We start from the raw sequence: 72,089 nt of genomic DNA on the forward strand, positions 1-72,089 counted from the left end.
TGAACTTGTGTGTCACCAAGTGTTGTAGTGGATACAACACCCTCCAAAGGTTTGGCCCGCATGCAAATTTTGGAGCCTTCGTTGGTTTTTCCCTTGATGGTCGCAAACACTCAACTCATCAAATGAGCTCTTGTTGAGTTTTCACACCCTCTGTGCTTGATCGATCACCAATAGTATTTTGGCATGTTGATCGCTATTTCATCCTTGCAAGCTTGTTCTCGCAATTTTTAAGGTTTGTCATTGTGTGTATGAGTTGTTCTCACTATGTTTACATCGGTCACACTCACCCACAAAGTTGTAAGCACTATAACGCAAGTGTCAACATGGTCTTTCGAAGACATATTTCAACTATCACACTTGTTTCTCTTAACGTTAGAGCCAGTCTCACTGAGCACATGTGGTATTTTTGGTTTGATGTGTCTTTTTGTCGAATCATGCTAAGTGTGTGATCACATTTTCATGTATGAATGAGTACACTTCCTTTCACACTTAGTCAATTTTCATAAAAATATATCGATCGGACAACCCTCCATCAACCAAACCTAATCTTAGTGACCCTACACTACTACTGAGAAGTGCGAAGAGGTTGAGGCTATCCTCTGACCATCCCACTCTGTAAAATTATGGAAATGAGTGAGCTAACTGACTCCCAAAACTATGCAGAAGAAGTCCTAGAAGTCGATCCAGTCTCTGCTTCCCGAAAGACCTCCCATCAAGCACATGTTGGTCAACCAGAGAAATGAATTGAGTTGTGACCTAGTGCTACACTGATCTCCAAAAATGCATAGAGTTATCCTACCAACCCTTCTTTCCCGCTCTGCAACTAGACCTAGAATTGCGTAGAGATATCCTGTCCTACCAACCTTTCTTCCTTGCTCCGCAACAAACTCAAGAATTGCACAGAGTTTTCCTTCCCTGCCCTTCTTCCCTGCTCCACAACCAGCTTAGAAATTGCATAGAATTGTCCCATCCTAGACTATCTCCGAGGATTGCACAATTTTGACTAGCATCTCCCACAGCCCATCCTTATGCTCATATGGAAAACTGTGCAATTTTTTCTAATAGTGCCTCCTGATGCCCGCATTGTCTTCCCCAGAGAAATTGTATGGATCCCAAATGGATGAACTGCCTAGTGCTCCCCTAAAAAATTGTGTAGATTGGTCCACCAACTCTCTAACACCCCGCCTGGCCTTCCTCCAAGAAACTGCACAATTTTGCCTCCCAACTGGGTTTTTCCCCACAACTATCACTGCTCCCTTAGATTGCGAAAATTTGTCTCCCAATGACATATGCGTAGTTTTTCCTGACAGTCCTTCAAAGCCTCGCATCTCGGCCTATGCTATGCTCTCTGCACTTTCAGTGCCTTATCCCTCTCTCGATCACTTGCACTGAAATAGAAAACAATGCATCATGATAGATTAAGAGATTTTTGGATTTGATGTCTTCTTGTCATGAGTGATTGTAGGAACAAGTACATCCATGAATCATGGTGTGAATACGAATGAGATGGAAAAGAGGTGCAAACTAGAAGACTTTCTTGCAGTCTAATGAACACATGACACACATTGAGCAAGCGAGTGAAAGGGACATGTTCACATGCAGCATCAAGCAAAGACCAAGACCATCGAAGAACTCAAACACTTTGCTAGGTGAAGGTGAAGACATGTTCCACTGAGAGAATATTATCCCTCAGTAGCACAATAGCTTGACATTGACACCACACTTAACGAGTGCATGACAGCAGTGTCATGTCGAGTCATGTCATGAGTTGCCTCAGCCACATCACTACTATGGACCATACTTGTTGTAATAAATGTAATGTAAAGTGGAAGTCCAAGAGACACACATATGAAGTCGAAGAGTCGTGTAAAGTCAAAAATTCATAGGAAGTCAAGAGGCATGTCGAAGGGTCACAAAGGTAAGTTATACCCTCTTCGTTATATATGCCCCCTCATTGTATGAGCAAAGGATTTTTAACTTTGGCTCCTCCCACATAGCCTTGAGAGTCTGTAATCTGTTCTTTGAGGAGCAAGGAGTGGCTCCAATCTCCCACTACTGGGACTAGCGTTGTATGATGTACAAATGTGTCTTGGATATTTTTCTTAATTCAGAAGCCTATCTCAGGCCAAAACGTTTTCACACATGTTTTGTATTTGTTTGCAAGACTATTTTTTAAACATTTGTAATGCATGTTTTCTTATCCTGTACTAAGATAGTTGAACTAGCTCGGTTGTTTTAGTACTCATATTGTTGAAGATGTGTTGTATTGTTTATCACTGTTTTCCCATGCATGTGGATTACGCCTCCGTACATTAGGTAGACCATCTTTGTGTTTTCTTCGTTTTAACGACCGTCACCCCCATTTGCACTATTCCGTTGGATGGTGTATGTGTTTTTCCTTGACCTTTGGTTTTCACAACTGCCGCATCCGTTGTGGGCTATTTTGTTGGATGCTAGACAAACCCTTCTTGTTGGTCTCATGTGTTTCTTCTTGGGTTAGGACTATTCCCTCTCATCAATAGGCTCACTTTAACTCCACCTTTTGACAGTAAAAGAACCCAGACAGAAAGTTATATTACGCACTAACCACATACACTCATATCGTTTTCTTAAAGTTACAAGTCTAACACTCTCATGTGTTGAACAACAAGAGCTAAGGAAAATCTCTAAGATAGTGGCAACTGGGCCATCGTACCAGACAAGACTCCTACGCCAAACGGTGTGAGGTCTAGTTGGGACTTCATACCAGGGATATCCCCTGATTGTTGGTGGGTCTAGCACTGCCAACAGGTTATTACCCTATATTGAATTTATATTGCAACCAGTATGTACATTTGGTCATGGCACACTTTGGTTATTACACAACATGAAGTTTATATTAACCTAGGTTATTATCCTTGGCACACTTTACCTAGGCCGATGGTTTAATGCATGTTTGACTTATTTATGTTGAGGTCCTTCGACCTGTCATGATGCCTTCATTCAACTTGCTATGACTGCACTATTTGTATGAGGAGACCCATTCACTGTTTACCACTGCTAATCCTTCATATGGGCCTTGAGGTGGCTTGGGATTTTGCGCAACGGTGGGGAATGTTTTCCTCCAAATCGATAGTGTTGAAACTCTAAACCCATTTTCTCATTACCTTCTTCCTTTCTCATTCATTGAAATTGTTTCCTAGCCTCATCCGCTATTGTGCTTTGTTCATCATTCCTTGGTACTGTATGGCTCGTTCGAATGCACCCTACAGGGCTATTGTTCCATGCCTTAGATGTATTTTTCCAACCACTAATGTCGTCGCAGAATCCCTCTGTTGAGAGGGAGGGGTTCCTTTTGGTTTAGGAGAGTTTTGGTATAGCGTTTTTTATATGATCTTCCATTCCTTACAATGCCTGAAACCAACAACTTCTCCCTCTGCCCCACCAGGTATGAGCATTGCTTTGATTCTGGGTTTCTTTTGTATAAGGGCTTGGACTCATGGTTTATAGTGTTTTAATAAGGTTTATTTTTTTTTGTTGCAGGGTGATTCCTCCATCCGCGACATAAATCTAGCTTCTGCGCCTATTACCAACCTACTTCAAGACATTTTTTCTCGGTTGCGCTTGATACTAAGGTTTTATGTCCCGACCCTTCAAGAGATTTTCACTCAGTGGTGCTCCAACTTGAAGCTTGATGTCCCGACTCTTTCAGGTAAGCGAATGTAAGGTTTTTAGTGTTTCATAGGTTTCTTCTAAAATGAGTTTGTCTATCATGTTTTGGGGACAAATTATTGACTCCATTTCCTTGTTTTTCTACTGGATGATTTCGTCTCGGTGAAATAGGTGACCCAGCTTCGCCCCTTTTTTTCATCAGGTAATTACCTCTGCAATTTAAATATTTTTCTTACAATTTAGGTATGGGAATGTTTCCAGCATGTTCTGACCTTGTTTGCTATGTGGTGGTCTGAACATAGGTATTTTCGCACTCCTCAAGATTTACTATCCTGGGGCCTGCACCGTCCTTGGCATATTATTTTCTAATGGGTTTATCCTACAATGCTACTTTCCAGGTCGGTTGAACTCCTATTTTGTTGGCTCTGGAACTGAGTTGTTGTACCTCTCGATAATGGGTTTGGTTACCACTATTCCTTGCATGTTAATGGCGAACTATGTGATATTGTCTGGTTATTTATTTTAAGGAGAACTTACACAGGGGCTTATGATGCACCCTTTGTATTTACATAGAGCATTGCTCTTAGTGTCTATTTTTTTATTTGTATTGATACCTTAAATAATTGAATAAAGATATGATCTGAATTTATATATATATATATATTTTCTTCTTGGTGAAGAAATGTTCATTCCAATACTTTCACGGAGGTGATTGTAATCAAACTTATTTTTAGATCTTAATGATAGAAATATAGGAACTCTCTCTCTCTCTCTCTCTCTCTCTCTCTCTCTCTCTCTTGTAATTTTCCAGTAATACTACAATGCACCTCGGCCTAGGCTGTAAATGCCCTCTAGGGAAATTCCACTTCCCTACAAGCTTTGCATGTGACCTCTTCCACCATAAGAAATGATTTAATCACTTATAATTTTACTTTAGTTGACATGAGCACCGTTGTTCTTCGTATTTCCATTTGTTTGAAAGTAATTAAAAGAGGAAAGAGGTAAATTTATCAGTTATGATCTTCTATAATATGCATGTCCATAAGCTCTGAGTTTCTCATTTTGTAAGTTAGTTATTTTCAGAATTTTGATTCATTGGAATTATTAGTAGTTGCTATCTACTTTTATAGTGTTGGTCATCGTATTAGGGTTGCCATTCACGCACCATTGGTTTCTTTGTTTCATGATTTCATAACATATCTTAATGCTCACCTCCAGTTTTGTATGGTAAAATCAATTGAAGAATAAATTATACTACTGCATGCCTATTTAAAGTCTACATTCATGTTTTTCATATAAATATTTTCATGACAATTTATAAGTATAGTATCTGTGCAGTGCTCTTGAACTTTTGTTCATTAACTTTGAAGTCATTAAGCCTCTAATTCTCTTAGTTGATTTATGATTTCCCTATTCCTACTGCCATGGTAAGTAGGGATATTATATTGATTAATGAGTAATTTACAACCTTTATAAATTTCCCATTCAATCCCTCCATTTTATTCAAAATATCCATCAATCCATACTTACAACACCCCTCCTTACATGATAATAATTAGAATAAAATTTGTTGTATGAAAGTAAATAAAATAGAGGAATTCATTCATCCAATGACATGCAATTAATATATTCCATACTTAATTCCTAGACAACATAAATTATAACATTAAATCTTTAGAGAAACATTCTAGAAATCTACACTAACCCAAAACAATTATACCAACATTATAAGCTAACCCAGAAATTTCTGATGGAATTCCTTCAGAGCTCGAACATTGTTGTCCACCCAACCGTAGAACTATATCTTCCTATTTCACCCCCAAGAAGAGTTTTCCTATCCAAGACATCAACCAATAGTTGATTCTTGCAATAGGCACTTTTATGCCTTCTTTCCATTTGATATATATTTTTTAAGCGGTATCCCACTATATGTGATTTTTCCCCTTTTTTCCAAAAGCTCGCTCTTATCTTTAGTGATGATTTATGCCAATATCAACTTATCATTCTAGATAAGTTCTTAGTGGACCTTTTTGTCCCATCCACTATGCTTGTCACGAATCTTTCTAGATTCCAATCATGAAAATATATACTCTTATCTATGAGTGTTCCATTTCTAAGAAATTCCAATTTATTTCCTAAAAAAAACATTTATTACATCATTGTCCTATGGCAGACATCATCATATTTTTATAAAATATAAAAATACTAATGTTTTTTTTTTCTTTTTCAACCATGGAGGGGTGTTACATATTGTAAGGCATTGATTGATGGTTTTTGCATATTCACAATAATTTGAATTGGGTCTTATGTAATTATTTTTGCTTCATATCTCTATAATATTTCGACTTAGAAATCTACAATTAGTGTTTTGGTTTGTACTGCTAGTCTAACCATCTACCGGAAAGGACCAAGTATGGAGACCATGGAAAAGAAATTGAAATGTATCCCTTGTTATTTTTTCTAAGAAATATGTAGTGATGTATGGGCTGAGAAACATGTAACCATGTTTGTCTTTAACTTTAGGGGAAATGTGTGTTTTGGTTGTAAGAACACTTCAGAAAGGTTAACATTTCAACATTATTTTGGCCTACCAGTGAAACATATACTAACACATATCAATATAAACCTTGTTTTGATATGCATCTTGAAGTTGCATATCTCAAATTCCAACATTTTATGCATTTTCCATGAGTGGACTTGGGAGATATATCCTTGAGATTTGCACCCTTGAGGTGCATATCAAGGTTTGTTTTAGACTGGTTTGTGCTAGTGTTCATGTTTAGTTTACATAATAAATATTTTAAATTCAATGTACTATTAAACACATCGAGTGTTCATGGATTCCCCCATCCCCACCACAACTGCAGATTACCTTATTTCTCTTCAGTGAGGCTGAATTTTCCTCTCTCATCTTCTTGTACAATTAATTTTGATAGAATCTTGTTTTCAGCCTTATAATGGTCATCGCTTTAGTATCTGGAGGTAGTAAATAAGTTGGGTCCACGTCAGAAGATGTTTCATCAAATTTGAGGGGCATAATTAACTTTATAGATCGTCAATAGAGCTGCTGATTTTGCAAATTTGTAGCAGTTTTAGTTTTCATTCACAACTAGATTCAGGATATTGCATCACAATATCATAGGTTTGTGTGGAACACATCTAGACCTTTCTTGGAAGCTGGAACTCCAAAACTTTTGTTTTATTACGATGGTCAGAAAAGCATTTTTATTATTTCTATGATAGGTAACATGACTTTTGAAGACTGTTGAAATCACCATATTTTGTTGTTACCCCTAGCCTTCCACAACCTATAAGGTTGACACCATAACGATTGGAAGAAAAAAGAGAAAAAGGGCTTTGTTACAGTTGTGATAGCAAATACACTAAAGGTCATAAGTGTGCTGAGAAGAAATTATTCTACATAGATTGTGAAGAGGAAGTAGAAAAGGAGCAAGAAATGTCAAAAGAAGAGGATATACTCCAAGAACAAAGTCTAGATAAAGAAGAAATGAATCCTACAATATCTTGTAATGCATTGGATGGAATTACCACTCCTCAAACCATCAAGATAGAAGGAAAAATCAAGAAGAAAAAGGTAATAGTGTTGATTGATTGAGGAAGCACCCACAATTTTATTCATTGTAAGGTAGCAAAAGAATTGAATTGCTTCCTATATCCAGCACCAGAGTGTCAAGTGATGGTTGCAAATGGAGGAATGATAAATTTCTCTGGAAAGTGCCATAATATCAAGCTATCCATGGGAGAATATGTATTTACTATCCCAATGTGTTCCATTCCAATGGGAGGTGCTGATGTTGTACTAGGAGTCCAATGGCTACAATCCTTGGGTACAATAGCTTTTAATTTTCAAGAACTTTTCATGAAATTTTCTATGGAAGGTATTGCAGGGAAACCAGGAAAGATAATCAGCTCTAACAATATGAAAAAGCTTCTAAAAAAGGAACAAAGAGGTGTAATTGCACAATTATGTTCGCTAGATGTTTCCACATCGGGATCATCTATTTCTCCAGATCTACAAAAATTCTTGGACAATCATTCCAAGGTATTTTAGACTCCCAAAGGTCTCCCACCCATTCGTGATCATGATCATGCTATTCATCTAATTCCAGGAAGTGTTCCTCCAAACATCAGGCCGTACAGAGATCCCTATGCCCAAAAGAGTGAAATTGAACATATGGTTGTAGAAATGCTAGAGGCTGGAATAATTCAACCTAGTCAATGTTCTTTCCCTGCTACAGTAGTATTGGTGCACAAGAAGGATGGATCATGGCACATGTTTCTGGATTATAGGGAGATCAACAAGCTCACTATTAAAGATAAGTTTCCCATTCCTATAATCGATGAATTACTAGATGAATTGCATGGATCAATTTACTTCACCAAGTTGGATCTTTGTTTAGGATATCATCAAATTAGAATGAAGACTGAAGACATTCCAAAAACAGCATTTAGAAGTCATGAGGGTCATTATGAATTTTTGGTCAGGCCTTTTGGCCTTACCAATGCACCTTCTACATTTCAAGGTTTGATGAATTCCATTTTCAAACCCTTCCTTAGAAAATTTGTGTTAGTATTTTTTGATGATATACTAATCTATAATAAGTCTTGGAAGGATCATGTTGAACATATTGACAGGGTACTACAACTATTGGAGGAGAAACAATTATATGCAAAAAGATCCAAATGTTTCTTTAGAGTACAAGAGGTGGAATATCTGGGTCATATTGTATCTCATGAAGGAGTTAAGGTAGACCCTAGAAAAATTAAAGCCATTAAGGAGTAGAAAATCCCCACATCCATAAAGCATCTACGAGGATTTCTCGGGTTGAGAGGGTATTATCGCAAGTTTGTTAAGAATTATGGGAAAATAGCAGCACCTCTAACAATATTATTGAGGAATGATGCATTTTCATGGACTCCATAAGCAAAAAAGGCCTTCGAACATCTTAAAGAGGCAATGTGCCAAGCATCGGTCTTAGCTACACTGAACTTCACAAAAACCTTTATTTTGGAATGTGATGCTTTAGGAAATGGAATTGGTGCCATTTTAATGCAAGATGAAAGACCCATTGCTTTTGAAAGTCGTCCAATCAAGGGAAGGTTTTTACACAAAGCTATTTATGAGAGGTAAATGTTGGCAATACTACATGCACTTAAGAAATGGTGACCTGGCCTAATGGGAAGACACTTCAAGGTAAAAACGGATCATGATAGCCTTAAATACTTTTTAGAAGAAAGATTATCCTCTGAAGAACAAAAAAAGTGGGTCATAGAGATGTTGGGTTATGACTTTGAAATCATCTAAAAAAAAGGGAAGCAAAATGTGGTGGCGGATGCACTCTCAAGAAAGGACGAGGATGTGGAAGCATTGTTGTGCGCCATTTCTATTATTGAACCAGATTAGATAAACTAAGCAAGGGAGGAATGGAAGAATGATGAAGAATTGTGGACACTTATTTGAAAGTTACAACAAGATTCTAGTACATCTGATACATTTAGCTGGAAAAATGATTCATTATGGTACAAAGATCGCTTATACCTTTGTAAGAATTCACAACTCAAACAAAAGATTCTTATGGAATTACACACTTCTCCCTTAGGAGGGCAGTCAAGATTTTTAAAAACTTACCACAGGGTTAAGAAGGAATTTTTTTGGGATGGTTTTAAATCAGATATTCAAAAGTTTGAGGCGGAATGGTTGGTTTGCCAACAAAATAAAGTTGAAACAATTAAGACCCCAAGCCAACGTTGGGAGGAGGTTTCAATGGATTTTATCACAGGTTTACCCAAGTCTGAGGGAAAGAGTGTCATCATGGTGGTAGTTGACATACTTACCAAGTATGCACACTTTTGTGCATTATCGCATCCATTTAACGCCAGTACAGTTTCTACTGCATTTATGTAAACAATTCAAAAGCTACATGGAAACCCAAAGATTATTGTAAGTGACAGAGATCCCATTTTCACTGGAAATTTTTGGACAGAATTATTTTCTTGTCTTTGTACTAGGTTAGCTTATATCTCATCTTATCATTCTCAATCTGATGGGAAAACTGAGATAGTAAATAAATGTTTGGAAGGATATCTTCATTGCTTTGTATCTGATAAACAGACACAATGGGTCAAATAGTTGCCTCTGGCTGAATGGTGGTATAACACTTCCTTCCATACAGAAACAAAAATGACCCCATTTATGGCACTTTATGGATATCAGCCACCATCCATCACATCATATTTAAGAGAAAATTCTAAGGTTCAAGCAGTGGAACATCACATCGAACATCAACAACAAGTCCTCCAACTCTTAAAGGATAACCTTGTGTTGGCACAGAATAGAATGAAACAACAGGCAGATCAACATCACAGTGAAAGAAGTTTTGATCTAGGTGATTGGGTATTCCTACGGCTACAACCATATAAAAAAATTTACCTCAAGCAATCTAAGAAGGATAATAAATTATCACCAAAGTATTATGGTCCGTACAAGGTGTTGCAAAAGATTGGTACTATGCCATACAAATTGGAGCTTCCTGCAGCGTCTCGAGTGCACCCAGTTTTCCATGTTTCATGTTTAAAGAAGGTTATAGGCAACAAGCTCCCAGTTCAAACAATATTGCCAAAACTTGATGAGGAAGGAAAAATTATATTGGAACCGGAAGCAGTCACAGAAATAAGAACTCGACAGCTATGAAATCGATCAATTTCAGAGTATCTCATCAAGTAGAAGAACTTATCTGTTGAAGATTCCACATGGGAGGATGAGAATTATATACAGAAGCATCCAGAAATACTCAAGCGTTGAGGACAACACTTTTTTGAAGGAGAGGGGCATGTTAGGTCCCTATAATACTAGTGATTACCCCATTACTATTGTAGTTGTATCCCTTATTAATATTGTTGTGCCCCTATTGTCCCCATATTTTTATTACTGTTCCCCATAGCATCCTTAGACTTGGCTGGGTTATATTGTGACTCCTTAGACTCCTATATTTGGAAAACGAGGTTTTGTCATTTGATCATCCAAGAATTGCTCATTTGTGTAATGTAAAGGAGGTTTCCCCCTTGAAGAGGCTGAATTCTAAGGCATTGATCTCTCTTTTCTATATATAGGAGTATAAGGAGTCACAATATAACCCAACCGACATAATAATAATATAAAGCCACAAAAATAACAATAGAGGGATTCTATGGGGCACAGTAATAAAAATATGGAGACAATAAGGGGACAACAATATTAATAAGGGATACAACTAAAATAGTAATGGGGTAATCACTAGTATTATAGGGACCTAACATATTTAACGTTGAGGTGTGAAAGAGTGGTGAAAAATGAGATATGATATATAAGTGACATCATGCAATGACCACAACTTAATCTAGCCAAGCATAAGCTGTGAAATATTTTTCTAGTTGTATAAGTAGTGAAAATGTTTTTGGCGGTACTATTATAGGCCAAGGGGCTGAGGAGTTGGGACTAAAAAATTTTTGATATCATCTTGTTTATGGCTTAATGTACTTTAGCTTTTTCAGAATTTGAACATGCCAGAACTACTGAATTTCCTTCTCAAATTTAAAATCAAATGAATTCTTGGTTGATGTCAGTTGTTCGTTCAAGGATTCCCTTGATTAGTAGTTTATGTGCTTATGTGGAAGTTTCATGTTTACAATCCATTAACCATGATACAATTCATACTTTTCATCCTCAATTTGTAGTTAATATATGAAGGTTATTACCTTTCTCTTGCACTCTTATTTTGTGTGTAGTCTGTAATGAATGTGCACAGCTTGTTGTGAACAATTTTGATCATGGGGACTTTATACGTTAGAGTGGGGGAAGGAAAAGAATGATTATAACAATTGATCCAACACTCACAACATCACAAATTGTAGCGAGGACATTAATGAACCCCTCTTACAAGATGACGCCTCTCATGAACAGTCACATCCATCAAATACATAACAGTCACAGCCATATGTACACTTATATTCATAAAATATATAAAAATCATGGCCATACCATTGTTTTTGAAATCAATAAAAAAAAATGTCAATTTGATAACGAAAACAAAAACATCCTAGCTTTGAAGGAGGATGGATATTTGGAAGCAATTAAATTGATCACATGGAATCTAATGCAACCAACAACACCTCCATTTTCAATGTCTCCATCTCCTTCTGCTCAAAAAATTGTTTTTGACTAAATAATCTTCCAAATATTGCATTCCTTTTGTGTACTTTGCACTTTTAAAGGTAATTGCTAATTTTTAATAAAATGTGTGAGGTCCCTATACTATTAGTGCAACCCCCTTATTGTATTGTTTTGCCCATGTATTCCCCATATTGTTATTATTGTGCCCCATAGAAGCTCACTATTGTTACCGTTGTGCCCTTAGATTATTATTGTTATATCGGCTCTGATTCTATTATGACCCCTTTGACTCCTATATATAGAAAGGAGGTCCTTTCATTTGTATCATCCAAGAATTGTTCATTTTTGTAATGTAAAGGAGGTTTCCCCTCGAAGAGGATGATTTATAAGGTGTTGGTATTTCTTTTCTATCTTTTTGTGAGTTGGTTTCATAACATTTGGTATCAGAGCTTTGGATACTAGGGTTTCACTTCTCCAAACAAGTCTTCGTGTAATTTTCACTATAACTTTTTTTTGCGACCTTTCAGACGATAAAACAAAAACCCATTTGAGAATAAATTTTTATGAACCTCGGGTCCAAATTTTAGATGTCTCACTATATTTTCGGAGATATGATCTGAGGACGTTAGGATTTTTCCAAGATCTAGAATTCCATGTCAAATAGGTCATGGTGGAATTTTCGCTATAATTTGTTTTCTACAAAGTTTTAGATTATGAAATTAAATCCATTTGATTTGAACTCTTGGTGAAGCCTGGGCCTGAATTTCAGATTTTTCTTCGCTATATTTTCAGAGATACGGTCCAAGAAATTTAGGGTTTCTCCAGGCCCCTGAATTACATCCCAAAATGGTGACCTTGGGAGAATCGTCATAAATCTCTCTCTTAGAGCATCTGGTTCAAATTTCATAAAAAGCGACAAAAAAAGACAAACTGTAGTATGTTGTGTATCAGTTTCAAAACCTAAGGTCGAAACAGTGACACGTGGCACATTGTACAAATTTTCTCTATTGAACTAGTCTATATTTAGGTCATCGGAGGAGATTCGACATACCTCTTTTTTCGGGAATCCAATTGCGATCAGACTTGCGAGGTTAGAAAGAGGACTTGGAGGGATATCATAGGCTGATATTCCAGAACTTAAAGATCATAAATGATAGAGTTACAGTCGTTTCAATATCAAGATCCTAAAATCAAGAAAAAGTGATATGAGGAAGTTTGATAGCAATGATCCGATAAATTGGATACTACAGATGGAGCAATATTTTGATCTACATGAGGTGAAACTATTACAAAAGGTACATATTGCATCTTTATAGTTAGAACCAAATCAATTTGTATGGTATATAGGGCTTTTCTCTCGTAAACCACTTGTCACCTGGTCAATTTTCACGAAGGAAATGATAACACATTATGAGGATACAAAGAGCAACACCTTCTTTAGCCAACTGGCAAATCTCAAACAAAGGGTTCAATGGCAGAGCACATTGAGGAATTCAAAAAATTGAATATAAGGGTAAATTACATTCCAGAGAATCAAAGGATTGATGTCTTCATAGGGACTTTAAAGGATAACATTCAACATGAGGTTTGTCTTTGGGAACCTGATTCATTGGAAAAGGCATTCAGGTTGGAAAAAAAAATTGAAAGTGAATTTATGGAAACAAGGAATCATACAACTCATGACTATAAATATGGAAGTGTTTTTCTCCTAGCCTTCCACACCCTACAACATTTAGACCACAACAATTGGAAGAAAAGATGGAAAAAGGGCTTCGTTACAGTTGTGATAAAAAATGCACTTAATGTCATAAGCGTGCTGAGAAGAAATTATTTTACACAAATTGTGAAGAGGAGGAAGAAAAGGATCAAGAAACATCAAAAGAAGAGGATATACACCAGGAACAAACCATAGAGAAATAAGAAATGAATCCAACCATATCTTGTAAATCATTGGCAAGAATTACCACTCCTCAAACTCTCAAGATAGAAGGACATATCAAGAAGAAAAAGGTTCAAGAAGTTAACGATCACATCGAGCATCAAGAAATTAATCCAACCATATCTTGTAATGCATTGGAAATAATTACCACTCCTCAAACTCTCCAGATAGAAAGACATATCAAGAAGGAAAATGTTCAAGCATTGAAAGATCACATCGAGCATCAAAAAGAAGTTCTCCAACTTTTAAAGGATAACCCCACTTTGGTGCAGAATCGAATGAAACAACAGGCATATCAACATCCCAGTGAAAGAAGTTTTGATGTAGGCGATTGGGTATTTTTGTGAATACAACCACACAAACAAATGTTCCTCAAGCAAAGCTAAGAAGGATAATAAATTATCACCAAAGTACTGTGGTCCTTACAAGGTGCTACAAAAGATTGGTACTATGGCATACAAATTGGAGCTTCCTGCATCTTCCCGAGTGCCCCCAATTTTCCATGTTTCATGCCTAAAGAAGGTTATAGGTGACAAGCTCCCAGTTCAAACAATATTATCGGAACTTGATGAGGAAGGAAAAGTCATATTGGAACCTAAAGCAATCATGAAAAGATGAACCCGACATCTACGAAATCGATCAATTTCAGAGTATCTCATCAAGTGGAAGAACTTACCCGCTGAAGATTCCACATGGGAGGATGAGAATTTTATACAGAAGCATCGAGAACTACTCAAGCATTGAGTACACCACTTTTTGAAGGAGAGGGGCATGTTAGGTCCCTATACTACTAGTGTAACCCCTTATTGTTATTAGTGCAACCCCCTTGCTATATTGTTGTGCCCATGCAGACCCCATATTGGTATTATTGTGCCCCATAGAAGCCTACTATTGTTATTGTTGTGCCCTTACATTATTATTATTATGTCGACTCTAATTCTATTATGACCCCTTAGACTCCTATATATAGAAAGGAGGTCTTGTCATTTGTATCATCCAAGAATTTTTCATTTGTGTAATGTAAAGGAGGTTTCCGCCTCGAAGAGGCTGATTTCTAAGTTGTTGATATTTCTTTTCTATCTTTTTGTGAGTTGGTTTCATAACAAAATGTTAATATTTTAAAATAACTTTAATATATATATATATATATATATATATATATATATATATATATATAACTTTTTATTTTAATTTGTCGCTAGTGATTTTGAGTAATGATAAATAAGCACACATGTATACTTGACTAAGTGGTTCTCTTCTTTTTTTCTTTGCACATAAAGGCTTGACAACGTAGGGGGACACATATGTTCAAACATGTTCTTATTAGTCCCTACCGCACGCAAGGCAGTGACTATAGTAATGGGAACGATGCCACTAATATTACTTTCAGCTGGTCACTATTTAAAGTTATCGAAAGTTTTTATGATCGTGATAATTTTTTCATAGTGAAATCTATTTCACCATCTTATTTGGCCTCTTCCCGAGGTAGGGAGGCCAGAACCATAGTTTATATTAGTTTATTTCCTTCGTATTTTCTTTCATTTCCTTAGCATTTTGAATTGCTAAACTAATGTTAGCATTAGTTTTAAGGCATTAAATATGACAGGACAATGAGCCAGGCAAGGATCTGTCTATTCTTTCTGCATGTGTTATGTATGTGTTCTGCAAAAACACTTGACACCTCTCACTACCTCTGTTCTGTAGAAAAGCTTGACACCTGTCACTACCTCTGAGTCACCTTCACCTTGAGCTTTCATTAGAAAGAGGCCTACCTTTCACCTTGAGTCTTCACCACAAAGCGACCTACCTGGTAGCCCCTCCTTGTGTCCATGGCAAGGCAGTTACTTAACCACCGGTTACTGACAACACGAAGGACCTGACTGAGCAGTGCACATCCCCACCTTACTGAGCTACACCGTACCATATTTGAAATCCAACTTCAACAATAGCACATAAGTTCCTCAGGGAAGTGCAGAAGGTTAGGGCAGACATTCCTTCTGGTTCCATATCTAGTATGGCTTTAGCAAACTAGCATCTATACTTTGAACTTTTCCATTTCAATGCATAATCTATCTATGCAATTTCATACAAAATAATTTTCCAAAAGAAAAGACCATAAAACTTACTCCTTCTCATAGATCCAGTGGCTGGTGTTGTTGCAACATACAGATTTCTCTGAGGAGGCATGTTATGATTGTGAGTAATGATACCAGTCACAGCTGGAGGAGGTTCTAAATGCATATAATGTTGTGTCCTGAATCCATAAAATATTGAATTGTTGTAGTAATAGAGGGCATTGATTCTTTTGCAACCCAAGTGGTTGCCTCTTGATTCACAGATGGGAACTTGGGTTAGCAGGAACTCTAGGAACTCCCATAACCCATGTGCCCATTCTACCGCCTCCTTCACTCTGTGTTCATGGGTATCCATATGGCCATGAACCCTGTTTTTTTTTCATCTTTTCCAACCTGAATGACAGGTGGTCCAAATCTTAGTATCACAACATCACTAACATTAACAGCATAACAAAACCCCTTCTATTATCTGTAGAGGGCAATAAAGATGAGACAAAGCAACACCATATTTAATTAGCAAATTTCCCTTCCTTTTGAACTCCTCCTAACTCAGTCAGGGTTGACCACCATTATCTTCCCTTGCAGGAAGAGAATATCATATATGCATAGGTGATATGGTGGTTTCCCAGGACACCATGGATATTGTGCAAAGGGAGGGCAAGTTAATGGGTCGATAGGTAGCTTGGAGGGGACACCTATTTGTTTCATGTTGTAGTGCTGGTGGTTGAAAGCTTTGCTGATGAGTCTCTTTGTGTGAATTTTGGGGACCAAGAGTAGGACCAAGAGATGGACGACAAGCAGTGGGGGCACATCTTCATTAAATACTTCCTCCTCTTTCACCAATTTTTGAATCTGTGCTTGCTATAGAGTAACTAAAGGTGCCATGGTAATATATTTCCTTTTTGTGTTGTCCATATACATGTTGGGTTATCTTTGGTTATGGAAAGATATACAAGTGCTAAAATCATGGGCGATAGGGATTTACATTTAATTAACATGTCAATCAATTACACCAGTTGTAAAAGACATAAGAGGATGTTGACGCATTGGTAGCATGACATTATGTACCTTGGCTAAACTACTCTCAATCAGTATGTATATTTAGATATTGTGATTGTTTTCAAGTATTAGACCATATTTTGATTTTGAAAAATTATGTACCTTGGCTAAACCATTGTGAATCAGTATGTATATTTAGATACTATGATTGTTTTGAAGTATTAGACCATATTTCAATTTTGAAAAATATGTGGAGTTTGTGCACAGACTATTCATGAATAGCATGGGTATGTATTTTTGATATATGAAGGGATCTATATCCAAAATGATTCTTGCCTGTCTTGTCTCCATCTTCACATCTTGTTGCATTTTTGGACTTCCTTGGCTTGCAAAATTCACACCTTCTCTTGCATTGGAAGTGTTCAATGAAGAATCTCCTAACACTGATAGAAAATGGAACTTCAAGGGATCCATTGTTTAGACAATGGCCTTGCAAGCTTGATTTTCGACACAAATGATGGTACTATTAAAAGCATTTTCAGCTCTGCCATGGGAAAGGAGTTTCGTCAATCATCTCTCATGCTTTACTTTGTTACTATTTTTACATTAGGATTGGTCACATATGGACTTGTGCTACCATCGGGTCTGTTCATACTAGTAATTTTGATAGGCTTTGCGTATGGCTATTCTGTTGTGGAGCTAATTTCATCCTTCATAGGAATTGATGGGTACCTTTGTTTTTTGCTTGGTACAATCTCTTTTCTTGGGGGAACAATGAGGATGACAGTTTCATTGATTGTTTCATTGTGTGTCATCCTTGTGGAGCTAACAAATAACTTTTCATTGCTACCTTTTTGTTATTTTGGTTATGTTAATAATAAAGACAACAACACCTTAGCCTTCCGGAGTGAAAGTCAGAGAGTGCCTTAAGCGCAAGCCTTCTTAGTCCGTGTCAACTAGAGATGCGAGTATAACATATATATGCCAGTATCACGTATCTATGCCTATCATATGTAGATATCTTTGATTCCGAGATTCTCGATTAGTCCCGTCAGAGACTCTATCTTAGTCCATGCACTTAGGTCTTCTGTGGACAACTTTTATTACCATTATTCAATCACTACTTGTTACCGGTCATTGATGGATATGGAGAATATAAGCAGTTTCATATAGAGTGTCATTGCAATCTCTAAGCTCATTTATGCTACGAGTTAGATGGGTATACTTATTCTAACAATATATGACATATACGTAAGATACACATGTCTTTTCTATAAGCTCATAGTATTACTATGTTTGATCTATAGAGAGAAGTATGACTACCATTCTATTGATTACTAGTTGATAGAATTTCAATTAGCTTATGATATGAATGGTATTGCTAGTATTGATCACTAGTTAGTTATGGGCAACCTTAAGCTGGAATACTATACATGTTGAGATTATGGAAATAGATCTATTATGTTCTTATTGTGATTATGATAAGATGGAGTTAGTCATAGAGGCTAACCTATATAACTAGCATAGTTTTTATGTTCATAGTCAAATATGAAATCAAAGCAGATATAATGAAGAATGATTATAGAGATAACATGATAGGAGTAATGCGAGCTACATAGTTATAATACAACATATGATGGGAATAGTACTACTCATCTATACTTGTGACATATGAGAACATATATTAAGATACCCTATTCATATGTAGCATATAGTCATTGTTCCTTGTTCTTTTATTGTCATATAGTCACCGGTCCATCTGTATATCCTACTAGGTCAATAGAATTAATACCATAACTTAATGAGATCTAATACACTAAGCCAATGCAAAAGACCTTTCGAAGCTACCATAATCTTTAACACTATGGGTGGCGAAAATTAGGTAAGTTTGTTCTCAGCCTCTACGATAAAGAAGAACTTACTTGGTGCAATGTTTTAGTACAAGGAGGCATTCATCAGAGCCATGGGATCTTGTATTCAATGGAAGGACCTTACCAAAGAGAAGCTATAGTGCCCATCAATATGTCCCTTTAGTCAATCTTGAGTCGATACACTCTATGCGGATATTACATGTTGGCAATTCTAGCTATGATAGGTTTTTATTCCACAGGAGGTGAGCCAACAGTCGACCCAGCTATTTGATCACTCGATACATGAAGGAGTTGTCCTACAATGGTAACCCTGCATAGATCTGAATCCTGATAGGCTTCATTGATAGGGTTATGATAAGCCTATGCTCAAAGGGACTGATCCCTCCTTGCATGCTATATGGGAGATGTCTTGGGGAGGAAGGGGTCGAAGTCAACTGGATAATATACTGCTTCAACTATAGATTTTGCTGACTCTGTCTCTGCTATTGTATCTACTACTCTCTCTATTGCTGGATATTCTCTGATTAGTGTTATCCTTGCTTTTGCAACAACCTTGGCTTTCTGCTCTATTACTGGTACTAGTGCTTTGCAGTGTTTTGTTTTGTGAATGAATGAACATGATTATAAAGAATGACATGTTTAAGCAGGACTCAAGATCCATAACAAAGGTAGAAATATTTCAATACATATTGTTGAAATGGGCATTGTCCTTTGTATTGGCCTCATTGCAATATTTGTCAACCTTGCAGTAGAGAACATTGCAGGGTTTAACTTGACCAAGAAGTTGTATTAGTTTGCAATGAATTTCTGCCAGATTAGAATTTGATTAATTCAATTCAGTAAAATATTTGTTGAGGTGTTGGTGTAGAGTGCAATGCATAATTTCATTTCTCAATTTTATTGATTTGACAATTGATTGAAATGAGTTAAACTGCAAGTATATATTGGCCTTTACAATGTTCACGGGTGCTAATCTAGCAAGACATTTTTTTTACTTTCATAAACTGGTTGTTTGATGTGCATTAATAGACTCTTTAATTTACTAACCTTCTAACTAGGAGGATTTTGAATCAAGATCTTAGATAAAAGTCTCCTGAGACTTTAAATTTCTCTGGATTTCTTGTTCAAGGTGTTAATGAAGTATTCGTTAATTCACGCTTCCACTTTTCTACTACTACTGGTGCTAGTGCTGGTGGATAAGCTAGTGCTGCAGAAACAAGTGGTGGTAGTTAACCAGATGGTGGATAAGCTGGATCAACAACCGCATAAACGACTGTTTTATCTATATTGACTTATTCACCCAACAACATAATCAACAACTTCAACACCAGAATCTATGTCTGGATCTACCACTGATGACTTGACCTATGTCCATGTCTCTATTCCCCTTGCTGGTGGTGGGTATCGATATGGATATGGTTCTTTTTCCTTAGCTACTCGGTCAACTACTGGTCTCGGATCAACATAATCTACTTTTGCTTCATCAACCGAAGCAACAACCGCATAATCTATCGTTGTATCTCCAACTTCTGCTTCATATACATAAACAACTGTTGTTAGTGAGGAAGTTGTAACTGAGCGAAGGTCTAAGTGTCAATTTCATCTCAACCCGCGTATTTCTTTCTGATAACTTAGAATGCACAGATAATGAAACTTAAGGAGCAATATTACACCACATGAAGGATGTGAGCAGCTACATAGGATCGATCTGAACCAAACCATCATCTTCAACGTTACTCAAACACCTTGGGTATCTGTATAAATCCACCTGGGAATATCCTATAGCTTATCTCTTGTGTATGGCACTACTCACCATTGCACCGAGGGAAGAACCGCATGGACTCTAGATCATTGCCCTTTGAGTTGAACATGAATATAACAAGGGCCTTCTATAGAACCCATGCTATTATAATGGTCACTTGGAGAGCATCTCGACTGGACATTTTGGGACTGCCTGCATGTATTAACTATTATCCAAATTCAATAGCTCTATTGGCTTCAAATTATCAGGTCCTAATCCCTATCGTTTCCTTCACCTAGAACCTTATCCCTTACCCGCATAAATGTTCACCCTTGGAACAATTTCAACACTATCTTTTGTACATGCTAACTTAGAGCTTTGCACCTAAGGATCAACTGCACGAAAAATTATTACCTTGAACGATTTTTTACTAATATTGGTTAGCCCTTTCCTCTCTTTGTTCGTTCGTTCGGGAAAGTGGATTTTTTTAGGATCCTTGCTACTATAACTACTGCTCAGAAGGCTTTGGACATTTTGTATCGTGGCCACCAGTGCGTTGTAACTACTATAATACAGACTTCCCAAAGGCTTGACTTATGGCTGCAAATGATCCTCAGGCCTCATCATCCCATTTCATATCGTCCTTCTTTAGTATCTTGGCCATGTGTTTATTTAGCTCAAAAAAGTTGGGAATAAACCTCCGGAATAAGTTGATCTTAACAAAGAAAGATTGGAGGGCATTCTTATGCGTGGAAAATAAATAGTCTTGATTTTCTCAAGCTATATATATAATAAAGTCATTATCGCATTAATTGAGTCCAAATAATGTAACTACAACAAAAAACAAACAAGCCTAGTTAGAAGAGCTGGAACCTCAAATTATGGAGCCTAGGTTCGTTATTTCCTATTAATCCCTGAATATAAGCCCAAGAGATAGCCTAGAAGCATTTGAAGATATAGTGCCTTCAACCAAGGAAAGAAGTTTAGAATAGCTGGAAGCCCAAGAAGGAGGGGAATTTTTTTCATAACCTTAAGCCCACGAAGGAACATTGTTTTTAGTGACGAAAACTTCTAGCATTTTCAGTTCTATGTCATGGAATAATAATACACAGAAACACTAAATACTTGTAGTTACGCAAAAGTCAAGGGATGTTGGTAAAATTAAGAAAAAATAAAAACAACTTCCATGAACAACAAACAACCTAGAAAAAGAAGAAAGTGTCTAAAGCTTAGCAGATTTGGCTACTAGCTACTAATTACAATTTTTCTTTTTAGAGGGCTTTTGAAACTTGTGAGATTTGTTAAGCATTTTGAGATTTTGAAACCATAAATATAAATTATGAATATTGTTCTAGTTATGAGAAAAATGAAGTGTACAATACCAATGATGTTATCGTCCTTTGCATATTATAATGATTTCCAACGAGTCTCAAAGAAAATTATTGTGAATGGGTTAAAACTACGGAATAGAATGTTTCTAGCTGGCTTGATTGTAAACACGCTTTGCATTCAAGTAAAATGAATAACACTTGGCCAATATCATTGGTGTTATCTATTTCTATGGTATTCACTGCACTGTCTTGGCAGTTTATCAGGGAGAAAATTAGGAATGTTGAGCTTATTGCTATTATGAGTTCTTTGTGTTGAACTTTATGGTAGATCCCAATTGAGTTTCATTGTATGTGAGAATTGTCTCTGTTTTAGATGTATAGTTAGACTAAGGTAATATTTTAATATGGAGTATTTCTTGATAGTCTTTTTGGAAAAAATGTATTGGATTTATTACTTTTCTATCTCCCAAATAGACAAAATTATTATTGTTTAAAAATTTATTCTATTAAAACATGTTTCTAGTCTTATCATCAAGTTGTTTTGAACTTGGCCAATTTTTTCAATCTTTTACCTATATGTATCGTGTTGGAAAAAGAAGTAAAATATCACTGTCTTTCGCAGCCTCAATGTCATGTCCCAAATAGGTGTATGCGACCATCTAAAATAATATTTTTGCATGTATTTCAATGACGGTCAGCATACTAAAACCCACTCTTAGGAAATCGAGAGATTTAGAGAGCTAGAATGAAGCATAACTATATTAAATGAGACATTACTTAGAATATTGTTGGCATTATGATGGGTGGTAGGTGATTGGTTACCATTGAACTTCTTTCTTGTAGTTGAGGTGGTCGATACTCAACTCAATCTTGAGTATTCGGCCTGTACTTTCCAAGGTCATTTGCTACTGTATTTACGGTGATACATGACTGATAAAAAAAACTTTGTTTCAATGCTAATTGGGACCTCTAAATTTCCTTCTTGCAGAAGAGTGAAATAATATTGATACGCTGATAAGGGAAAAAAATGTGAAGGCTTATGGTCTTTCTTGCCAAAATTTATGTTTCGATCATGTGGCTAACTCCAACATCTTGCTATATGTGCAGGAGCTAAAATGAAGTGCTGCCAGTTGTGGGCATGATTACTTCTATATCAACCATTTTATTCCTCTAAAATTTTTGGCAAGCACATGATGTTCCAGTTTAGTCCTTTTGATACCTCGAAATTTGACACTTGAAAACAAATTTTGCGTAAGTAAAAAAATCCCTTCTCCATCTCTTTTCAATGGAAACACTGGCTACTAGCTCTTTATTGCACATCCCAAATGAGATATCAGAGATTATGAATGACTCATCTATGGGTCATAGTCTACTCCTACAAGTTATCACATTGTTCCATGCTTTGTTGAACCCCATGCTTTGTTGACACACAAAGTAGGAATAATAAAACATTGCTCATTTCCCTTTGCTCATTCATGATTGACCTTATTTTCGTTTATAATCTGGATCGTTTTTACCAATTTTTGAATTCTTTCTTTGACTATGCTAAACAGTATACTAGTGTCCTCCACTTTTTGATACTGCTTGGATGCAATTTCAATTTTCAAGTACCCAACCAAATTCACTTTCTCATGGCCTCTGCTTCACTATCCCCTCCATTTTTGGTTTGGTCAAGATCATTAGGGCTTTGTCCCATGGATGGGAGCCCTCTCTACCAGTTGCACAAAATCCTGCTAATAACCCTTTGCTCATTCATGATTGACCTTATTTTCATTTATAATCTGGATTGTTTTTACCAATTTTTGACTTGCCTTGACTGTGCCAAGTAGTATATCAGTGTCCTCCACTTTTTGATACTGCTTCGATGCAACTTCAAGTAACTGGCCATTGAGATTTCACCAATTCATATAGTAGCATTCATCTTAACATAAGATATAGTAGGAGCTGAAACCATAAAACACCTTCTTGTTGTTCATCTTGAATATCAATAAATACTCTAAGCCAGTTTAGGCCCCGCTCCCCCTTAAGGCAGGGACTAGCTACCTTGCACCCAATCTTGTTATTAATGTAAGCAGATATCTCAACTTTGATTTAAAAATATTCTGGAGGGGGCTCACTTTTGCTTTTGTTGTCCACCAGAGTACTCTCCTCTCAATGAATAGACTTCATTTTTTATTGAGGTTAAAAGGAATAATAATTATTAATTTTCAATTTTATTTTGAATAATTTGTTTTAATTTTATTTTAAATAATTTGACCTAGTGAACATAACAATGCATTACATAATCTTTCATAATGCTATAAAATACATCTAGATGAAAGATAAGACTTTGCATCTCATTTCCAAAGTTTAACTTTTTGGTTTGTTATATATAAATTTAATTTTTTATTATTTAATTTGATTTTGTTATATATTTTTGAAATATTACTTAATATAGGATTATTTTAATTTCAAATCTACAAAATTAAAAAAATAAAAATAAAAAATTAAAATATAATTTTTTCCAAATATGAAAAATTAATTTATATTTAATACTTAGTATATTTCAAGTTAAGATGGATCTATGCTAATTCTTAATAATACTATTTATATTATATATGAATTTCATATTTCTGTACATAAAAATATTATTATTTTTAAATTTATTAAAATATAACAATATATAAAATATATAAACATATTTAAAAATAATAATTTAATGTGATATATTCATAGCACTAATTTTATATATATATATATATATATATAATTAAAATTAAGTTTTATATATTTATTAATTAAATTTAATATGAAGTTCTAAAATGTTACGAGTGTATATTAATTATTATTATTATTTAATATAATATGTATATTATAATTTTTTATGGAAAAAAATAATGTTAATTTTATTAATAAAAATAAATTTATAATTTAAAAAATTAAATCGAATAGAAAGTATTTGCTATTTTTATTATTACGCCGTAAGGCGTTCCCTCTGAGAAAGACATCCCTAATATGTGACGTGTGCAATCCTGAGCCATTGATTCTGTGTTAGACGATTGGGGTGTTTTCCGCCGTTGATTTAATATGTTTTTTTAATTTAAAATGTCTTTTTTTCCACCGGGCCACACGAAACGTGTCTTTGTTTCTTCCCTGCATGACGGCCGCGTAGCTCGCGTAGCGTTCTGCTTCCTACCAGAGCTTTATATAGGCACAGATTGTCTTTGTTTCTTCCCTGCATGACGGCCGCTCTGCTTCCTACCAGAACTTTATATAGGCACTGATTTTCATCCGGAGGTAACCAGCTCCACACAAGGGTAACCAGCTCCAGACAAGGACAGGTAATTCTTTGTTTTCTGTTAACGTTTTGTTTATGAAACTCAGTCATGTATCTTAGGGCTTTCCCATAGACTTATTCCTCCAAGATTATTCGCATAGACTTCACAGTATACATCGGTGTTTCATAGGTTTACTCATTTCCAGGTTAGAATCGCGGGACACTGGTTATATGAAAAATAAAAGTAACTTACCTTCAACTCTAGGTTCTGCAGAGGATCTATATAAGGTTTCTTCATTCTTTCAAGGTTGGCATGCAGAAGAGAGAGTGCCCTTTTTCAGAGACGTGATGAAACTAGCATTCAATGCAAACATGTTTCGAAGATATTGGACTTTAGGGGTTTTAGGGGTCTGACATTTTTGTAGACTGATGTCAAGCGATCTGGATGCCTTCCATACATATGCCAAGTCCGTTCCAGTAAGGCCCAGCTGGATGTTTTCATCAGCTCAATCTTTGGCTTCAACTGCAGATCAACATTAAGAAAAAGAACAGCTGGGTACACAACGATCGCGCTTGCCAGATCTCCAGTGAATCCTGGGTCTCTGAAGAGCTCAACCGCTTGGTGGGTTGTTTTGGTTGATCTAATATGAACATAGATGCCCTGATTCTCATGACCGCTGATAGTTAAAGGCAGTCAATAAGGGTATCCTTGCTCAGAACGAGATCCACCAAAACAGCCCAGCAAGCGGTTCAGCGCTTCAACGACTCGTGCCCTGCTGAAAGTTGAAGGTAACCCAACTCACAGTTGTTGAGTTAGAACTGAAAGTGTGATAATTCGGTTGGATGTGTGTTTCGTAGTTACGGGTTCGTCATTATCGTGCTTAGAGCATTGCATTTGCTAAATAATCATGAAACATAATCATTTCTCTTTGATACTGGCATCACTAACAATGTCAGTGTCATATTCTGTAGGTCCAATAGGTCCAAATTCTCTGTATAAGATCTACTATGACTATTTATTTTCTGCAATGTAATTTAAATCTGAGACAGAGAGCCAGGACTGTTACCAGTTTCCCCTTACGGGCAACAGAAATTTCAGGGTTCCCTATTTTTTTTCTATTTGACACACTCAAGAGTTTTGCAACAGAATTTTTGAGGTTCACCATAAAGTTGAAAGTCATTTTGAGTATACCTTACGATATTGTTCAATTTGATTAGAACCTTCAAAGGGACAGAAACCTGCAAGAAGTTCAAAGAGAATGACCCCACAAGACCAAATGTCTGCTGCCCTTCCATCGTACTTCTGACTAACAATTACCTGCCAACCATAACCAATATGCTAGATTGATAAAGGAAAAAGACCTGTGGTGTAATTCCCATACTATCTCTAACAAATCCTAGATGAAGAGTTTGATTTGTATACCTCAGGGGCAATATAATTTGGGGAGCCACAATATGTAGAAAGTATAGGATCTGTCTGCACAAAGTGTGTATAGACACAACATTAGGATCTAACAACAGTTGAAATAAGAAAAGGGGATATGATTACATTATTAATTTTAAAAATTCCTTGTCAGAATTTTGGAAATGGGTTTGTGATCAAATGTTAAGTTGATGCCTTTCCTAACCACAGCTCTCAGAATCCATTCTGAACTGAGCAGACAGAAATGAAATGAAATGAAATCAATCTCCAGTACGAGTAATAATAGGATGAATGCCTAGGGCATCCCTTCCATAAAAGATAAACAGAGACCCACTGATGTTGCTTTTATGCCTGGACCAAATTTTTCTATCTAAATCTGAATTGAAGTTTTGAGTTGCATATCAACTGGTCGCTCTTTTGCCCCATGTGATAAGCATACTATTCTCTGTGTTTTTTAGTTACAGGTAGTTTAGGTGGGTGAACAGGGTTTCCGGTAGTTTAAATAGGTGACTGTGATTTTGAAACGTTAAACCTTTAAGAACTCATGGTCGGTACAAAAGCATTATGCAAATACAATACCTGGTGCAAGATACTCAGTCCAAAATCAGACACCTTCAGATTGGCTTTCCCATCCAGGAGTAGGTTTTGAGGCTGCTCACCAAATTCGAAACCAATTTAACATTAAATCGTATCTTAGCACAGAGCATTATCAACTAAAATTACATAAGCTCTCATTGGGTTCATATACAAAGAGCAATTTTCATAAATATTGAAAGTCAAACTGCATACCTTGAGGTCTCTGTGGTATACATTTCTACCATGACAATAATCTACAACATCTATAAGCTGATGAAAATATTTCCTGGCCTCTTCTTCAGTTATTTTCTGAAGATAAGCCTGTACAAAAGCCAGCAAATCATAATGAGATTTTTGATCTCCATATTAACCATAATATTATTTCTATAAGGTGGTCAAGTTTATGTATCTCAACTTTCCTAAAAGTGTAGTCTAAATGTTCTAATTTTAGAACTTTCACTGGAATAATTTCCAGTTAGATTTTGGCGGAAATCTATTCAGAAAATTGTTGGAATTGTAGATTTGAATTTTCCAGTTAGATTTTGGCGGAAATCTATTCAGAAAATTGTTGGAATTGTAGATTTGAATTTTTGAATCTGTGCAATTTGAATGTTCCAAAGATTTTTCATGTTGCTGAATCCATTTATTTATTCCAAAATGTAATTTAGACTCATCTTTTCTGAAATTCATATGATAACAATAAACAACTATGTCTAACAACACTGTCAGTTGACAAAATAGAGAAATATTTATGTCATAGAAATAATTCCAAGATGCACAAATTTGTTGAGTCTTTGCAATTTGAGTGTTCAAGGAGTTTTCAGGGTGTTGAATATATTTATGCATTCAAAAATGTAATTTAAGCAACAAAAAAAATAGAGAATGTCATAGAAATAATTCCAAGATGCACAAATTTGTTGAGTCTTTGCAATTTGAGTGTTCAAGGAGTTTTCAGGGTGTTGAATATATTTATGCATTCAAAAATGTAATTTAAGCAACAAAAAATTGTGATATCACCAACAATTATATAGCTGGATTCCAAAAATGGTTGACAGAATAGTCCAAGACAGAACATTTAAACTTATCATCTCTAAAATGCCATATGATAACAATAAACAACTATGTCTAACAGCACTGTCACTCAGTTGACAAAATAGAGAGGTATTTATGTCATAGAAATAACTCTAAAATGCAAAGAGTTTAGGCAAATCTGCCTCAGGGATGGGCAATTTAGACGGGCATAATGTGAAAGGCATGTTGTAGAATACTGCTAGTGAGAACTCTTTTCAAATTTTTTGCACAAAGAGAGGGAAAGGCTGAGCAACCAGCATAATCACACCACAACCAAACTATGTTAGTAAAAGACACCACTCACTTACAAAAATTACATTACTTATGTACAAACAAAAACAATCAGTGAACTTTGTTGGTCTGAAATTAGTTGCAGCACACAAAATGAGAGGACGTCGGCCATGATAACAACTCACAATTTTGTCAGACAGGTCACCCCCCTGTTACATATTCCATGACTAGATAAACCTTCTTCTTGCTGGCTATAACCTGCATTTTACCATTAAAACCAATGATCAGAATCTCAATTTGCACCCCATGTCATTATTCCATAAGTATTATATTTATCCTCAATAATGAATTCCAGAGAATTCAAAAGTTTGTTTTCTTGTTCAACCAACGTTTAGAAAGGACCTGTTTAGAAAAGTTTTTGTTTAGGTTTTTTTTTGGAAAAGTTTGCTATTCCATGAAGTCATTTCAATTTTAGAGTATCGGAATATCAATCTGCATGAATCCACATGCAGAACATGGTCTTACCCAACATGAAATGGGGGTATACCTCAGTACTAAAGGAGCCCAACGGCAGGGGGCGGGACCTAGATTTGTTTCACATCCTGTTAAATTTTTAACACAGAAACAAAAACAACATGGGCCCTAATGCCAAAGGATAATTCTGGCAATGTGACACTATATTCTCCATCTGCTGCAGAATATCCAGCTTATAAGAATCCCCTACGACACACTTAAACAAACCCAAATTTCATAAAGGGCAGTACGAAAAGAAAAAGCAGCATGTCTTGCAGTAATCGAATCACAGACATTAAGATCAACCCCAGACCAAGGTACTTACTTTTCTTCTCTGATCTTGCTGCATAGTTCTTTGTCTCTGTTCACTTTTAGATCCACGTTGTATTCTTATGTCCTGATACAAGGCCAATGCCTCAACTATCTGCGAACCTTCCTGGAACCGTGATTGCTTTTGTTTGCATAGATTGAAGTAGAATTTTTAACCGGACTAGCTTGATGATAATGTTTTTAAATTCTCTCTGGATTTCATTCTTTTCTTTCTCTTCATAGTCCGCTCTTTCTTTCTATGTAGTTTTCGATCTTTAACCCTGCTCTGTTCTGTTCTTTCTATGTAGTTTCTTTCATCGTGAATGATACTAAGTTTATGTTTCTTGAATTAAAATAGTTGAATTAAAGAAACCTCCATTACTCTCAAAGCAAAACCCAGTCCATTCATCTCAATTTTATTATTCCATTTCCCTTCTGGTTTCCTCGGCTCTACAGTTTCTTCTTAATTCATTTCAGCCTATAATCTCATTGAATTAAAATTATTCGCTCGATCCGTTTCATTGTTTTATGTTGCATTGTATGAAGCAGAGCAACACAAACCTCCTTGGGCTTCAATTACAATTACAATTACAATTCTATTTCCTCTGAGCAAATATTCCTCTCCAAAGTATTCAGGGGATCCGTTCCAGTGTTTTATGTTGCATCGTGTGAAGCAGAGCCATACAATTACAATTACAGTTCTATTTCCTCTGAGCTTTACTCTCAAAACACACCCCAATCTTGTAATATTCCTGAGTATTTCGTAAGTTTCCAAGTATCAACTGTGGAATTTTATACTCCGCAAATTTCAACTAGATATTCCTAACTATTTAGAAAATAATAGCGAGTGATTTGCAAAGAGGAGTTCTCAATAATAAGTAGGTATGGAAGAAATTATGAGTCAATTTCGGTAACAATAATAAATAATTCTTCACATCTAAAATTTAAGTATAAATCAAATCTTTTGGCATACTCACTTTTCTTTGATGTTCTTTTGTAGTGTGTTTTCGGGATTTTGATTTTATAGATTATACTATTCCTTAATTTTTAATTGTCTTTCAAATAGAAGTAATTTAGAATATTTATAAATTAATAAAATAGTAAACATTGTTCTTGGAGCTGGACTAGGAGAAGAAAATACAGAAATTGGAGAATTCCATAAATACATAGAAGAATAATTTGATTTTATTTAATAATTATTTTTTTCCAACCTTCTAATAACTTGAATGTCAAACCACAAGAAGAATAAGGTATAGGGTATTTTCAATTAATATTTTCAGTATTTTATGTTAAATATGTCAAAGCCACCTACCTTTATTTTCTCATAGATGTAATTTGTGTCCATCCTCTAAGCTCTGCTCTTCATGGAAACCTAATCCTTTTATTTCAGTTTTAGTTATGTTAATATATTTAACACTGATGATTTAGTTTTATAAGAGTAGTTTTTACTAATTTTTTTTAGTTGGGCTTAATTTATTATTGTAATTTTATTGTTCCAATTTGTATTTCACTCCTTTCAGATTATTACATTTATTCATTGATTTAGTTTATCTCTGTGAAAATTTGTGGTTTTATTTAAATTGGTTTCTTACTTTTACATTTATATGTTTGTGAATTTTCTTTCTTAATTAAAAATATAGTTGACTTAACCTATGCCTCTGAGAATCAGTTTTGGATGGGCCCTCCAACTATATTTTTTAATTTTAAAAATATAATTTTCATTTAGAAATATATTTTTTATTTGTCTTATAAGATATGGTACATTTAAATTTTTAGATTATTGGACTTCTCTAAATGAATTTCAATTATATTTTTATATTTTAGAAATGTGTTTTTCATATAGGAATATGGTTTTTATTTATATTTTATAACTGATGTTACATCTTCTTTTTACATTAGTATTGTGGTTAAATTCAATGTATTTTAAATTGTATATTCATACATTTAATTTATTTTAACTAAATTTTGTTATATTTGAATTCTTATTAATGGTGTTTAATTTAATTTGTTTTTGAATGATTTCTTTATTAATGTTGTTTAGTTAGATTTAATTTTTCAAATGATTTTCAAATTAAATATTTAATATGTTATTTAAGTTTTGCACTATATTTATTAATGGTACAATGATGTATGATATATTTTTTTAATTAAAATAATATAATGTACAAAGGAAAATGTTTGAATTTATATAATATAAAGTGATAATGCTCTTAAATTTAAATATTTATGATAAAATTAAATTGTAATGTAAATATTCTTTAAGATTGCTTTTGAATATATATTTTATTAATCACACTCACACTCACACTCATATATATTCTTTTCTTATGAGACCAAGAATCAACTTCTTATATTTCTTCACTTCTTATGTTAAATCTATTGTTTACTGCAACTTTGTGATTGATATCAAGCAGGGGACAAATCTTTGAATGGAATGTTCATAGATTTATTAGTCCATTTTTTTGCATTTCAATAATGGGTTCGAGTATGGAACAAAAATAATGGGTTCCAGTATGTAAAAAATAATGAAATGATGTTCTTTTGGTGAATTGGCATCACTAACTGGAGAACTAGATGAAGTCATTGGGATTTGTTCTTTGCTCTGAGCCTCATTTTGCAGCTTTGGCATTTTTGCAATCGTGCTTACATTGCCAATGAGAGATTTGACGCCCCCCTGATTGTCTCACTAAGTTTTCCATTCGTTCCAAGGGCTGACAGTCAGAGAAAAAAACAACTTGCTTGAAAGCATAAAGTGTTTTTCATATATTTAACATTATGTATATTATAGAAGTAAAAGATGAATCTTTTATCATATTGTTCAAGTTCCTTTGGAGACGATGCTTAATAGTAAGTGGGTATTATGGCATACATTTTTATTTGCTAGGACACTAACATTAGTCTAGGATTTTATAACATAAGAAAACCTTTAAATCCCTGCAAAACCTTCCTCGTGAGGATTAGCTTGTGTGGATTATATTGGGTTTTTTCCCCGCATAGACTATTACTTTGCATAACACTGTGCAGCTTATGTTGGTTACTCACGCAGCAATGTTAAAATACAGATACTTTGCCTTGGCCTACTCTGTTTTGTCATTGGGTGATTCAACTTTCAGCGTTGAAGGACATTTCTGGACATTTTCTGTATTGCTTCATCTCCGGTAACAACCTTAATCTCCTTTCCAAGTTTTTGCTTCATTTCTATTCCATCCATGGACCATGCTAGAGAATCCTCTTCCATCAATTGTACATTAGCCACTGAGCAGCTACAGAGTCTTATAAATTTGATTCAAAATTATTTCCCGATTGAAATGATTTAGTTATAAATATGCTTTCTTGATAATTTAAACTTTATTCCTTTGTGTTAAACTAATGCAAAGTGGTGCCATCGTGACTGTCTTGTTTCTAGTGAACAGACTCTAGAAAATCTTAGTTAAAAACTTCAATAGCTTTGCTTATGTCTGTCAGAATTCTGGAATAGTCATATCCCTGTATTGATATTATATTCCACTTGGAATTTTTTTGTCATCCACACATTAAGAAAGCGGAAAACAAATACATGCATGTACATTTACATTTAGAATGCATGCGGAAATTGATTTAGGACTTAGCGTGTTCTCTCTACTCTATGTTGAAACAATTTCACTTCTCTTTCCTTAGTAGCTAGGATTTTCACTGCAAAAAGAAAGTAAACATCTGTTTATCATCTTAGATTGCATATTTAGGAATTGTATATGTACATCACGTGATCAACCTTAAAGGCAAACTTCTTAAGAAAGATCAACTGTAAAATACATTTCAATAAACATAAAAACGCTTTGGAACCTAACGCACACCATTTAGAAGTCTAGGCTAGAGACGTATTCCGGCGTCGTAAAGCCTGGTGACTATCACTTTCATCGTAGGTTGGGTGATTCCTCCTCTTTGAAACGACAAGTGCCAGTACAGACTTATGCTCCCACGTACCGTCGAGTATATATTGGGAGACCATAGTAGGCTATATCCTTTATCCTTAGGAAGTCGTGTCTGCCGCCCTATCGATCGCAATGCACTGAACACAGCATTCGGGAAGATTGACTGTCGTACCATAAAAAGTATTCTGCAGTTTTGTGATTGGTTTGGTAATCCCCCTGTCTAGATATCCAGAGTAGTCACTTTCATTCTTTTCGGACTCCTTAAAAGAAAAGGACCATCTGAGCACTTGTCACTTCAGGCTCATTAAAAATCGAAGGCGACTAGAGTCATCTTTAGCTTTTTCTCGACTCTTAAAAATTGAAAAAGAAAATTGTGTCAAAGCATCATAAAATTTATTTAAATCGGAATAACCTCACTGTTCCCTCGTTGGTCTTAGGGTGAGAAAATGGAGTCCACCAATCAAGCATTTCCCCTTGGGGGAATCCTACTCCCTTTTCCTCTAGGGGAGATGTTGGTGCACCTCATATGGCTACATTGTCCCTTCCAGGGCTTGCAATTGGCCTGCCAGTATGGCTTTTCTCGACCTCTGTCATTCAAAACACCGTGACTCTTGAACAATCAACTCAGCAACCAGATGATACTAGAGTTACCCAAATCGAAGGCGACTAGAGTCATCTTTAGCTTTTCCTCGACTCTTAAAAATTGAAAAAGCAAGTTGTGTCAAAGCGTCATAAAATTTATTCAAATCGGAATAACATCACTGCTCCCTCATTGGTCTCAGGTTGAGAAAATGGAGTCCACCAATCAAGGATTTCCCCTTTGGGGGAATCCTACTCCCTTTTCCTCTAGGGGAGATGTTGGTGTACCTCATATGGCTACATTGTCCCTTCCAGGGCTTGCAATTCGCCCGCCGGTATGGCTTTTCTCGACCTCTGTCGTTCAAAACACCATGATTCTTGGGCAATCAAATCAGCAACCAGATGATACTAGAGTTACCCCCAAACCTTCTACTTCGTTTGTTTCTCCCTCTCCTTCTTCCTCTTCGCTTGGTGGAACTATGCTTCAAAAAAAATGATCGTATAAAAGTTGTTGTAATAAATATCTTTCTTCATTATGTTTACAAGCTTGGATGCCCACTCATTTAGAAAAAAATTGAACATGCTTCTTTCCCTTTGCCCTTTAATTCATATTTTTTCAAGTAATGCTGTAGGAATGTAATGAATTTTAAACATCTTACGCGAAGAAAACAACATTTTGTGTTTTGTTTTGCACCAGAAAATGACAACAAACCTTACTGAAAATGCAATTTCCTCAATGTTATCTGGATCAACTCAAATTCAACCATACCTACAAATTGTTGAACTTGAACCAATACAATCAATGCAAAATTCAACTCCACGATATCGTACTGCAATTTCAGATGGAACACATAAGAAACACATCATGCTTCCAAAAGATTTCAATGATCTCGTAGCAATAGGCTTGCTACAAAAGGGTTCTGTTATAAATGTTAAAAGTTGGACTACCTCAGCTATCGGTCCATCAACGTAAGTTTGTTATAAATTTCTTATTTCAAATTTAACATTTTTTATTTATACCACAACCGCTTCTAACAATTATTCCTATGACTCTCAATTGTCGTGTAGGTCTATAAAGCTAATAGACTTTGAAATATCTACTTCATTTGCACCCTTAATTGGCAATCCAAAAACTATGAATATCCCCATCACATCTGATGAAAACACTCCATCCTCATCGGACCCACAACCTTTATCAAAAAGACACTGCCCTCTTCCAACTACTCCAACTCCGTCCGTTCTGCCAGTTCAAATTCCCATCAAATCATTAAACCCTTACCACTCAAATTGGTGCATAAAAGGATACGTCCAAAGGAAAACAACTCTTCGACAGTTTCAGAATCAATACGGACCTGGTAAAGTGTTTGGTTTTGACCTGTTCGATATAGAGGGTGGAGAAATACATATTACATGTTTCAACAATGTCGTAGATTACTTTTTCGACAAAATCCAAAATGAAAATGTCTACATTGTCTCTAAAGGGAATGTAAAAATGGCTAATAAGCAATACAACCACTTGAACAATGACTGGGAAATTTTGTTGAATGCAACATCTACCATAGAACATGTTGCCAATGAAAAAAAACATAATCCAACAGTGCGATTCAATATAAAATCAATTAATGATATCAGAACAACAAACATCAACTCCATTGTTGATATTCTTGGTGTTGTGACAGACATTTCCAGTGTATGCACTATACGTAGAAAAGACGGCTCTGAAGTCAATAAACAAACAATACAGCTTCGAGACATGTCAGGGTATGACATAGATGCAATCTTTTGGGGAGATAATTTTAATGACGTGTCACAGGAAATCTCCTCCCTATGTGCTACAGGAAATAACCCCATCATTGCAATCAAATCTGCGTGTGTTGGAGAATTTAATGGAAAAAATATCGGCACTACATCGAGATCCATTATTCTTGTAGATCTTGACATTGAAGAGGCCCATGTGCTAAAGTCGTGGTTTAAAAAAGAAGGTTCGACTGTAGCTTCTACATCTTTGACAACAAGATCTCCTTTTGGCCACCAACAAAAGAGAATAACAATTGCTGACATTTACAGTATGGATTCCTTAGAGAAACCAACATTTTTCCAATTAAAGGGCACAATAACAAAAATTGCGATGGATAGTTTTTACTACATTTCTTGCCCGTTGATCGTTGGTGGGAAAAAATGCATGAAAAAACTTATTCCACAAAATACAGGGATGTGGTTCTGTCCAAAATGCAACTCTGAAGTAAGCGACTATGATTACAGATACTTATTGAAAATCGACATACAAGATCACACTGGTGAATTGGCTTCAGCTGTTGCTTTCGAAGACGCGGGATCTACAATTCTTGGAAATAATGCCAAAGACTTCTATTTATTATCTTCAGATCCAGACCTGATCAAGGAAATTGTCTCTAGAGCTCTATGGACAGATCATATCTTCACACTATCGGTGAAGACAGAAACTTTTAAAGAAGTACCACGATTGAAATGCGTTATCATAAAAGAAGAAAAGCTGCATTTCACGACAGAATGCAACAACATCCTTCGAGAAATCCAGCACATCTCGACATTGTAGATAAATATTTCGAAATGTATTCCTTGCTTTTTGGCAATTCCTATTGTCCAATTTTATAAATACAACTTTACAAGATATACTGTGGCATGCCTTCTTATGAAATTTTCTTATATACCATTGAAATGAGTATTTGTTCTCCATTGTACCTAGCATTGTGTGAGTAGACAAATTCACATTTTTTTTCCTTTTATCAGCTTTACATATGAAACTACCTACATGTATACAGAAAAAATACTAATATGTTGTTTCAAAAACATTACTCAAATAAAAAATTTCACATAAAACTATTCGGTACTTGGATTTTTTTCCCTTCTTTCGCTTTCGCTTGCATTTTTTACCCTTCTTTCGCTTTCATACAGTAGCATGGTTGTTGTCTCCAAATAACATTCTTCTTTTCCCCTCTCTTGCTTATAGGTACCATAAATTTTGCGAATGTCTTCTTCTTCTAATAATGAACGTGCTCGACGATACTATGCAACAAATAAAGAACGAATAAATGCACGGCGTCGTGAGCTTTACCAAGCAAGAAAAGACATCAGAGAATGTCAAAAACACAAAAAACAGAAGGAAAACCAACCTTCCTCGTCTGAAATGGCCCACCCTGAAAACAATCCTCCCTTGCAATTATCAGACTCTTTATCTTCTCAGCAAACCTCTCAAACAAATACATCCATTACTCATTGCCCTAACCCCTCCTTCGCACATGCTTTCAACAACGTTTATACTAATCAAGCACATCGAGATTTTCGTGCAAATATTGATAAACTTCCACCTAAATGCCCATGCTCCATTTGTCTTGAATCATATCCTGGAATACATATCCGCAATTCCAACCACATGTATTGCTGCTCCAGATGCGTCTCTGAAACAAAGGGTCATCGCTTCTCATTATCAAACAACATGGACCTTGGTCCTCAACCAGCTACCCTTACATCTCTTTCACAGATAGAAGAAATGCTCATTGCTAGGGTTAACCCTATACTTCAAGTAACACATGCACGTGGTGGCCAGTATAAATACAGTGGCCACACAATTTGTTTTCCTCAAGACATTACAAAAATCGCAAACATGTTGCCATGACGTGTTGAACACTTAGACATCCTAATTGTCACGCGTCATAGTAATGACCATAAGGCTTATGATTTCATTGTCAGTAGACATCGCATTCTCACTGCATTAGAATACAAATTGGCAAATGACCCATACTATAAGAATGTTCGTATTGATACCAACGCACTGGCATCCTTACCAGCAATCCCCACCAATGTCTCCTCCTCCCTTCACCATTCCAAAACTACAGAGACCACTATCCGCCTTCCACTTGAACCACCCCATGAGCTCATCGAAGATTTCACAGACCCATCCGTAGACCAAACATCATCGTTCGTCCCCATCATACCTGATACAAATACAGAAATCCAAGAAATCCGCCGTTATTTGCATGCTTACAACCACCAATCTGATACTACAATTGAGTGGCCAACAATTGGTTTATCGCCAGTCAATGAATACAACACAGAAGGTCTACTCTCTATGGCTTTCCCTGCCCTTTTCCCGACAAGAGCTGCAATGCCGAATCAGCCAAGAATGAAAGCAGTGCAGCTACATGAATATGCACTTCATCTCATACGTTGCTACGATAACAGATTTGGAAAGCACCCACGCTTTCGTTATTACATATATAATCTCATGATGCGGCATCGCAGTCAAGCAACAACATCGATTTTTGTGAAAAAGAACATCACAGATAACTTTCCAATATCTATTCAAGATCTGAACATCCGCTTAGAACAATTTCCAGATGAGCAGTTGGCAGAGCAAGTCATGTGATTCGGTAGCTCTTTATGTGGAACAAGGTCATATTGGCACAAGGCTAAAAATGAACTAACGGACATGATATCTCAACTCGGTTTCCCGACATTCTTCTTCACATTGAGTGCAGCTGATACAAAATGGCCTAATCTTCATGCAATCATGTCCGGATGTCCTCCTTCTGATATTGCAAAACAGCAAAAGTGGAGAAATGATAACATTATCTCTAACCCACATTTAACATCACTATATATGCACCATAGATTCACAGCATTTTGTGAGATTATCTTAGAGAAACACTTGAATACAAAAGATTACTAGTACATGTATGCATTTTACCGCATTTTTTTTTCTCCAAGAACTCTAAATAACATTCCTCACCTATTGCAAAATTATCTTACAAAAACGCATACTTGATAGGTATGAATGGCAAAATAGGGGATCTGTGCACATCCATGGTTTCCTTTGGATAGAAAATGCACCTGATATGGAAAACCTCAACTGGGAAGACACAGAAGCAGTTGATATTACAAGGCAGTTCTTCGACAAATATATTTCCGCTTGGAACCCTCGTGCTCCTTCGACTTCAAACCAACCAAATGCTTGGACAAATCCCAAAGACCCTTGTCTATTGTCCACACTGCAAATCTTCAAAACCAATCCTTTCAATGACTATGAACAACTGGTCAATTGTGTTGAACATCACACAAAATGCTCAGAAAGCACGTGCCTAAGAAAAAATGGATCCGCACTCCAATGTCTTTATAAAGCACCATGGGAATTACATCCAAAATCGGCCTTATTCATTGATTCCAATGGCCAAAAAACATACACACCTGCTCGCAACGACGATCGACTCAATAGCCATAACCCTACCATCCTATCTATTTGGCATGCAAATGTTGACTGCCAACCAGTACTCTCCATACACATTGTACAAAAATATATCACCAAATATGCATCCAAAGCAGAAAAAAAATCTGAAAGCTTCCACCACATGCTACGTAGAATTGTCCTGGCTTCACCCACTGCTGACCCAGCAACATCCGCATTTCGAAAATTTCTTGCAGAAACCCTTGTTGATCATGACATTGGAGCACAGGAAACCTGCCATATGCTGCAAAAATTGCCATTAACATTATGTAGTCGACCATTCATTTCTTTAAATGTAAACCAAAATCTGTCACAAATGATACCTCAACTATAGATGAAACCAATCCAACAGACACCATGGAAATAAATGAATGGGAATTACTTTCCCAATTACACCCTACAAATGAGCTTCTCATAAATGACCTTGACATGCTTGGTCTTCGTGGCTTTGATGACACCCATAACTGGAATCATACCACTATCCCATTGGATCTACAAAATAATGCAATACAATTCATTGAGAATAGCCGCTCCATCCACCGCATTCTTCAAACACATCAACATATCTTGGCGACCCTTACTACATTATCTCCAATGCAAAGAAAAGCTCTAAATATTATTTCTAGTCATTTTGCTAGGAAGGATTATTTACCCGCTCTCAGAATGATAATTCAAGGCACTACTGGTACGGGAAAATCCCTCCTTATTAATTGCATCAAAGATATGCTCATAGGCCTAGCAAGCTCGGAGCCTTCACCGATCATGCTCCTCGCCCCTACAAGGGTTGCTACCTTCAACATACAAGCATCGACAATCCATTCTGCTTTGCACCTTCCTCTAAAGGATCTTATGCCCTTAGAAGGTAATGCTCTTGCAAAATTCCAAGAAGAACTCAGGCATATAAGATACATACTAATCGATGAAATGAGCTTCATTGGGCCAAAGCTTCTCAGCCATATTGATGAACGTCTTCGGGAAGCATTTCCCCACCAAAGAAACACTCCTTTTGGTGGTTGTTCCATAATATTGGTTGGTGATCTCGGTCAGCTACCACCCGTCAAAGACATACCTCTATATGTAGGGACGAGCCACGGAAGCGCACTGTGGAACACCTTCACCGCAGTCATCACATTAGACATAATATTTCGTCAACAAAGCGATGACATCGCACAGGTTACTTTCAGGAACATTCACCAGAACATTAGAGATGCAAATCCAACAATCGACGACTACAACGTACTCATGTCGTGCACAGATTCCTTTTTATCAGAAGAAGAAATATGTTCATTCCAGTATTCCATGCATCTATTTCCAACAAATGCTCAAACAATGGTCCATAATAAGCAAATGATGAAATCTCTAAACACTCTTATCGCAAGATCCATTGCTGAAGATGACAACACATATTCCACTATTTCCTCTGAAGACGAGCAACTTGAGCGAATTGTATTACTATGCAATGGCGAAAAAGTTATGTTGACTTCCAACCTTTGGGTTTCAACCGGACTTGTTAATGGTTCCCTCGGAGAAATTGTAACCATCTTTTACAAAGAATCAACTTTACCACCACAAATTCCAACATATGCTGTTGTAGATTTTCCCAAATACATTGGGCCTCCTTGGGATGAAAAAAACCCCACTCACTTGCCTATTCCAGTAGTAAAAAGAAATGGACGTGCACAAATTCCACTAAAGATGGCTTGGGCTTTAACCATACATAAATCTCAAGGTATGACACTTCCAAAAGCAACAATTGACATTGGAAAAACAGAACATCAAGGTCTCACATTCACAACTATTTCAAGAGTGCCTTCTCTACAAGATCTCCGGATTAACCCCGCATTGAGTTTCGATTGTTACAGTAAAATCAAGGACAACAAAAACATTGCTTGCAGAAAACACGCAGAAGACATTCTCCGTTCAATGCCGCCTCCAGATAATCTGCTCCAACCCATACTTTGACATCAACAAAAGGTTTCCTCCATTTATTTACCTCATTCTATTTCATAACATACTTTTCATATCTTTCAACAACAACCAACTTTAATCAATATTAGTAAATAAGCAAATATTAGAATGTCTTTATATTATCTATACATCTCATTCTAACCTTTTCTTTCTTTTGCAACAGGCCACATGGGCTCAGAAATAACATACCTTCACAGCTACAAGTAGCCTGGCAAGCAAAAAAACTGCATCTCCAGCTACGCATTAACCTCCAAAGGTGTTCATTCTGCCGTTATTCACCATGCATCTTCCACTAACAATATATAAATCCCCATAGCAAAGGTAGCTTCATTTCCATTCATTCCAGATTCATTTTAACACAACTCACCTGCAAAGTATTACTAATAAATTTCCGCCGCTGGTTTACATATTGCTAATTCTAACAAAATATACATTTTGCAGGTCCATTACTACTTCTTCACGCCTTCGCTACCTCCACCATGTTTTCATACAGCTTCAAATATGGAATGACAAGCACAATGTACTTTACGCTATTATATTCCTTCTCGAACCTCTTTTGTTACAATTCATTGTTTGTATTTTCCATTTCAAACTTAAAAAAGGATGTTTCAAGATCAAATACCGTTTTCATGGTTTGTGTCATCACAACTATTTGTGTTTTTCATTTCAAACTTAAAAAAGGATGTTACAATACACTATTTGTATTTTCCATTTCACACTTAAAAAAGGATGTTTCAACATCAAATACCATTTTGATATTTTATGTCACAACTATTTGTGTTTTCCATTTCAAACTTGAAAAGGGATGTTTCAAGATCAATACCATTTTGATAGTTTATGTCCTCACAACCAGTCCATTGTCAATGGGTTTTAACATATTTTGTTGACAAAATCAATTGATTTTAATTAATATAATACATGTTTTCAATATATCTTCATACTAATTTAATTTCCCATTTCAATAATGATTTCTTAAATAGCCCTTTCCAAATCAATATGATTGCTTGGTTGTTGTTCGCAAGGATTCATTCGTTTATCTTCACCTTTAACTCCACAATTTTTACCAACTACAAACAAAGGTCTCTAAACAGGTTCAATGCATATTTATGGCTACTTGCGTTCCATTTCAATGGTTTTCGGCATGGCTTCCTCAAATTAAAACTCGAAATCATCGACCCTTGCTTTCACAAAAAGCCCTCATAAGCCTATTCACATTTCAATATTCTTGCACACACTATGCCTTACGGCATTTCCTTTGCAACATTAGATGCAAATGCTAGTTTTATTATTTTCAATTTTATTTACTATTTAATTTAATGTACTTTTAAGAGTTAATAACATGATTCTAACGCCAATTACGCGCTGATGGTAACTAAAGACTACAACTTCGGATTATTATTAGCTACTAAAAATGGATCGCAAGCGGAACATTACATGGTTTTGTCGACTGAAAGTCTTTGAAGAACGATGGCCAGTCTTAAAATCAGCGAACAAAAGGCAAACCGAGATTGTGGCTGCAAATGAGCATCATTAAACGAGAATAATAACATTTAAAATAAAGAGTATTTATGTCGTTAAACTAATCTTATAAAACCCTTGAACTAGGAACAATCTGCAGAATCAAAATGGTCATTATAAATACCAAAATTCATCATAGAACTAGGGGAAAAACTTTTTCCAAGTTTGCAATAAGTAGAACGAATTCCAATAGATTTCCATCTTGTTTATTACGTTTGAATTCTGTCACCAGTCATCCACGATGGCAGAAAGTACCTTTACATGCGCTCTGTCATGTCGCACTATTGAGTTTTGAAATTTTCGAAAAGTTCATGCTTAGGCATTTTAATTGAATGTTTTTTATATGTTATTTTTCAAAATGTTTTTTTAATTAAATATTCATATATGTTTTTTTCATTTTTTAATTAAATATTTATATATGTTTTTTATTTTTTAATTAAATATTTATATAAATTTTTTTATATCATAATTAATTAAATATTTATATAAATGCATTTTTTTTTACTTTTACACATTATTTTTTAATTATATATTCATATAAATATGTTTTTTTTCCTAAATTTTAATTCGTTGCAAAAGATGTTGAATAACGATAAAGTAAACAATCATGTACACCAAAACTAAATGGTTCTCTCTTTTGCACCTAAAGGCTTGACCACATAGCGAGCGAGACACATGCTCAATTCTGGAAGCAATCTGACATACCAACATTGATTTCAAAATATTCAGAAAACCACAACGAGGCCCACTTTTGCTTCTGTCCAACCAAAAAAGGCACCTCTCTCAAGAAAGGCTGCGCATTACACTTCACTGCTTTTATGTTACAAAAAAAACATTTCACTTTTTTCTAATGCGAAAAAATTATATTGGTGAAGCAAGAAATGACTGTTTTATTTTTTTTCTGAAACTTCGCTTTTATTTTAAACGATTTGTTTTAATATAATTTTAAATAATTGAAGTTAGTAAACTTAACATTATATTACAATATGGTTGTCATATTGAGGTGTAAAGTGTCTATGAAAGCCATATATAAATTTAAGTTTCATTTCCAAAGATTAACTTTTTGGTTTATTGAAGGACGATTTAATACTAATTTAAAATATTAATGGTAAAATACTAATTAAATAGAATTTTTAAAATATTACTAGAAAAATATTAATTAATGTAGAATTACTTTAATTTTTTTTATAGTGTAAGATATAAATTTTATTCAAGTATAAAAGAAAAAAATATATTATTAGATTTTAAATTATTATAAATTTATGATAATTCTTAATATTATCTATATTATATATAAATTTTACAATTCTATATATACCAATATTCTTATTTTTAAATTTATTAAAATCTTGTCATACATAAAATTATATACATATAAATACATTTTACAATTTTTTTAATTTCTCAATAAATATGTGATTTGGCATATCTTGAATATATTCCCAATACTACTTGATTAGACTTCATTTTCTATAGATGGTAGCTTTAATGAGGCTACTCTCTAGAATTAGAATTCGTTTCCCTGGTAAGGAAGTTGGGCATGAACCTTTAGGACATTTGCCAAAATCCTTAGGGTTTGGTGTAGAAGGAAGTTGGGCATGAACCTTTAGGACATTTGCCAAAATCCTTAGGGTTAGGTGTAGAAGGTTGTCCAATCCCATTATAGCTTGCTGCATTACAATCCCATAATATGATGGAACCCTTAGCTTACACTATCTATGGGAAGAGTAGTTGTGGGCCATGTCAGATTTAATACTTACAAATTTGGAGAGCTCTCTTTTTACGAATTATTTGGCATTGAGGCAATGCCGACATGGATTCTATTACATATATCTAAGGAATATCACAGACAATGTGACATGGATTCTATTGCATATATCAAAGGAATATTTGGCATTGAGGTAATGGCGATACACAATAGTATGGAATACCTCGGATACCATATCTAACCTTGTTGCTACAGAATTGCTAATTGGAAATGGTTTGCTAATCATTTTTTCAAAAAAATACCTCGATGGGAATTTACGTGCCTATCTCTGGGGTCGGGTCGTACTCACCCAAGCTGTCCTGTCTCAAATGGGTGTTTACTCAGCACATCTTTTTTATATCCCTGTCTGTCTAAATCGCTTAATGGAAAACTTCATCTGGGGGAGCCACGATAAAAAAAAAAATACCACTTGGTCAAATTATCTAAAATCACTTTTCCAAAGGGCATGGGGGAATGGGGCATCATGGACCTCCATTGAGTTGGGGGGTCACTGCTGATCAAATCCCTTTGGAGGGCTATATTTGGATCTGGCAAATGGAGTAATATCATGCACAAATACGTTAAGGATAAAGACTTCTTATTTTGGTACCAGAAAGGCACCTTCGACATCAAACAGGGGTTCATTATCTGGCTTAGTTTTCTGAAAATTGAAAAAAAAAATATTCATCATCTTGCATGGAAGTTACAATCAGGCCACTGCATCCTTATTGGTATAGACCCAATTCTGGGTGTTGGAATAGAATGTAATTTTTTTGAGAGGCTTATTCACTTCCTTAATGGTCATGGCATATATTTCTAAGGACAAGTCATTGAACGTTGGCAGGGACCGGTCCCCATATGGAAAAATGCACAGGAGATTGGATTGTATTGACAAAAGGAAATAGAATGGAACTGGATAATTTATGGTATGAAACTCCTTGGCATCTGTCGTTCGAAATCTCAGGATAAAATCGTATGGACAAGAAAGATGGCATCAGATAATATCATTGTGGCTAACACATATTCACCCTTTGCAACTTGGATGCTAGATAGGGGGAGCATCAAGTCTTATATGCATTCTGGAAAACAAAAATTCCATACAAAATTATCATCTTCACATGGCTGGTCTACCACAACAGAAATCTTATTTGGGAGAATCTGCAGAAAAGACAATGGCATGGTCTTGTCATGTGCTCGATATGCAAAAGTGATGCCCAAAATAATAATCATATTTTCTCCATTGTTAGTGTACTGTATAGGTATGGAAAAAACTATCAGCTCTCATTGGTTTTCCTTATATACAACATGATTGCATTGTGAACTCTCTAAAATGGTGGAGTACTCAGAAAACTACTTGGAGAGCCATCCCACTTTTCCTATTCTGGGCGATCTGGAATTGGAGAAATAGGTATATTTTCCAGAATTCTCCTGATGATTTCTATATGGTTGTTGATAGAATCATCACAAATCTTTCCATTTACTCCACACAAACCCCATGCTCTAATATCAGACTTCACAAGCAAGTCAATATGCAGTTCATATATCCTATGGGGTTTTTTGATGGGGCAGCACAAAGGAATTCCTATGGTTGTGGATTTTCGATTGCTATGTCTACTGAATTGTCATACAGGGTCTATTGGAATGGCGGTTGCGGCACCAACACCAGGGCGGAAGCTATGGCCCTATGGGGACTCTTATGGTTCAACAATTTCCTTGATAATCCCCACATACATCTATATGGAGATTCAAAGGTCATCATTGACTAGGTCATGGGGAAAGCATTCATAAACAACCCTATGTTACAGGGCTGGCTCGAGAGGATTGATCTACTTTGGCAACATCTTAGTGACTCAACAATTCAGCATATTCGCAGAGTACAAAACAAGGAAGCAGATAGACTATCCAAAAATGGATTGCAAGGTTTGAACAACAAATGGTACTTGGAGATTACATGGGAACATAATATTTTGATATGAGGGATTTTCCATTACCAGGATAATACTCTCTCTTCTCCGTTTATCTTTTTTGTAATTTTTGTGTTAATGTTTTTTTTCTTTAGCTCTTCAAATGGCCGGCTATGCGATGGGAAGGTAGTGGTTAGATATTACTTGATCTGATAGTATGTTTTACATTTGGAACCATGTTTTGATATCTATCCTTGCATTCAAATATTTTGATCACCGGTTCTGGGCACTTAGCCTATGCATTTTATATAGTTTTATATGACCTATTTTATGGGATTGGGAGGCATTTATACTCTCATATATTCCTGGAATGACGATATGGTATCAACAGTTACATGTATATTTTATACCTGATAATATAATATTTTACTTTTTTGTTCATGGAAAAAACCTTAAATATTATTTTATTCTAATAAAAAATAAACAATTACTAAATAAATAAATTAAACTATAATTTCCAATTATATCACATAATTATAATTAATTAAATAGTTTATTATAACTTTATAATTAAATAATTTATTATAAAGAGTTATAATAACTAAAGTAACGGGATCCTCACATGCTTTTGTCGGGTCAAAGTCTTTGAAAAAATAAATGCCAGGGCTGGTGGCTGACCGACATACAAAAGTACGATTTTGGAGTTTTAATTAGTGAACAGTCACGAGAGTATCTTGGATTTTCTCATGAGAATCTCGAAATCCATCAATCATATCATGTAGAAAAGGGCTAGAGAAGAATTCTGAATTGACGTAGTCTTTAACGCGACTTTTTGAAAGTCTTTCCGGCGATTTTTTCCGGTGAAAATCCGGCAGTAATTTATTGAAATCGAAGTTTGATAACTAGTTTCTGCACAATGAAACCGTCCTAGGGGTTTTTCAGGGTGCTGAATCCGAATATCCAGTTAAAAAACCATTTTAACTGCAAAAAATCATGATTTCATCTCAATTTCTTCCGCCGGATTAAGTCACCGGAATCTCAAAAAGTCGCATTATAGACAACTCCTTCTGAATTCTGGAGTGTAATGCGTTCTTTAATTTTTTACAAATATGTGTTTTTAAAGTATTTTAAATTTATAATATAATATTAAATATTTTAATATTCATTATATTGGAATGTATTTTACAGTTTAAAATATAGAAAATATTGTGTTAATGGTAATATATATTTATTAATAAAGTTTTTAAAAATATATATATTTTTGGTTATTTAATCATATATAGTTTGAGTGGGCTTAATATTTAACAGCCTGTGTTTTTTTCTAAAAAATTACATGTTCAAAACTAGAAAGGATAGAGTATATATACCTTCATAAGCTTAACAATCAATTTAGACAATTGTATTTAAAAAAAATTGTAAAAGCTTTTTTTGATTTCATCGTCATGTACTTTTATGGGCTGTCAGGTCCATATCACCCATATCATCCTCCATTCACAATTAATCCTTCCTTCTTTGCTTTTAAACAGAGCGATAAGTGGTACTATCCGTACTATGCATATTTGAAAATGAATTTTTTATTAATGTAATGTTTATTTTAAAATATTAAAATCAAAAAAAGATTTATATTAATTTCAGTATGTATATTTGAAAATGATTTTTCATGTTTATTTTAAAATATTAAAAATCAAAATAGATTTATTTTAATTTCAGATCTATTAAGTGTAGAGATATCAAATTTTTAGCAAATTTATTCAACAATTTCATATTATTATTCTTAATACTATTATTTATATTTATATAACATTCTCACATATTCTTTCTCTTTCTCACACCCACACACATTTTAATTTTTGTTAAAATCATGGAACATATAATTAGATGTTTTATAATTTCCTTAATTTATTTTTTTAATGTGATATGTGTGTTGATTATAAATATTAAATTTTTATATTTATTTCTTTTGTCAAGTTGTCTGTGACCTCTACAGATGACTACATGTTTAACTTTTGGCTTGAGAAACGGTGCCCTAGGTGCATCTAAGCCATCATGAAATTAAATCACTTTGGGAATACATCTCACATCGGCAACACTAGCCCTTAACATGATTGGATTTTCTTTCACAGAGTTTTGAACCAATGACCTTCACATCATGGTTTGACTTAACAATACACCCCATCACCATATTTATAAGCATCACTCGCAATATGAATCATTATTTACATTTGAATAGTCAAATGGATCTTTTATATATATATATATATATATATATATATATATATATATATATATTTTAATTTATTTTAATGTGATAAGTATATTATGTTATATTTTTTTTTTGAAAATTTGTTTGTAATTTAATTAATAAAAATAAAAGTATAATATTCTTTTTTTTCTTATTTTATTGTTATTTTTTTAATTTTTAGTTAAGTCAATATCATGCTTGATTATTATTATTATTATTATTATTATTATTATTATTATTATTATTATTATTATTATTATTATTATTATGCTTTATTTTAATGGTACTATAACATTTTTCCAATATTAAGTTGACATCTACATTTTTACACTCAAATTTCAATCACTACAACATCTCTCCCATATTGAGCCACCATTTTATTTTTTACAATCATTTACTGACTCTACAACATCTCCCCCATAGTGTCTCCCAACTTAATTAATTTGAAAGCGGTGTGTAGATTAGTAGTACGTTGTTATAATTAATTTTTTTTAAGTGAAGAAGTTTTCACTTTTAGTTAGTGAACATTATGTATGTATGTTGGTTCTTTTGTATTTTGAAACATGCATGATATAGTTAAATTCTTTTAGATTTGATTGAATTTGTGTGTCATTGCATTGATTTATTTTTTATAATAATTTATAGATATCTATGTATAAATTGTTGAGTATTTGGGGAAGGGGCTCCTCATTGTTCTTTTGAATCCTTGGGTCAATAGACCTTCTAAAGTTAGAGATAGATTACTAATGACTCTTAACCAAACTTAAGCTTAATGGCCAATGTGTTGCACTTAGGCTATATATTTTTAATCTATCTATTTTGTTGCAACATAGTGTCTCTTGTCACCACTAGCCCATTCTTATGATTTTCCTCTTGAGCATAAATTATTCCTATTATAAAGAGAATGTAAGTCTTATTACCTACAATAATTGCCTCTTGTATTTGAACTACACATCGAATGCCTATAATCTCATACACAAAGGGAAATACCCTACATGATTGTGATTTTCCATGCATTTTAAAATATGAAGAGAACTATTCAAAACCTACCAATTCCAATACTATTTTCAAAGTCCTCTATTGATGTTGAGAACCACTCTAATTCAACCACCAACTTGATACAAAAAACACAAAGAAATAGGATGTATGTATATAATTAATGGAGCAACTAATCTCATATGTTTCCAAGGCTAATTAGAGATGCCTCCAAGTAAATACCATACACAAGGTAAGGAGACACAATTCCTATATAATGTTGAGCCAATAGAAGCCTCTACAAAACCAACCACCTATACTAAATATAGAATAAATTATTCCACATACACACACGACCTTAATAAAACCAAACTCAAATGGTCATTCCATTAAATCCAATGTGTGTAGTGGTACAAGGGATATAATGACCTTTGGTTTTAATCCTCTTGACTTCAATTTGATGTGATATTTGGCTTAGTTAGTTAGTGGCATGCATGACTTTGGTTTATTCATTCTAGAAAGTAATTAAGGAATTGGGGAGAAGGATACTTAAGGGTCTTCATTAACACTAACCATAACATTTTATCTTTAAGGATTTTAAAAGAGATTAATATATGCTTTAAACATATATCTGTACATTTTAACATATATGTAATGATATATTTAATGATGCATATTAATCCCACTTTGCATGAAGATTCGTAACATATAAATAGACTTTTGTACAATACCATGGCTTGCTAATAGTGCATGCTCCAAAATCCTTAACTCTGTTCATATGATACATGTTTTTTTAATTAACCAATTTAATTAAAAAACGAAGAAAGTGCTTAACTACTTTTTCAATACCACATTCTTAAGAAACCTATAGCTCGTTTCATAGGACATTTATTTAATTAATTAAATTAAAAGGGAAAAATGGTCATAATTATTTGGAGATAAATCTTAAATATATTCAATTTTTATTTGACATATTAAATATCTTAAAATTTTAATTTTAAAATTTTCTTTGCTATTTCTGACAAAATACATGGAAAATGATGCCATAAAATGACCATTTCATTTATTAGTTAAATTAGACAAATATAGTTTCCATCGACTCGTTGAACTTTGTTAGCATATATTCTACAAAGTGAATCAACCATATATACCATCTATAGCGTTTATGGGAGTTGGTTCATATCTTTCAAGGTTCAATAATTAAACTAAGCCACATGGAATGCTAGCTATACAGCCTTGTTGATCTCATAGCCAGTGAAACGAAGACACTCTTCTCTACCTCCCATCTTAGAAATGATACAATATGAATGGATTCCAAAGGATTTACATTGTACTTATAATTCTTGAATTCCACCCCTTTTAAATATCTTCCTTCATGCTGACCATTATTGTACCATTATTATGTTATTGGTTTTTGAATTGTTTTTCCTTCAACACTCACACATTTTTTTTAATTAAATTTAACTTATATAAGTGTTAAATTAAATGTTGTTTTTAATATCATTTCAAATTATATAATTATTTTATATATTTTTAATATTCTTTTTAATATCACAGAAAAGTATATAACAATATATAACGGTTTATTTATTTAAATCATTGGTACTAAATGGTTTATATAACTTGAGTAGGCCTAATGGTTAAGATCATGTGATTCCTCTTAAGAGGTCACGGGTTCAAAAGCAGAAAGCTAAAGTATGTATGCCTTCATAGACTTCGCAGAAGTGAATCCCTTGTCCCACAAACAAAAGATTCTTATGGTGTCTAACTTGACTGAATCATTATAATAATATTATAAATTTATAAATTTGAATCTCCAAATTATTTTGGAAATTTCCACACACTTAATTTTTCTTTTTCTTCATCAACCAAAAAACAGTCTTGTCTATATGAAATTAAACCTTTACTCTTTTCCAAATCACGGAAAATTGGAAAAAAAGAACTAATGGAAAATATAATAAACGAATTTACATTTCATTTCGGAACCCCAAGTAGAATAAATGGTTCAAATTTCTAGACTTAGTCAACTTAAATTTAAATCTTTTATTTTATACCAACAGATCTTTGCTTTATGTAATACAGGATCAACATAAATTTAAATATTTTATTTTATTTGAATAGATACCATGTTGTGGATATTGATAACATAATTTAATATTGGAGTTAAAAGAGTAAATAGATATATTATTTTTGTATTCAATAGTCTTATCATAAAAGGAAGCTTGTAAAAATATATTTCAGTCTATTTTTTATTTAAGAGTTATATGTTTGGATTCTTAATATAAAACAACGAAAATTTATTTTAACTATGAATTTATTAAGCGCTTATAGGGATCGAATCTATTTTAGTGAAAAATATGAGAGAAAGTTTGCACCTTAAGAGATCAGGGTTAAGATGGATCTAGGCTCATTTCAGTCATGCATGGTCACATAAAATTTGTTGAATATTTGATCATTTCAAATATGCTAAATATGTCTAAGATTAATTTTGTCATTTTAATTTTAAATTTTCTTAGTTACCTCAAGTTGTTAAGATGATAAATACTCCTAATAACTTGAATATGAAAAATTAGGAAATGAAAAAATTGAATGCAAAGTGACAATGTAATAATGTTGAATGATAAAAAAGAATTGTGAATAATAAGAACGCAGTCAAGAATAATAAGAAATATTGTAACAAAAAAATCAATGCACGTCGTCAATCATTTTTTGTGTTTACACTGAAATTAATTCAAATTATTAATCTAATTATTTTGAAAATAATGCACATCATACATCTAGTTACATCAAGTCAGAAATCAACATCTACACTGAAATCAATGCATCTAGTGAAAGAAATCAAATAAGATTAGAAAACAACATCTATAATGAAATCAATGCACCTAGTGCAAAAAATAAAATAGGATTGTAAATTAACATCTACATTGAAATCAATGCATCTAGAGAAAGAAATGAAATAGGATTAGGAATCACCATATACATTAAAATCAAGGCATCTAGTGCAAGCAATCAAATAAGATTAGAAAAAAACAATTACACTGAAATCATTGCGTTTAGTACAATCAATCAAATAGGATTATGAATCAACATCTACATTGAATCAATTCATGTATTTCAGTAAAAAAACAATAATATTCGTGGCTTTCTAAATCCAACTTATTTGAGCTTTCTTTACATATTCTTCCTCTATAGTTAATGCTATGTAATATTTGTATTTGTTTATGTTTGTATCTTTCTCCTTCCCCCTCTTCCCCCCCTCCATCTTTGTTTCTATCTCCCTCCATCTCTCCTTCTATCTCTCCCCCTCCCTCTCTCCCCAATATCTTTCACTCATCCAATATCTTTCTACCCCATCTCTCTCTCTCTCTCTTATTATTTCTCTCTCCTCCCACCATATCTATATCTCCTTAAAATATTCTTCTTTGTCTCTCTATATTACCCACCAAAATTCGTATGCTCTCTCTCACTACATCTATCTATCTCTCCCCCCTCCCTATCTCAGTCTCTATGTTCTCCTCTCTCCCCCACTATCTATATATTTGTCTCCCACTGCCTCTCTTTATTTGTCTCTCTTTCTAACATCCAAACGTACTCTCTCTCTCTCTCTCTCTCTCTCTCCCACTATCCTTTCTCCCTCACTCTTTTTCCATCTCTCCCTTGTCACTATCTATTTCTCTCTCTCTCCCACTCAAACTTCATCTTTGTCCTCCCCTCTCTCCTTCTCTCTCAACTCCTACCTATCCTCCTTCACCTCTATACCTTTATCTGTCAACTCCCTTTGTCTCTCCCCGCATCTCTCTCCCTCTCTCTCTCTCTCTCTCTCCCTCTCTCCTTCTCTCTCTTCCCTACTTCTCTCATCTCTCCCTCACTTACTCTCTATCTCTTCCTTGTCACTCAAAATCTCTCTCCACCTATATCTATCTATTTCATTGTTCTTCCCTCTCTCTATCTCCCTCTTCAACTCCATCTCTCTCTCCCTAAATCTCTACTCCTCTCTCTCCACTCCTCTCTTTCTTCCTTCCTTTCTATCCCTCTCTCTCCCACTTTGATTTCTCTCTTTCTTGCCACCCCCATTACTCTTTCTTTCTCTCTCAATCCTCCAACTCTATTACTACCTCTCTCACTCTCTCCTTCTCTCCCCCCTCTCTATCTCTCTCTATTTCCTTTTCTTCCCTTCCTCTCTCTACCATTCTATCATTCTCACTCTCACTTTTTTTTTCTCTCTCTCTACCCTCCATATTTGTTACTATCTCCCCCTTCTTTCCCTCCTCCATCCATATGATCTAAAATTGTCACTCTATGTAAGGTATAATATAATAATACTTATAATGAATATGATTATAATGATAATATATTTGATTGATAATAATCAATATTATTGATTGTTGTACCAATAATAATATAGAAAGTGATAACATCTTAAAGAAATAATAGTATGTTAATTTTACATTATAAACTAACCAATTTCTTCTCATAACTTTGTGCCTTATTATTTACATTACATTACATTTTTCATTTTACAATACAATGAGTTATCAATACCACATGCCCAAAAATGATTCACTATGTTTCCTATCTAAAAATCATCTGTCTGAGTTCTTAATATAAACAATCCCAAACATATAAATTAAATGTTTGGTAAACACCAATGAGAAACTTTCCATGACAAGTATCAAAACACTTACTCCATGATACATCTCACCTTACTAAAAAAAACATAAAAACTTACTAAATTATAACTTTATTTTAAATTATTATTATTGTTATGAATGGTAAAAATGACACACAAACACACATGATGTTCCATGTGTGTTTGTACACACACACACACACATGGAACATACACACACACACACACATCGAACATGATTATTAGTTATGGAGATTTACCCCCACTTTACCTTGTGGATTGTTGTATATGACAACGTAATGACTTAATAATACCACATTCCCAAAAATCCATAACTCATTTGATATAGAACTTTAGTTCATTTATGATATTTTTTTTTAATTTATCAATTTTATTAAAAGACAAAAAAGAGCTTAACTACTTCAGAGATAAATCTCAACCTTTGATTTGTATATACTACTTGGAATATTCTAGAATATTACCTAGAGGTTTAATCTGTACCATCCACTTAATAATTGTTGATAATTAAATTAAAATTATAGAAACCCTATTCCAAAATAGACACACCTATAAGTGTAATTATATTTTAATTCTCCTTGTGTTATTCAATATCAATTACTATTAGTGTCACTTTTTGTATCTTATTTTTCAATGTTTTTTTAACCATTTTTGAGGACCCATACCCTATAATTTGTATTTTTTGTTTAATATTTAATGATCTCTATTAATGGAAATAATTTAGTTTTTTCCCCTATTTTCCTCTTATACATGTGAGTAGATTGTTATAATGAATCATAGTTTCTTCTAACAGACATAACACCTTCCATGTTCACTCCCAAAGACCAACCTCTTTTATAGAATCATGAATGCAATAAATTTAGCAAAAACAAAAAATTGATTCAACAATGGATTCAGTTGCTCCATAAACAAGTTCAAATGATAAACAAAATATATATTAAGGTTGTATGTATAAATCTTTAAACATGACCATGCATACACCACCACCTTCCCTATGTGAGAACCATAAATTATTTTGTCCACTCTTTTGTAGTGATATAGTAGTGACCAAATTGAATCCTAGATTAAGGAATTCTCCTTTTATTTTACTTATTAATCTACAATTCAATTACATGATAATGTCACCTTGGAACACTATCATCTTCAATTCTTGGTTCTAAAATGGTTGGAGATCATCAAGTGCACAAGGAGTATAGAGACCTCCTTCTATGTGGAACTAAATAATAATGTATTTTCTAGGATACTAGTGATATCCATACTAAAAGACCTTTTAAAAACCCTCCTATAATGTTTTTATCTAGAAAGATATGATGAATATTTACAGGCATAATGGGTCCAGCTCATGTAGTTTACTAGTCAGATCATTTAATGGTACATTTCCATGTACAACAAGAATTAGGTTAAATTTTGCATCTCTAATCAACAAAATGTACTTATCATTAATATCGATTTTTATTTATACAATTCTCATCATCATGGATTTCCTTTGGTGTATAATGCATCTCTTCCATATTTATTTTGAAATGCTCTTACTTCTTAGAATAAATTGGGCAAATGTCTAGTTCCTTCCACACCTTATTTCATCCCTCAATAATTCCCCCATTATACCCCAACATTGCAACATCACACCATCCATACAATAATAATGTAGCTATCACAAACTAACACAGCACAAAAACTCCAATTATTATGGCATTCATCATCCATGATTAGCTAAAAATTTATTCTCTAAAGAAGTGCTCCATTCCTCTCTTGATCCTAATCTCATCATGATGACTCTTCCTTCTCCTCCTATAGCATATAGAAACCTTTTTATTTGTAGGTTCCAAATGAAATATCGCATGGTAAAACTAATCATGGATAACAAACACAAAAATAATTTGTTCTATATCTACCTTGTCAAAAAGATGGCTCTAACTGTCACTCCTCACCGTCACCCTTATCATTTTTCCTAAGTTAACAAAGGGGACTAGTTCTAATTTTCAAGTATCATTTCCTTTATTATCAGATTAAAATTACTCACTTTCTCTATTTATAGTAGTTATGCATGAATCGAACATTAGTATCATTTATAAGCCACATATACATTCTCCATTCCACAATCATACAACCTTGAACTTGGCAAAATCAAGCTAGGCAATTCCCAAGGTTGACCAAAACTTGTTAGTGTAGATATTGACCTATTATGTGTGCATGGGTAGTAGAGGAAAGTCCCGAAAAAAAGTGATTTTCACATTAAAATCATTGAGTCTAACTAATTTCCATTTTCCATAAGTGCACTTGAACTATTGTGATGTGCTGATAGTTACATATGTACGAAATCAAACCATAATTACTATTTTTAATGTTGTTTCAACCACCTTTAGATACTACAATTAAGACATTGACAATGGTGTTTTCCACTACCATTGGATCCTTTAGATAAACATGATATGTACCCTACTTTGATTGTTAAGGATATTCCTGGATATCCAAAGTGTTGTGATACAAATTCTATGATAAATGTTGCAAAATTTGATGATGATCCTTCTTCAGTAATTGATCACATATAAAAATTAATCAAATATGATTAATAAGTCAACATGGTTCATTAGGATGGCCTCATGAGGTTGTTAATTTACTCTCGAAGGACTGATCAACATGAATATGTTAAATATTACTATAAACATAGAAGCATTCCATCTATTAATATATTTATCAAAAAACTTCCTAATTATTGGAGTTAATGTTTCAAAGAGGTGAAGGAACACTTCAAGGTTTGGCCATATCCATCCAAAGGGAAATCCTACTTCATCCCTCTAAAGATGTAGAAGTTGTGGAGTAATATAATTGTCATCTGAAGGAGAACATTGGCCCTGATTATCAAGAAAATATTATCATTGTATTGATGAAGGAATTCAAGGTTGTGATGAAGAGGAATATCATGATCAAGGGGAAGAAACCCTTTTATATCATTAGGATGAATATACTATAAGTGATCTTGAAGATGATTTAGGAGAGGACACTAATGTTAATTAGGAAGGTCTTCCTCATAATGAAACATTTCTACATAAAATTGAGATAGGTTAACTCCTCTTTATGGATATGAAGTTTGGTGATATGAAGTTTGGTTAACTCCTCATAAATTCCCTATAGATTAGCATTGGTGGGATATGAATGACCATCATTTTGATAATGATCCAACTTATGGAACTAATCATGATGTCAAATATGACTTCATTCAACCTTGCATTCCACATGATGATCAACAATATATGGTTATTGATTTATTTTAGACACCTTCACTTCATTTTGAAGTTATTCCTCAGTCACATTAGGTTTCAACAAGTTTTGATCATGATCCGAACTTATGAAAGAACACAAAAAGTATAGATATACACATAAACAAAGAGATGGAGCAGAAATAAAACTTCATTTCATTAATATCAAAGAACTAAAATATAATTGCATATAGAAATGGAAGTAAACTAGCTTGCGTGATGTTAGTGTATCTTTGAGAGGAGGTGTGGTGTCTACATACCTCTGAACTGTGTTACAATGCAGCTTACAGGAATTCTTATTATTCAATAAGAAGGAAGAACCCTAAACAAGCAAAACCCAAACCCCAAGAGATGGAATTCCAAGAGCTTGTTGGCCCTGTTGGGGTTAGTTTGGAATCCAACATCTTGGGGTCGTAACTTCGTCATATTACCTTTGTTTGGCGCATATGATACCTCATTGGAAATATCTCTCTGAGTACTACAATATTTTTCATAGGCCCCTGCCTATGTCTACAAGCCTATCGTGGAGCTAAAAAAATGTTGTTTAGGAGGGAAAAATTGCTCTAGAATTCCTGGACTTAAAAAACTGCTAAAAATAGTAAATGTTGCTACAAAAAGAAAATTGATGAAACTAACTAGAGGTATATGTGGAATAGGAAGGTGGCCACCAATATCTACCTGGATCAATCCTCCCTACTTAGGAAGAAATTGTTGCCATTGTGTTTAGAGCCTCCATGAGGTGAGGAAATTTTTTTTGAACTTGTTCTCTAGAAAATCACTTTCTATGGTGAAAGAGTTGAACCACTTTCACAATATGATATAGTTGGATCCTTTGTTGGTGAGTGTTCTTGATCTATGTGTCCATGATACAATTATTTGTAGTTTTTTCCATATAGTCGGTATTTAACTCCGTTGGTGTGAGTTTTTTTGCAATGTTAGATGTGTCCAACAATGGTGCAAAGTATGGCCAAAGGAGGTCCACATTGAATACTACGTTCAGGCCAAGGAACGATGGAATGTTGAGCTCAAAGGCATTATACTCTACAAACTTGGTGATGGTTTATGGCCCATATTGAATCAGGAAAATTTTGTGGTGGGGCCCAACGAGGCGTTTCTTCTATAGATGTAGCCAAACTTTGTCACCTACCTGGATCTTGCGTGGCACCTGATGATGATCATGTCATTGCTTAAAGTTAGCATTGGCTTTTCTCCAATATTTCATGGATCTACTGGTGGATTTGTTAAATTCACTCAATGAAGTTGTTATCCCTGTCATCTTTGGACTATCTGTGAGCCAAATCTACATGAGTAGCTGCAAACGGTATTGATACATCAATGGGACATGGTGGCTAGAATCCCAATCCCACCTGAATGGGGATATGGTCAGCTTAGCTATGGAGAGCTCTTTTATAGTTGTGCTAGAAACATGGGAGAATTTCATCCCATGTGTGTGGATGCTTCGAGTTGTACATGCAAAAATTGTATATGATAATTTTGTTGAAGACCTCTGTTTGGCCATCACTTTGGGGGTGGAAAGTCATGGACTTAGTGAGATGGGTATCCGACGTCAACTAGAGACTTGACCAAAATGTACTTAGGAACCTATTTTCCTAATATGAGATAATGGATTATGGGATCCCAAAGTGCACAAACACTTGTTTAATGAAGAGCTTAGTAATGGCTTCTGTTGTGATACTCTTCTTGCAGGCTGCTAGAATGGTCATCTTAGAGAATTTGTCAATGACCATGAAAACATAGTCATTACCATGCTTAGTAAACGGAAGGAACGACATGTAATCCATGGAGATGGATTCCCAAGTTCAACTAGAAGTAGGCAGAGGAGTATATAGGCCTTGCTTCTTGATGGTCAGTTTGGCGATGGTGTAGGAAGTGGATGATCTGATGTACTTCCCAACATCTTGTCGAACGTTTGGCCAATACAATAATTCTCTAGCACTACCACTATTTTCTCTACCTTGAAATGTCCAGCGACCCAACCGTAGTACGCCTCCCAAATCATCTTGGCACACTCACTTGAAGGAACATAGAGGTGTCCCAAGACGAATGACAATGCATCCAAGAGGTGAAAATTTGGAACTTGCATTCCTTCCACGAGTGTCTAGTATGTGTTGCCAAATTCTTGATCACTCTAGTAAATATGTGGCTGCCCCACAGTCTCGTGCCCACAAGAGTCGAGCACAGTAGTCAGTTCCATGATCGACAATCAACTAAGGAAATCCACAACATTGTTGGTGTTTCCCTTCTTATAATTAATGTTCAAATGGAACTGTTATAGGTAAGTGGACCGTTTCTGATGGCGATCATTCTGCAACTTCCCTTGTGTCTATATGAACTGCATGGGTCAGTGGTTTGTGTGGATGACTATTTCATTCCCAATAATGTAATGCTTCCATTGTTAGCAGGAATACTTTCAAACTGTGTCAGAAAGTGTCTCACTATGATATGCAACTAGTAGTATTGCTGAGTAAGAAATGCACCAATAACATAGTCGGAGGCATCTGTCTTGATCTTAAATGGTTGTGGAAAGTTTGATAATATGAACATTGGTGTAGAGTAGAGTTGATTCTTCAACTTGGACAACATATTTTATTTGAATTTGTACCAAAATAAATTTTCTTTTGATCCTCCCTTTGTGACTTCAGTCACAGGCCAAGTGATATGAGAGAACCCCAACAAAAAACTACGATAGAAGTGAACAAGATAAAGAAAGCGACATAGCTCTGTTAGAGTGGTTTGGGTTGGTCAATCCGAAATGACTTGTATCTTGGCTGGGTCCACATGCACAACCTGCTCATTAATTATGTATCCCAGATATTGTACCTAGGTCATACTAAAAGCGAATTTCTCCAAATTAGGACACAACTTGTGTTACTGCAAGGTTTGGAGGACTAGTTGAATATGGTAGACGTGCTCTTCCCAACTTTGGCTAAAGATCAAAATTTCATCCAGATAAAACACCACGAGTGAGTTGGTGAATGGTTGCAAGATGCGATCCATAAGCCTCATGAAAGTTGTGGGGGCATTTGTTAACCCAAAAGGCATATCCATCCATTTGGAAAGGCCCTCCTTTGATTTGAAGGCAATCTTCTACACATCAGAGGGTTCGATCGGTACCTGGTGATAAACAGACTTCAAGTTAATCTTGTTGAAATATTTGGCCACTGTAAGTTGGTCTACAGGGTCATCAATCAATGGGATTGGATACCTATTCCAGACATTAATCTTTGCAACACCTGATAGTGAATACAAGGTCTCTAGGTCCCATCCATCGTCTGGACCAACACGATCAGGCTCTCATAGGGTGATAAACATGGCCTGATGTGCCCTTTTGGAAACAACTCTTGGATCTACGTATTTATCTCATCGTTCTCCATAATATATAATTGATAAGTTTTTCCGTTAGGTAGCTACACACCTAGGGTCATATCGGTAGAGTGCTTGACCTGACAGTATATAGTTACCCTTGTGGGTGAGGTGAATATGTCCCTATACTCCTCCACAACCTTGTCCATCTGCTACTTTTGTGCAGAGGAGCTCTGTCTCGAGGTCATGGCCAAAATATTATTCTTTCCCTGAGGGTGAATCATAAGAAAAACAAATTTCCCAGTCTAGGAAATGATCTTACTACATTTCTTCACAGTGAACAAAGAGATGGTGGTAGGCAATGCTACCCTTGGTATCTTGTACAACTTATTACCCATAGTAATAATAATAGTATGAAATCTAGACTCATACACATCATGTCGCATCCAAAAGTATGGTTGGCCTCACAAACCTCAAGAGGAGTAGCATGACACAATACCTCATCATGTGAAGGGCTTGATGATGTAGGGAAGGTAATATTGTTAGCTGACTCAGAGATTTCACCCTTAGTGAATCAACTGAGTGGTGTAGGGTTGTGGGTGTGGTGGGGTCGGTAGGCCCAACTTCTTCACAACCTATGCTGAAATGAGGTTTTTTTGGCTACCACTGTAAAAAATAAACTAAACCAGAGAACCATTCACCCACATCTGTGGCTGGAACAGTCACTCTCCCTCCTTTGGATCTTTGGGCACATCTTTCTGGATCTTGGTGGTGGAAACAATGGCACTATGCTCTGAATCGATAATATTATTTCCTTTGTCATTGCCCTTTTCAACTTTTGACTCAGAGTTGGAACATGCATCTAATTTAGAAGCATTCAACTTGTCCACCAGTGAGTGTTTGGCTCGACACTCACTTGTGTTGTGATTGGTGATCTTATGGAACTCAATCCATTTCCACGTGTCCTTCTTTGTCTTCATGGCATTGTTATTTTCTTATGACTTCGATGGGTTGTCTTGGATCACCCTACCTTGGCTTTCCTTTGTTTTGTAGTTTGGGGGAACCTTTCCCTTGCTTCAGATTCAAAGATGAAAATTCTTGGTTCTTCTGTTTAAATTTATGCTCAATTTCGACAGTGTATTGATAGGAGGTGCCAAGCAAGGAGATATCAAAGAACTCCATATCATCCTGGATGTACTTGCACATATAGATGTGGTACTTGAGTACCAAATGCTGCTCAGAATCCTTAATACCTAGCTTTGTGTGAAGGGTATGTAAAAAAATTGTGAACTCTGACATATCTTGATCCCTTCACTGTCACAGTGTGGTCCACTTTATGTATTTATATTCATAGCTCTTGACAAGCTAATATTGTTCCTTGATGGAGTCTTGGAAAGAATTCTGAGTGGTTGTGGCTAAAAATAGTGAGGATTCCCTCTCATCATTTTGTTCATATTAGGTTTTCCACGAGTCCTTGACATGTGGAGTGGCTTTGAGGAGTCCAAAATTAATGTTTTCCTGATTGGAAAAGTCATGAACTGAAAAATATCCTTGCAATAGATTTAACCATCTATCAATGGAAATTGCATCAATTTGGCCTTCAAATGTGGGAATTTCAAATTTAACCTGTACCTTAAAAGGAGTGGTTCCTCCAGAGTGGTTGCTGGATGAAGATGCATCGCCTGTGGATAGTTGCCAAAGGATCTGGGCAAAGTTATCCATCATCATGGTCCTTTTTTGCTTGAAGGATTCCTTGAGCACTATTTTGAAAGGATATCCTTCCCCCTCATGTTTTCTTTCTTCCACCATTAAAGGTCGTTAGTGTTTGCGAGCATGTTCGTGCCAAGGTTCAACCAGTTTGAGCCCTAACTCCTTATACCCTAACCTCGTTGGGGACATGTAGAGAGAAATAGAGAAAGAGAAGACATCTCTGATACCACTGATCTATATTTATGTATGAAACCAAAAAAATACAGATATACACATAAACATAGAGATGTAGCATAAATATAACTTCATTTCATTAATATCAAAGAACTGAAACATGCTTACATACAAAAATGAAAGTAAACTAGCTTGAGTGATGGTAGCTTATCTTTGAGAAAAAGATGTGGCTGGTACATTCCTCTGAATTGTGTTACAATGAGGTTTCATGAAATTTTTTATTATTTAACAATAAAGGAAAACCATAAACAACCAAAACCCTAACCTCAGGATATTGAACGCCAAGAGTTGTGGGCCCCTTTGGGGTTAATTAGGTAGCTAGCTTCCAGGGGTCATAACTTGGTCATATTATCTTCATTTGGCACGCAAGATACCTTGTTGGAAATATCTATTTGAGTATTGAAGGATTTTCTGCAAACCCCTACTTATGGGTATGAGCCTATTGCAAACCTCAAAAAACACCACTTAGGGGATCAAAATATCTCCAGAAGTTCAGGACCCAAAAAACTGTTATAAATAGTAAATATTGCGATAAACAAGGAAAATGATGAAACTGACTGGAGTTCTAGGTGGAATAGGTAGGTTACCACCAATATCCACCTGGGTCATATCATGATTATCCAACTATGACAAGCAGTCAGATTTTTAAGCTCGTTTCCTCTTCCCATCTTTATCCTCATGCCACTTGCAACATATCCCTAAGGAAATAAATGAGATTTGTACGTCTAAGATAATATTGGGAAATAGTATCTAAAATTAATAACTGATTATTCCATATTCAAGATGTAATTAATAGTATCAAGGGTGAGAAATTTTTTTGTTGTTCCTCTTAAGCTTATGTCCTTTCTCACGATGGAAAAAGTTATCAATGTTTCATTTATCTTCCCACGTCCCACAGTTATGATTATGCATGTAAGTATATGATGCTTCGTTATTTTATCTCCTAATCAGTATAAGTGGTAAGATTTGTGATCGAATGAATGATATGCATGCTACATTGGTTATTCATAGGGTATGCATTGTACGCCAACATAGGTTAGAGTACTTGCATTTCATTTTTGTGTTGCAATTTTTTTAAGCATCTTACTTATTGCATTTATCATGTTGTTACGATGAATCTTAGATTAGATTTCATTTATTTAGCTTTTTTTTTCCTATATAAAATTTATTATATGAAAACACAAGGGTGATGATAAATATCCCCTATCCATTTTTCAGAACAAGTTGATTTGAGTATGGAGGTAATAGGTCTATGAGCCTGTGGATTGTTGGTGTTCTTATGAAATCTCCATTCGAGCATACAGAGTCTATATCATGTAGTCTATAGTAAGCACATGTTCTTGAGTTAGAGCTATATGTTATCCACCAAATTGAGTAACCCCATAGGTGAAAATCCTTTCTCCTATCTTGGATAGCCAACTAGATATAAACTATATACATATTCTTATTGTTGATGAATTTCCAATTCATGCTCCATTTATACTAGTGACACACCTCTCACCATCTAGCATTCCTCTTGGATGAAGGTGGGTTACCACTAAATAATTACTCTGAACATTTTTCAATTGATTTCTTTTACTTTAAGTTTTGGGAATTTAGCATGGATAAAGGGGTGATTTCGATTATTGATCAATCATCACTATAAACTAGTTCTATAATATTACTAGGGGGTAATTTTTAACCCTGGCCCAAAGGGATCCCCCATAAGTCCTTAGGGTTATAGGAGGGGCACTACCTAGAGAAACTGGTTTTAAATAGTGTTTCCATTCCCCTTACCATACCTAACATTTTTCATGCCACATTATTATATTCTCATATAATCTCCATTATTAGGTTAACTATCATTGTTTCATTAGGATTTTCCACTCTCTTATCCATATTCCAGAGTTATGTTGGAAAACATTTCCTTGGAGGTTGATGCAGTTGAAAAAAATTACAAATCATAAGATGGACACAATTATAGAAAATGAAAACCTAAGATGCAAAATATGGGCTAGACATTAGTGAGTGCATGGGAAAAATCCTATCATGAGCTCTACCCTCCTCATTAGGTTCCTAAGCATGGGATCCTGTATCTCCTCTAAAGGAACACTTGCATATCTCAACCTTGATGAGCAAGATATTACCTCATATTAAGGGGTAAAACGAATGGCATATCATAAAGAGAAATCTTTGGTCCTGAAGCTATGCACTAAAATAAAACACATTATGAAAACTAAGTAGAAGGTGAACCAAAGAGGTATAAAACGTAGGTTCAAAAGGGTAACTCATTCCTCCACAATCACACCCTCCATTACATTTATACACTAGGGATGTTGACTCCCATTAACTAGACCTCTCACCATAGTGCTTGGTCATGAATTCATTCCCCCATTACCACCTACTTGCAATAACACCTATGGATTAAAGGGTTTATCTTGAAAATTCCACCTCCCCATAAGTGTTGGAAGCACCTAATAGGGTTGAGTACTTAGCCACTCCTACAAAGTAAGGAACATTATTATGGGACTTGGTTTAGGTAGATATTTGTAGGTGACTGTAAATTTGAGTATTAATATGCCCTTCATGCTTAATTATGGTCCACATAAATGAATCTATGATATTAATCTCAAATGAATGAATTCTTTTACTTGAGTTTAATTTTCTCTTGTAAGGTGACCCATAAAAGCAAAGGATTTGAGGGTACTCTACTTCCCCATGTTTCTGAATCCATACGTTACACTTTCAGAGAGCATGAGGAATTGACATATCTACCACTTCACATTTATACTAGAGTCTTGGGCCCTTTTATGACTTTATTAGTTGATGTAAATCCAAGAGCACCCTTAAAATTCAAAATATTGAGGTTCTCTTACCTAGCATAGATGATTCTTGATGATGTACTCGTGGACTTAACATGCTCCCAGGTTGGTCTTAACACTAATTGATGGGAATGTGATGATACAAGGCCCATATGAGGATGCCCATTCCCCAACATAACTGAGGAGAGATCATTGCAATTGATGGAGGCCCAACACTGGAAAAAGGATGTAGAAATTATCTACTTAACACCCATGTATATTACGTGTGGCACCATGAGTTAGATTTTTGACACATGGAAATGATTTGAGCCTTGATTTGAGGATATTTCCTCGAATCGAGGATGATCATGATGCTCAGAGACACTTTCAACCCTTTCTTTTCCTTGATGAGCATTTGAAGCCGTAAAAGGGGATAACATCATCATCCTTTTAGGCTTATCACTCATACACGTGGTCTTATTTTGACATATCTTGTTCTTAATATCGTGGGTTGGATTGTAACCTAATTTTACTTCATGTATACTTAAAACTAAAATGTATATAGTAATTTTAGCCATAAATTAGATGTGGTATACCTTATATAAATAGAGGAGTACCTCCCTCATTTATGATGATCACTTGTGCGGAGCTTGACCTCTCCTAGAGAGATTCAAATTTTCTTTTTCAACTTTATTACATGTGGAGATGTGACCTTATGTGGTTTTTTGCTATTAGAGACTAATTAATTTTGCGAAGACATCATTTTGTGATTGAAATATGGCATGTTCTTGAATATATTGTTAGTATTTCATTGAACATATTTTATGGTTATTGCATGTAACCAAATATTTCAAGGGTTTCAATTTTGCTTGTCTAAATGCATATGTTTAAATGAAGTTCTTGGTGATTACTGCACACCTTAATTTTGTATCTTTCAACTCCCTATAAAACTTCCAAGATAGAATTTTCTACTTAATTTCTCCCCTCATAAAGTGATAGTTATGATTAGCAACTGAAAATTAGGGTTTTCCCCTTACTCCCTTCAAGAGTTTGATATTTCCATGGTTAATGTTCCTAAGACTCCATTGCCCAATTAAGGAAAAGGAACTGGAAACCCTATTAATGATAAGAAACTTCAAGATCTTACCTTTTCCCTTTCCTCTTATAATTTTGTCCCTTTAAGGAAAGTTGCTAGGGCTAGTGTTTAAGAAGAATTCCGCTAGGGTTTGAGCATTGTCGTTGATTTCACACTACCCCACCTTGCTTGTCTATATAACACCAAAATGTGGAATCTTGCAAGGTAAAAACTGTCTCTCTCGGGTTGATATTATCAACCCTAGGTAATTCTTAGTCTTGTAAAACCTTAATTCTGCATGAATGCTTGAACTTAGGTTCATTTCAAGGTTTGTATCTCCATTGGTTGATTATATCCTACAAACACACCATTTCCCTTTTCTTGTATTTTTTGATGTGCCAATGTTGAGCTACATCTTGAAACCATGAGCTAGAAACCTTTTTTTATAGGCTTCGTCATAGTATTATGTTCATTATTACAAGAATTATGTCATGTTCCTAGTGTGAAGTACCTTGACCTAGTATCCCAAAGTATCATTTGATCCTACCAACCTAGAATATCCTTGATCTTTAACGGGAAGCCTCCCATGTGGCGAAATTTCACTAAAGAGAAAGAGGTGGAATGCTAGGTGATAGTGGAATCCACCTAATTATTGTGTCTTAATCTGAATTTCTACTTGTGAGGCCTCTATAAAGGCCTACTATATTTGGAGGCAACACAATCCAAAAATTATTTTTTATTCAACACTCAAAGATATTATCATAATGCAACATTTTAATGAAAATCTAAAAATAATCGAAACAAAGGATTTCCTTTAATTTCAGTTATAATGAAAATGAAACAAAGAATGAAAAGAACAATCAATTATGAACATGAAGAGTAATGTAATTTTAATAAGTTCACTATTCACAAACCAAAACAAATCCAGGTTTTCCAAGGGTGACAATTAAAAGAAATGATTATCCAATTCAATTATATTGTAATTGTACTTTTAAAAATAAGTGAAACTAAAGACACAAAACTCGATCAATTCTAAAAAATGAAATGAAATTCAATTTTGACATAGTCATTATTGAAATTTAAAATAGACACAATTTTATTTAAATTAAGTGAGAACAAAATTATAGTTGTTATAGAGAACTCAATATTGATTAAAAATGTATCATATAAATAATACAATCAAAGCCTACAATATTTTATGCATAATGACATTGGTATAGAAGAAATCTAATAATCAGATAATAATGTGAAAGTATGTTAATCAAGAATTGTAAACCCAATGCATTCAATGGTGTGTAATACCCAAGATCGAGGTAGCATGAAATTAAAATTTATTGAAAACTTTCACATTCGATGGATGAGATAATGCTTGTTACTTGAGATCAATGATTCTTGTTCCATATCAAGTTGCAACTTGCAAGGATGATAATGAAAAGGTGTACCATTGATGGATCATAGGATTGATGTTTACTGATATCAATAGTTGTAATCGAAATTAGATAAAAAAATGCATGAATTTTAATGGTTAATTATAGCTCAATGACATGAATGGTTCCCTTCATTTGAAATAAATGATAGTCCTATTCCCTCGATATTTGAATTGATCTTCATTTACTGGTGAGAACCTAAAGTGGCCGAATCATTTTAGAAAGTCTTTGAGTCTGTATATGAGTCCAGTCATATTTTGAGGCAGAGCCTATCTTTCGTCAGGTAGCCTTCGATATTGCTTGTTCCTTTTGAATGGCATAAAGTCTGATAAATGCAAAGATAGTCAATCTTTGATAAAGAATCTCTCTGTAATCCTTCTCTGTAATTCTAAAATGCATTGTGTAATAATATGAGTACACCAGTTTCCGCATAAGAATACCTTGCGCATTTTATTGTCTACTGTGGTAGTAGTTAATTTTGAGGTTTCATCCGAAGTTCACGGGAAATTCATTAGAGGTTCGCCAAAGGGATGAAGGGACACCAAGGCCATTGTTAGGCGAGGAAGCCGTTTTTGAGGCCATGAGTGTGTGAAAGTCCTTAGTAGGTTCGCACTGAGTTTACCATTGGTTCACTAGGAGTTGGCTATCATAATTAAGCGAAGAGACGTAGCAAGTAGCAAGCTTGTGATAGAAGCCCCTGCTTAAAATTGGTATCGGAGCCAGTAGCATCTAGTTCAGAAGGTCAGTATTCTAAGTCTTATACTCATTAAGAATGGATTCATTCCAAAAGTCTGTTTCTTTCCACGAATTATAAGAGAGAGACTCTAAGGCTGAAGAAAATCCTTTAAGAGATATGTTTGCTTCAAGTTCCAGTCATGTTCTAAACAGTGTTGAACTTGAATATGAAGAACCCCAGCCTTCTGCCTGATGGGAACTACCTGCTATAGCTCCCTCAGAAGTATATAATGATATTTCTGTATTTCATTTAAAAGTTGCCACTAGGATTAGTATCAAAGAGTCTGTGAGTCAAATCCAAGAAAACTCTGATAATATCCAGACCATTTCTCTGTTAAACCCCAAAGAGTTACAGGCAGAGGCCAAAAGACTAAAAACAAACTATCTGCATTTAGGATGCATTCGAGTCGGAATCAACCCTTTGACACACCAAGGGTTAAATACTTATGTGTTAGCCACAGTTAGAGATCTAACACACAATAAGTATACAGATTCCTTAATTGGCGGGATTGTTGCTCCACTGTCTCATGGCCCAGTATATTTTGACTGTTTTCCAAATTTCTCTATCTATACATTTGACAAAACCATTGACCAGATCCTACAAGTCCAGATCCAAACCACTAGTTTTGATATGCACAAAAAGAGAAATAACATTTCCATTCAGACTAAAGGCTGTTTTCGCCATACCAATACTCTATGGCCAGCCATCTTCCATATGCCCAGTCGTGATTCCAAGTCTAGTGTTCTTGTTCTGACTGATCCTAAAAATTAGAAAATGGAGCACCAAATAATCAGGTGGGAAGACTTGACTTTCCCTGAACACTGGGTATTGAATAATCCTAAGCCTCTTATGCCAAAGAAAATCACCTCAGCTGATATTACGAAAAATTTATCTTCTACAGTCATATCATTTCCCAGAAGATACACTATTGACCACTGAGTTATTGATATTGGTTGTAAAAAGTCCAAATATTACAGAGATCCCTCTATTGTAGATACTGATTGTTCCAGTTCATGCTCCTCTTATAAACATATTTCCTTATTTGAGTTTGCACAGATTGTAAATTTTGCCTCTTTAGAAGTTAAATGTCCAGAATGCCAAAACAGTGTCAATCTACTTACGCTTGCTGAAATAGCAATCCATGCCAACCATAATCCCAGATCTAGCATAGCTCTTCCATCAACCTCTGTAAATCCATGTCCAAATCTTAAATGCTCAGACATCCTATTTCCCCATGAACAAGAGTCTCACCATGTGCTCATGATGCATGAGATCACTACTTTGGAAGATGAAGATCCAAGATTCATTGAGATGATGAGTCTCATGAGACCAACTAAGCCTAGATATGGTCTAGGATATCTAGAGCAAGCAAAAAGCCTTATACCACCATGTAGGTTTGGTCCAGTACCTGATGATTGTAAAAAGCCTGGTATTATGGAAATGTATAAGTTCCTTTCCTTGATGGATGGATGTTTTAAGTGTGAAATTAGTGCCAAATGGATGAAATCAATGCTTAATTGGGATTTATTCACTAATCCCCATGCAGAAGAATTTGATCAGACTTATTCTCCTCAAGAGAAATAGAAATTGGTTGAAGATTGGAAAAGATATATGGAAGTAAATAATACATGGATATCCTTTTACTCCTGGAAGGATAATATTGCTCCCATAAATGTTTTAACTAGTTCAACATCATCCCCTTCAGTTAATAAACATGCTTGGACTGCTCTGGATGGAAGAAAATTAGAAAATTCAACGACATTTCGTCCATTTAAAGGAATTGTTATTGGAGAAAATCTACATGTAGCCAAAGCTATTCCTATGGTCCATAAAAATGAAAATGCCTTAGGCATTGATGGCATAATACAGAAGGCTAGTGAACAGATAAAGTGGACAAACATAGCAATCAAAGGCTTAGAAATTAACATAGCCAAAGCAGTAGAAGTCAGAGACAAGATTGATACTATTCAAGTGTCAATAAATGATGTAAATAAATGTTTTAATAATGTACGGTTTGATTCTTCTATTATTAGAACATATACCAGAGAATCCTTGTCCAATATAGAAGGAGTAGAAGACAAACTAGTTGGTCATTTGGATGCAACTAAATGTCTTATTTCTGGTCTAGCAAATAAAGTTGAAAAATTGGATCTGTCAAAACCAGAAAGACCAGTTCCTAACTCCCTTCTGTTTAAAAGAAATATAAAGATGTAGGATCCTGTCAAGCCTATCAACAGGTTTCCAACACTCTTTCCAAAGGAAGCAGCCAGTTCTTTAGGAGCTGAAGCTACTGAAAAAATAACAATTGCATCCTTATTTAAGGATGAGGAAGAAGAAAAGAAAGAACAGAAAGATCCTGATACACAGATCTTTCCCATCTATGAACCTCTTGAGCATAGGTTCAACAGATATCCAGCACCTGACATTGAAGGTAAAGGTAAGCTTCCTGAAGCTCACACATTTTTCCCAGAATCTCACAGAGAATGGAATATAGACAGCATGAGTGTTGGTCAAATCCGACAACTTATTGATATGATGTATACAGAATATAAACTCATGTGTCTCAGAGGAAAGAGTGAGATTGATGCTTGCAGGACAATCATATAGTGTTTTACAGGAACACTTCTCAGGTGGTGGGAAACAGAGTCATCTCCTAAGCTTATTGAACAAATGGAACAAGAAGTTCTGAAGGATGAAAAGGGAGATGTCATACACAATCCAGATGGCACCACTATCAGCAATATGATAGGAGCATTGACATCAATGATCCTTGAACATTGGTGTGGTAGTGAAACAGAAATTGCAGATAAAAATGAAGTTATTCTTATGAATCTGAAGTGCTATAAAATGTCCCAGTATGAAGACTTCCATAGAGATTGGATGCAGTGAATCTACGAAGTCAAAGATTCCAAGAACTTGTTATGGAAACAAGTTTACCTTGCAGCACTGCCATCCAGATTTGTAGATTACATCAGACTACAAGAAGTCTTCCAATTACCTTTTGAGTCCTATACATGGGGGGAGATATATGCTCATATTACAAAGACCCTGGTAAGCCTCTGTACCAACTCAAAGGTTAATAAATCTCTGGAAAAACTTTCCAGATTACCAGATAAGAAGTCCATTTGCAGTAAGTATGGACTAACAGTAGATGATCCTTTGGTGAAAAGGAGAAAGGCAAAGAAAAGAGCAAAAAGAGAATTCAAAGAAATATTCTACAAAAATCGTAGAAATTATCCAAAGGATAGAAAGAAATATCCCAAGCAAACCCGAGGCCAAGCTTCCAGAAGAAAAAAGGGATATTATAGATATGTTCCAAATACACATTACTATAATCCTTCAGATATTCATCTGCATTCTGCCAAACAAGAAAAATGGAATAAACTTACTTGTTGGCTATGTGGAAAGACTGGACATACTTCTTCCAGATGTCCAGAAGGTGAAGAGTCGAAGAAAAATAGAGGCAAGAAATCAGAAGCCTTTATTCATAAAGGAAAACAAGTCAAGCAAGAAGGCCGAGGACCAATACAGTGCATGAAATGTGGTTCTCACACACATAAAACAGAACGCTGCCCCAATGTTGTGATTAGAGAACTAGCTCAACAACACCAATTTGAAGAATCTTCATACTACTC

General features: G+C 34.9%; 2 long non-coding RNA genes across 3 annotated transcripts; one reads left to right on the forward strand and one right to left on the reverse strand.

Moving 5' to 3' along the window:
• Positions 1 to 24,881: 24,881 nt before the first annotated feature.
• On the forward strand, positions 24,882 to 41,554 carry LOC149235123 (uncharacterized). 2 transcript variants are annotated; one of them, XR_016268267.1, is made up of 3 exons: positions 24,882 to 25,097; positions 32,219 to 32,314; positions 41,316 to 41,554. It is a non-coding gene; the product is annotated as an uncharacterized LOC149235123 (long non-coding RNA). The 2 variants fall into 2 exon arrangements; XR_016268266.1 differs by lacking the exon at positions 41,316 to 41,554 and adding an exon at positions 41,038 to 41,264.
• LOC149235124 (uncharacterized) lies at positions 25,954 to 27,695 on the reverse strand. Its single transcript, XR_016268265.1, has 3 exons — positions 27,036 to 27,695; positions 26,457 to 26,510; positions 25,954 to 26,351 (listed from the first exon to the last, which is right to left on the reverse strand). It is a non-coding gene; the product is annotated as an uncharacterized LOC149235124 (long non-coding RNA).
• Positions 41,555 to 72,089: the final 30,535 nt, after the last annotated feature.

This window comes from Pinus tabuliformis, chromosome 8, assembly GCF_031772625.1.
Source record: "Pinus tabuliformis cultivar Carrire ecotype Pingquan chromosome 8, CPIR1, whole genome shotgun sequence".
Lineage (NCBI taxonomy): Eukaryota > Viridiplantae > Streptophyta > Pinopsida > Pinales > Pinaceae > Pinus > Pinus tabuliformis.